This window comes from Brassica napus, chromosome C1 (genome assembly GCF_020379485.1).
Source record: "Brassica napus cultivar Da-Ae chromosome C1, Da-Ae, whole genome shotgun sequence".
NCBI lineage: Eukaryota > Viridiplantae > Streptophyta > Magnoliopsida > Brassicales > Brassicaceae > Brassica > Brassica napus.
Window position 1 is genome coordinate 39,366,308 of NC_063444.1, and position 72,089 is coordinate 39,438,396.

General features: G+C 36.1%; 5 protein-coding genes, 1 non-coding gene and 1 pseudogene across 6 annotated transcripts; 3 read left to right on the forward strand and 4 right to left on the reverse strand.

Annotated features, from left to right (window-relative positions):
- Positions 1–2,901: 2,901 nt before the first annotated feature.
- LOC125580012 lies at positions 2,902–3,990 on the reverse strand. The gene has a single exon (XM_048743942.1). It carries the CDS (start codon positions 3,988–3,990, stop codon positions 2,902–2,904), a length of 1,089 nt encoding a protein of 362 aa, XP_048599899.1.
- A 17,514-nt stretch (positions 3,991–21,504) lies between these two features.
- On the forward strand, positions 21,505–23,840 carry LOC106387135 (zinc finger protein WIP4-like). The gene is made up of 2 exons (XM_013826943.2): positions 21,505–22,168; positions 23,155–23,840. Exons 1-2 carry the CDS (start codon positions 21,524–21,526, stop codon positions 23,584–23,586), a joined length of 1,077 nt encoding a protein of 358 aa, XP_013682397.2. The 5' UTR covers positions 21,505–21,523; the 3' UTR covers positions 23,587–23,840.
- A 7,794-nt stretch (positions 23,841–31,634) lies between these two features.
- LOC106386374 (arabinogalactan protein 40-like) lies at positions 31,635–32,075 on the forward strand. The gene has a single exon (XM_013826222.3). The coding sequence runs from the start codon at positions 31,645–31,647 to the stop codon at positions 31,897–31,899; it is 255 nt and encodes an 84-aa protein (XP_013681676.3). The 5' UTR covers positions 31,635–31,644; the 3' UTR covers positions 31,900–32,075.
- Positions 32,076–32,567: 492 nt separating this feature from the next.
- LOC106383176 lies at positions 32,568–36,981 on the reverse strand (annotated as a pseudogene).
- A 2,275-nt stretch (positions 36,982–39,256) lies between these two features.
- On the reverse strand, positions 39,257–39,363 carry LOC125581081. The gene has a single exon (XR_007318792.1). It is a non-coding gene; the product is annotated as a small nucleolar RNA R71 (small nucleolar RNA).
- A 242-nt stretch (positions 39,364–39,605) lies between these two features.
- Positions 39,606–41,543, forward strand: LOC125580013. Its single transcript, XM_048743943.1, has 3 exons — positions 39,606–39,775; positions 39,836–40,772; positions 40,821–41,543. The coding sequence occupies exons 1-3, from the start codon at positions 39,606–39,608 to the stop codon at positions 41,541–41,543; spliced, it is 1,830 nt and encodes a 609-aa protein (XP_048599900.1).
- A 10,433-nt stretch (positions 41,544–51,976) lies between these two features.
- Positions 51,977–55,390, reverse strand: LOC106386385 (AP2-like ethylene-responsive transcription factor PLT1). Its single transcript, XM_013826237.3, has 9 exons — positions 54,851–55,390; positions 54,346–54,772; positions 54,147–54,229; positions 54,001–54,009; positions 53,812–53,900; positions 53,657–53,730; positions 53,505–53,555; positions 53,326–53,402; positions 51,977–53,075 (listed from the first exon to the last, which is right to left on the reverse strand). The coding sequence occupies exons 1-9, from the start codon at positions 54,966–54,968 to the stop codon at positions 52,300–52,302; spliced, it is 1,704 nt and encodes a 567-aa protein (XP_013681691.2). The 5' UTR covers positions 54,969–55,390; the 3' UTR covers positions 51,977–52,299.
- Between the last annotated feature and the right edge of the window lie 16,699 nt (positions 55,391–72,089).

Below are 72,089 nucleotides of genomic sequence, written 5' to 3' on the forward strand. Positions count from 1 at the left end.
CGGCTCAACTTCTCACAGCAAGTCCACAACTGATGAACCTGTCTATGCTACCTCCATCCACGCTTCACCCATCCATACCTCACCCATCCCTGCATCACCCATCCATACCTCACCCATCCATAATTCCCAAACACCTTCATCCCCCATCAGTGTTTCTCCCGTCCATGATTTTTTTAACCCCCAAAAGCCGCTCGTACAAAGCCCACCCGCCCACAACTCAACTCTCAGCACCCCCCCCCCCTATGCTCCAAATCCAACTACTCCCCCATCTCTTCGTCCTTGTTCGGCCATCTACGATGCTAGTGCCCACCCAAACAGCTCCGAAGCCATTTCTCCCATCCATGATTTTTTTAACCCCCAAAAGCCGCCCGTACAAAGCCCACCCGTCCACAACTCAACTCTCAGCACACCCCCCTATGCTCCAAATCCAACTACTCCCCCATCTCTTCATCCTTGTTCGGCCATCTACGATGCTAGTGCCCACCCAAACAGCCCCGAAGCCATTACTCCTGACCCCCCCACCCCCGTCCTAAGCCAACCCCAATACGACACATCATGCAATCAATCTTCGCTAAGACGGATCTTCCCTTTGTCACCCCTCCATTTAACTCCCGAACTTGACAGTCTCCCAGGTTTCGTAGGCCATGCGACAGCAATCAACGCATTCTCAGCCACCGCTACATCCAAACCTTCCTCTGTTCCCAAAACCCAACATTTCTCTGCTGTACAGGTGTGAAGTTTCAGTGATTTTATGTATATGCTTAAACTGTCTACTTAGAATGTATTTTGGTTCTCATGCAAGTAATTCCTCTTGTTTCTGTTTAGGCTCAACCAACTGACGACAGCGACATTGTGTCTTTGAGCGACGGCTCTCCAGCTCCACAAACGCCCAAGCACATTCCATCAATGGAAGAAGACCACCTTGCAAAACAACTCTTGTGCTGCAAGACTGTCCTTGCGCCAGACCTGTTAAGCCCACTACCTCAAATTGAGTGGGATCCTTTCGAAAAGATCATTCCGAAGTTTAGTGCTGCGTAAGTGCATTTCAAAATGTGATTACTCTTTTGCTTGCTAAATCTTACCTAACCATCTTTCCTTGTCAGGTTCCATATAACTCCCTCCAAACTCGACTTCTCCAACAACTTCCTACTCCAACTAGCACAGCCTATGAATTAGACAACAACTTACGTACACTTCCATCACATCTCTTTTCACATTTATGAAATTTAGCTTACCTTTACACTAGTGGCTTGAACTTATTATCATGTCATTTGCTTAACAAGAGTTTGTTCCATTGTTCTTTGCAGCACATGGAAATCCTCATGCACATGCTAGATGCAAAGTATAGTCGCCTCTTCGAAAAGCAAAAACTTGCCTTCATTACCCCTCACCTTACTTCTGGAATCCAGGCAATATCCAAGGATTTCAACAAGTCAAGAAAGAGAGATACCTTCGCATGGGACGAGCAGCTGACGGGTCTTGTTCTCCAGCTCGGGAAGAAATGGATGGAAGATGTGTTGACTGTCTACACACCCATGATATGGGGCGATAAACACTGGGTTGGTCTTGCGATAAACCTCGACTTGGGCGTTGTTGAAGTCTTAGACCCTCTCCCACTTTGTACAAGGACAGTACTGCTGGTCGTTTCATGGCTCCGGTCCTCAAGGCGTTACCTTACCTTGTTAAGAAGGTTGCAAACTACCAGCTCACTCAGTTCCGCGGCCTTGAACATTTTACATGTCATCGTATCAAAGACCTCTACATCAACGAAAGGGGAGGCGACTGTGGACCTGTTACTGCCAAATTCTTGGAAATGCACGCACACGGGGATCCAGTAAACATGTTAAGCATCACAGACCGCGATGTTGATGATTTTCGTAAACAGTTCGTGCTTGACATCTACAAGACCATTGTACTGCCTGCTTACTACCCTCCAGCATAGGCTTTTCACTTTCCACAAAATATCGGTTATGCAAACTTTAGGCTTTCTTTTCAGAACAATATCGTCTTTTTGTGATTGTGGGGTGAATCTAACCCACAAACAATGTAATCTGGAAACCTAACTCTAAGTACTTGCTTTAGGCTTTCTTTTCAGATGTGCAATGACATCTATTTTTGGGTTTTGCTGTGTTTGTTGGGAAAAACTGTTGTGGGTTACATACCAACAAACAGTCTCTGCTCTTTTACAACGTTGAAAACTGTTGTGGACGTTGTAGAAGTACTATCATCTTGTGGACAGAGTTATGCCCGACCACAATTTTAATTGAATTAAATCAGTTTCAAGCCAACCTAATCCGGTCCACCACGGTTAAATTGAATTTAATCTTTGACAAATCACACTAAACATCCAATTATTCTCAAAACTATAGTATTCAATTATTCTCAACCCACCATCCTAAGGTCGACAATCAAACACTAAACAAGAGTATTCATAAACTAAAAAAACTAAACAACTTTTATTTCTCAACAAACGTTCTTCTCCACATAAAAACACCATCATCCACGTTCAAGCCATCCATGTTTCGACACCAGCATCCACGTTACTGCCGTCCACGTCAATCTATATGGGGTTGGTGCAGCTGGAACGGTTGTGCCCTTCCATGCGACACCTACCACACTTGTTTGGAACTAGCTTCGTCTTCTTCGTTACCTGACACAAGCACATGTGTTTATAAAGGGCTCGGATGTTGACCACAATTTATGTGAATCTACAAATAAGAGCCTTACCGGATATTCACCAATCGAGGGAATCCTGTTCTTCCTTCTGCGACCCGGTTGTCTCTTTGTCACATGGGACATCAACACCATCTTCTTCACATCTTCAGGGATATCCACGTCACGAGGGTCCCCTTCTGGACTGATTACCCCAGCATATGTCTCCCTCCATGTGGATGTCTTGTATTAGTGACCAACCAAAGTCTCATAACGCACTCCCAAACTGTCTGCAGCAATCATAGCTTGGCCACAGGGTATTTTGATTTTATCAAAATACTTGCAACTACACTGCTTAGTGGCAAGATGTACATGTTCTTTCCTACCATACTTACCTATAATTTCACAACTCCATTCAGTAGAAGAATTCACTTTACTCCCCTTCATCGTTGCCATATTGTTTGTCATCACCTTGTCCACCTCCACACTAACTATACCCCTGTGGTTTTCCGCCTTCTTTCTCCTTGCACTAAACCACCTTGTCATCATCCATTGAATGAAAATAACCAACTCCACAATAGGTGAAGTTCTCCCCTCCACGAGTGCATGGTTCAGCTGCTCCGCTATGTTACTAGTCATGATGTTGTAGCGGTCTCCAAGGAAGTTAGCCCTTGACCAATGAGCAGAACCAATCTTAGCCAGATACACTCCACACTCACTCCTCTGAGACCTTACTTTGCTTAACAGATCCCTGTAATCTCCCAAACGGAAAGCCATTGCGGTTGATGTTACCATTTTAGCCAAGTTTTTGCTTGAGTAACGAGAGTTGACGTTTCTTGCCAAATGAACAATGCAGTAACCGTGATTAGCAGAAGGGTACACACGTTTCACAGCTGTTGCAATGCATGCTGCACGGTCAGATATGATCGCAAGCCTCGGAGAATCACCTAATATCCTCTCCAACTTCATCAAGAACCAAGTCCATGATTCTTCATCTTCGCTGTCCACAATAGCATAAGCTAGAGGGAAAATCTGAAAATTTGCATCTTGTCCGCTTGCCGTGAGCATCACACCTTTGTACTTGCCTCCTAAGTGTGTTCCATCTACAACCAGCACCACACGTAGCTTCTTAAAACCTTGTATAGACGCTCCAAAGGCAAGAAACAGATAAAGGAACCACTCATCACCATCCTCATCAACTTCCGTTTCAATATCAGCCATTGTTCCAGGATTCGCAAGTTTTAACATGTGCAAATACTCAGGCAGTTTCAGGTAAGAATCTTCTTCAGAGCCATGAATGTCGATTACAGCCTTCTCTTTAGCCCTATAGCACTTCATGTAAGAAGCAGTCACACGAAGATTCTCAAGCACAAGCTTCTGCAATTTCTGACGCCACTGGCCCTTTCCCGGGATCACCAAACTTTGCTTTGTACACAGCTGCGATCACCCGTGCTGTAGCTTTACTCTTATAGCCCTGTCTAAATTCAATTGGACAGCTATGATCTAGTTGTTCTTTCCTGATCTCGTAATAGCCACAACCTCTAATTTCATGGGCTGTCACACGCCAATCACACCTTGGGTCAGGACACTCCACCACAAAAGAATCAACTTTTGTCCTAGACTGTTTGAAGCGAAATTGATTCCTTATAGCGTATATAGCCAGTGATATTTGACAATTTTCTTTGTTACCAAACACCTTCCCAACATAGATCTTCCCATCACCTTCGTCCAAGTCCATGTCTGGTATCTCTGCTGCAGCATAGCTTGTGTCATCAAAAAGTGGTGGAATGTCAAACTCCTCGTCATCCACTTCCTCAAGTTTTCTTGTTGAAACCCGTGGAATCCTGTCCACACTTGGACCACTGTTCTCCCCACCCGTCCACGGATTGTAGTTGTTATTCCCCATTCACGGGTGTTTGTCATCACCAGGGCCAGTCTTAAGGCTGCTTCTACCACCACTTTTCTTTATCAAATCTTCCACTATCTCATCCTCATTGTAAATAACATTAACGGCATTAGACCCCAGAAGTGTCTTTAAGAAGTGGACTCCAAAACTCTTTGTCATACCCTCTAGGCCTCACGTCTCTCTCATCAACCGCATCTTCCCCAACATTACTGCCGCCTAGAACTTTTTCCTGTCTGAATGCACTCCCACGATTGATTACTTCTTCAACCCTCTCAACCTCACGTACAAACTCCACTTCCTCAAGATTAACAACACGCGCATTGGGAGTCTTCTCGGGAGCCTCTTTTCGAGCATCTCTTGGACCTTCTGTCGTCCCAAAATAATGACTAGACGAGGCAGAACTCACCTTCGGTTTACAAGTCTCTGGCGTAACAAAAGGTGCTTTCTTTTGGGTCGAGCAAGAACTCAACTTTGAAGTCGCCGGCCAAACAAAAGCTGTGCTTTTTCGTGTTGCGCAAGAACTCAACTTTGGTTTACATTTCGCCGGCGTTACAAAACCCATTCCGGAATCATCAACGAAATCGTTATCGGTGCTGCTCCTCTCAAATCTCACAAACAAATTCATACCTCCTTTCACTCTCAAATGCTGCAGAAAGTACCTTAGGGCTCCATCACTTGTCAGTAATACCGGCGGGGTCTTTATCCCGGTCGCTAGCTCCAAGCTCGACGGCGGCCAGTAGCTAAGAGCAGCCACAAACAAACCCTCCTCGACGCCAAAATCACGCAAGACGTTGCCTTGAAGCTCTCGCAAGCTCATTCCTTCGTACAAAGGAACCAGACGCGCCATCTGACGCTTGTCAAGCACAAATTCCCACTTCCCTCCGTTATCACAAACCCACTCGCCGCACATGAAACACAACCTGAAACACAACAACCAACTATTAAGGAGATGAGTTGGATCGATAAACGTCTGACCAAAAAAAGAACTAATCAGACACCTTCAATTTCTACCAAGAACAGCTCCACTGCTCGTCGCTTCCTCCACACTCAACACAACAAACTCACGTCCTTTATCACAGCTGTCTTAATAATCAAGTTTCAATTTTGGCCTTTGATTGAAAAAAACAAGATACAGATCCGACGGTCAAGATTAAGGCACTTAACTCAGACCAAACCGGTTTCCCTTTGGGAAGGAAAACATCAAACTGCCATTCTGTAAAGATATATTAGTCTACTTTTTATCTTTTGTCAATGGAAAGTGCCTCACATGTGCAATGTGTCTCTTAGTGCAAGAGAAATACATAATGTGGCCCATTATGTAATCAACTCTTAATTCTTCCCTGTATATTGTTATAGCTCTTTTGTAAATCAAGTTTGCACACTTTACTATTTTCTTTGTTTTGTCATCAAAACCTCAATCTTATTTTGGTAAATTGATACAAGAGTAATTTGATTTTATAACCATCAAAAACTGTAGTAGATACCCATATGACACTGAGTGCTAGGACACAACAGATCTATATTATTAATAGAAAAGTACAAAATAAAATAACTCTTAGTTTTTAACTTATTTATAATGATATGCCACTGAAGTTATTAATTAATCTACCATTTAGGATTGCTGCCAAAAAAAAAAAAAAACCTACTTTTAGAATTCTCTGTCTTTTCCGCTTTGTTTAATGCATTTACAAAATTAAATTCTAACAAAAAATCATTGCAACAATAATTAATAAATATAGATTTTAGTATTCCTTGTCTTTTCCTATTTTATTATATATGCATGTTTGGAAATAACCAATTCCATATTAATTAACCTATTTTTTAGAATTTTTTTCTTATTAATTCTCTACCTAACTTTAAATAGTTAATGAACAATATTGTTTTTAAAAGCTATATAATTATATTTTTTTATCATTTATAAGTAATAACTAAAATAAAAGTCACATTAAAAGAATCATTTATATAATATATAGATAATATTTAAATATACTATGTTACATATATTTTCATATAATTAATATTTCAATGTAAATTCAGTATGATAAATGTTAAAAAGTAGAAAATAAATAACACCATATATTTTAAATGGTATATATAAAAATTTATTCTATATTATCATAAAATTTTGATCCAAAGAAAATAAAAATACATTTGTGCGGATATACGGTTCATATTTTAAAAATATGGATGATACAATTGATGGTTTACGAGATAAAATAAAATTACTCAATATAAACTAGGGGAAATTTTATGTTTACCACATTCAAGCTACCACTTTTCATTTTTACCACCACTAAGTGGACATTTTCAAAAATATCTTCTTCATTAAGTGACAAAAGACTCTTATGCCATTGTTATTTATCTATATAATAAATAAATATTTAAATAAATAAAAAATCTAACAAAATAAAAAATAATTATTTTTAATTTTTTTTGAATTATACTATTTCGAAATTCAAACTCTAAACCCTAAAACTCAACTCTAAACTCTAAACCATCAATCGTAAACCCTATTTTTTTTTTGAAATGCAAACCCTAAACCCTAAACCATCAATCCTAAACCCTATTTTTTTTTAAATACGAACCCTAAACCCCGAAACATCAACTCTAAACCCCGAAACATCAACACTAAACCCTAAACCCTGAAACATCAACTCTAAACCCTAAACCCTAAACTTTCAACTCTAAACCCTAAAACATCAACTCTAAACTCTAAATCCTAAACTTCAACTCTAAACCCTAAACCATCAACACTAAACCCTAAACTATCACACCTAAACCCTAAACCTTAAAACTAAACTCTAAACCCTAAAAAATTAACCCTAAACCCTAAAACATCAACTCTAAACCCTAAACCCAAAACATTCAACTCTAAGCCCAAAACCCTAAACCCTAAACCCTAAATCCTAAACCCTAAACCCTAAACCCTAAAACCTAGAATTGATGTTTTAGGGTTTAGATTTGAATGTTTAGGGTTTTAGGGTTTAGGGTTTACATTTAGGGTTTAGAGTTGATGTTTTAGGGTTTAGATTTGAAGGTTTAGGTTTTTAGGGTTTAGGGTTCGAATTTCAGAAAAATATAGGGTTTAGGGTTTACGGTTAGGGTTTAGATTTGAAGGTTGAGGTTTTAGGGTTTAGAGTTGGTGTTTCGGGGTTTAGGGTTTAGAGTTGATGATTTAGGGTATAAAGTTGAAGTTTTAAGTTTAGATTTAGGGTTTAGGGTTTACGTTTAGGGTTTAGAGTTGATGTTTTAGGGTTTAGATTTGAAGGTTTAGGGTTTAGGGTTTAGAGTTGACGTTTTGGGGTTTAGGGTTTAGAGTTGATGTTTCATGGTTTAGGGTTTAAAATTAATGATTTAGGGTTTAAAGTTGATGTTTTAAGTTTAGATTAGTTAACCATATGTTTTTTTTTGTCAAAGTTAATCAAAAGGTTATAAATATCTTTTACCCTTCACTAAAGATGAAGGTAAAAGTGGCTAGTGTAAATATGAAAAGTGGTACTTTAAAAATAGTATTTTTGGAAATTTCTCATAATTTTATAGTTTATGGAGAAATTGCCAAAAATATCATTTTCAAAGTACCACTTTTCATGTTTACACGAACCACTTTTACCCTCATCTTTAATGAAGGGTAAAATACATTTATAACCTTTTGATTAACTTTGACAAAAAAAAAACATATGGTTAACTAATCTAAACTTAAAACATCAACTCTAAATCCTAAATCATTAACTCTAAACCCTAAACCATGAAAGATCAACTCTAAACTCTAAACCCCTAAACATCGACTCTAAACCCTAAACATCAACTCTACACCTTCAAATCTAAACCCTAAAACATCAACTTTAAACCTTAAACGTAAACCCTAAACCCTAAATCTAAACTTAAAACATCAACTTTAAACCCTAAATCATCAACTCTAAACCCAAAACCATGAAACATCAACTCTAAACCTTAAACCCCGAAACATCAATTCTAAACCCTAAACCCTAAACCTTCAAATCTAAACACTAAAACATCAACTCTAAATCCTAAACACTAAACCCTATATTTTTCTGAAATTTGAACCCTAAACTCTAAAACCATAAACCTTCAAATCAAAACCTAAAACATCAACCCTAAACCCTAAACGTAAACCCTAAACCCTAAAACCCTAAACCATCAAATCTAAACCCCAAAACATCAACTTTAGGGTTTTAGGGTTTATGGTTTAGGATATAGGGTTTAGAGTTGAAGGTTTTGGATTTAGGGTTTAGAGTTGATGTTTTAGGGTTTAGGGTTAAGTTTTTAGGGTTTAGGGTTTAGAGTTTATTTTTTAGGGTTTAGGGTTTAGTGTTGATAGTTTAGGGTTTAGTGTGGATGGTTTAGGGTTTAGAGTTGATGTTTCGGGGTTTAGGGTTTAGAGTTGATGTTTCAGAGTTTAGTGTTCGTATTTTAAAACAAATAGGGTTTATGATTGATGGTTTAGGATTTAGTGCTCGTATTTAAAAAAAAAATAGGGTTTAGGATTGATGATATATAGTTTAGAGTTGAGTTTTAGGGTTTAGGATTGATGGTTTTGGGTTTAGGATTGAGTTTTAGGGTTTAGGATTGATGGTTTAGGGTTTAGAGTTTAGTTTTACGGTTTTGGGTTTGAATTTCGAAATAATATAATTCGAAAAAAAATTAAAAAAGTTATTTTTTATTTTTTAGATTTTTATTTATTTAAATATTTATTTATTATATAAATAAAGAACAAAGGCATAAGAGTCTTTTGCCACTTAACGAAGAAGATATTTTTGAAAATGTGCCTTTAGTGGTGGTAAAAATGAAAAGAGGTAACATGAAAGTGGTAAACATGTAATTTCCCCTAAAATTATTGTATTTAGAAATGTTAGATTAAACAATTATTTAAACGGATAAATTTTAAAATATATATTATCACTTATTCGAATTAAAATTTAATTTTGAAACAAATAAAAAACTTTCTGGTGAGTGCGCTGGTCAAACTCTGGTATTATATTTAAATGTGATGAAATTTTTCTTTGCTAAAGTATCTTTAAAAGAAACTCTATAACTTCAAAAATAGAGTTTTTGCTTTCTAAAAATGAACTTCAAAAATTCAAATTTAGAGTTATAAGAAGTAAAATTTTATATTTGAAGTTTTACTACTCAAAACTCCAAATTTGAAGTTTCTTTTTTTTAATTGCATTTTGGTCCTTATAAATAATTAAACGCCACATTTATGATTATTAACTATTTTCTCATTTATCATTTTAATCTTTAAAACTTTTGTATATCATAAATATTTCAAATTTATTATTATAAATTCAAATTTTATACATAAAATTAAATAAAAAATTAAAAATATGATTTATAATATTTTAAAACTTGAATTAGACAGCAAGAATATTACAAAAAAATTTAATAAAACTTTGTTAAAAATATATATGAAGACATAATTATTACACAAATTTAAATATTACAACAACACTAATAGTCTAGTAAAATTGCTCTGGAACCTCTAAAATATTGTCCAAACAAATTTTGTGTGACAAAAGTGGAGCATTGCGGAAATAATTTAATAGAATAATGTCGTATTTTTCTTGTAGTTTAATATTTAATTATGAATTTCTACTTATTATTTTATATTTTAGTGTAATATTTTATTAATCAATATTACTATAATATTTTTATATATGTGCTAGTTATTTATAAAAACATTATGGTTTTATATTAATTATGACAAATATAAATACTATAGTGTAAATTACAAAATGATTTTGAAATTAGATTTGAAATTTTATTTTTGGAAAAAAACACATTGAAACTTCAAATATAGAATTTTGTAAACTTTAAAATAAAGAGTGTTTTTAGAGATATAAGTGTAAATATGCATTTCTTTCACCTCTTCTCTATTTCATCTCTAATTGTTTCATCATTTCTCCCAGCATGGGTGGAGATTCTGCCGCTTCAGAATATTCATTTAACGAAGTTTTTAATCTAAATCAAACCTGTTCTAAACCAGTTAATATATATATGTGTATATATATATATATTGTATCTGTGTGCATATCTTTTTCGATTTCAATAATATTTTGGTTAAATCAAACCTATTGTTATCTCGCAAATTCACCTTAGCTACAATTCCAATTTCTTTAAAATTGTTAATGGAACTCTATAAAAACTAAACATGGCATATAGCACCTTTGAAATATAACATTATACAATTACGAGGCATAGCAGTAGATTTTAGTTGAAAACTCACAAAACAACAACATCGTGGCCAATCCCAAAGCAAAGAGGAACATATATACTATACACATACAGACATGCACATACACACATCCAAAGATAACATGAAACAATGACATTAAAAGGGAAGTTGACATGAGGTGCATATATAGATAAAAATGTCTGAGAAGAGACAATCAAGGATACATAGAAGACAAAGAGAGGCTGAAAGAAGGCACTAATGCAAATGTAAAAAGGTTCAAATACAACAAAAATGTACACACACTCGTGTTTGCTCAGGAACATCTTCGTTTATAATCTAATTAATAGTTTAATACTAATGTAATAATATCAAATTACCATGTCTACATTATTGGACTTTTGGCACCAATCTTTTAGGATTCACACATTGCGACCACTGCATATTCTGTTTAAAACCCACTAATGTTGACCCGCGTGGATCTTACAATGCAACTAGTTAATCAATAAGAGAAAGAGAAACCCAACAGAACAAAATTTAATTTCAATTAAACACTCTACTCTATTTAAGTCTTATGAAAATAATTTATTGGTCAGAGAACTATGATTTGATTTCTATTGATGCATATAGAGTTTTGTGTACTTGTACATTGCTCACGTATAAATATATTCTTTGTATAATCGTTTATATCATACTAGTTCATACTATATACATGAACAATGTACAAGCAATATACCACTATATGAACTCAAATTTTACATAGAAAATACTGGTGACAGTAGATAACTAATTAAATAATAGTATATAAAAAATATTAATAATAGAATGGAAGAAATAATAAACAGTTTAACTAATAGATTCAAATAAATTGACTGAGACATGCCACTTCAACCAAAAGATTTACTTTTTGTTCGATGGACTTAATCATATCATTAATGCAATAGATAGACAGTATTATTTTCTCAGAAACAAAAATTATTTACTAAAAAAACTGGATCACACAAATAAGTTTTAAACTGCTATTTATGAAAAATAATCAAAACTATAAAAATCACAATCATATTTAAAATAGAACTACATAAATAAAATAATATATATTTATCTTAATAACTATAATATCAAGTATTTATATACTCTGCAGGCTGCATCAACATACATACTTTCAGATGGGGTTAGGGTCGTATACGATCTTATAGAGTCTACATACCTCAACAATTAGGTGATCTTTTGAATCTAGTGGTCGTAGTAGCTGGTTTTCATAATACTCGGTGTATAACATCCAAAAACTTAATGAATGCTATTTATTTTTTCAAAAAAAAAAAAAAAAACATCCAAAAACGTTAGGGAAAGTTGCATTTCAGTTTATTACATTTTCCTTGCAAAAATTCATTTGATTACTACTTGAAGTGATGTCAAGGAGCTAAGTAAAGAATTGGAGTTCCCAAGTAATATGTTTATGAAGCTGAGCCGACATAGAGATGAGGCCACCAACGCAAGTGCTGTCTTAGATCACGACCGTCTCATTTTCCAACGCGTCAATCTCCCCACAAAACCAAAAATGTTCATCAACTCTTGATTCTATGCTTCATCTCTCTCTTTCTCTCTCCATATTTTTTTTTTGTAATTCACTGTTAGACATTAAAGGAGACAAACTTTTATCCTTGATTCCCGATCTTGTCCATTTTATCTGATCCTTTCCATACTGTCTGTCTAATGGACTGTTTCATTTGCTGATCCTTTCAGGCTTGTGGAATTATAACTCAAACTAATTATCAAACCAAAACATTAATTATATGCGAACAATACAACATTGAACCTAAACATCTTATTAATCAAGTTAAACCGATCAATGATCTTAAATTATTAAAAGGACTCAAAACACTATGTGATATGTATTTTATGTTAGCCATAATAAGTTTTTTTTCTTAAACATAAAAAAGAAGACTGCAATGTTTTATTACTTTATAATGTTATACTACATAGTTTTCGTTTTTAATCGTTGGATAAAATGTAAAGACAATTAATTTTTTTTTATTCTTCGTCTTTGAATATCCAATTTTTATTCCTAAGACCCTATAAATATTTCGATCTGTATAGGAACAATGATTAATTTTCGTTACCAATTTTATGGTAAAAAGAGGAAAACCAATGTGATCTAATTGTAAGCACTAGTTTTTGAATGATTGTTATATTAGAATACTTGTATCTTATTTAACACTGATCCTTTTTATTAACCACATAGTTTGACTGAATTCTTTTGAATCAAATCATGTATATTAATCTCCTCGCTAACATATGAATTCGAAGATGTGATTTTGAGGTAAATTTGTTGTGGAAAGACCCTTAATTCGCAAATAGAACCATACATACACTGGGTTTTAACCCTAAACCGATCTTAGATATCCACTATTTTGTGACAAGAAAGTTTAAATAATACTTAATTGCTAAAGCTTATGCTTATAAGACTACAAGAAAACAGGGGGATTCTGATGGCCGAAATCGTCGGAAATTCGTCGGAATAGACCGATTCCGACGAATTTCCGACGAACCTGTCCGTCGGTATCGTTTTGTCGGAAAAAAAAAATTCGTCGGAATTTCGTCAGAACTTCCGACGACTTTCTGACGAATACCAAGAAACGTCATTCTGACGAACTTCCGACGATATTACGATGCGGACACACGAGACCAGAGTTCATCAGAAAAACTATGTACCGACGGAGAACGTTCCTCGGACAATTCCGACGTAGTGGATTCTTTCGGTGTATTCCGACGAACTTTGGGCGTCGGAATATACCGACGGACAATGGTCGTCGGAATATACCGACGGATATTTGTTCGTCGGTATATTCCGACGAAAAGTGGTTCGTCGGTACATTCCGACGGATATTTGTCCGTCGGTATATTCCGACGACCATTGTCCGTCGGTATATTCCGACGACCATTGTCCGTCGGTATATACCAATTTTAAAAACGAATTAATTTTGCATTTTTATATATTTTTTTATATTAATAAATTAAAAAAATCAGAAATTTAAAACTAATAATATTATATAATTTAAATTCATACAAACCGAAATAGAAAAAAAACATTCAGAAAGTTTAAAATTCATACAAACCGAAATAGAAAAAAAAAAAATATTCCGAAAGTTTTAAAAAGCCGAAAAAAACTAAGATGAACTCGAAGACATCAAACGATCTAGCTTCTGCATTATCTCGGTGTTGAACTTCTTCTGTGATGCCAACTCAGCACGGATAGTGGCATTCTCCGAACGGATAGTGGCATTCTCCGAAAGGATAGTGGTGTTCTGCTCCTCCAATGCCCCAATCCGTTCATGTTTGTCATGTAGCTCCTCAAGAATCATGGGATCGGCATACGGAGCTTGCGAAGAAGATGCCAGATACGAAGAAGCACAGCGGGCCAACCCAACTAAACGGCCTCCTTTCCTTTTAGGAACCGCCTACAAAAATATTTAAAGTAAGTAAATAGGGACAAGTTAGTAATCGACACTATAAAAAAAATATATTAATAAAAAAAAATTACCTTTTCAACCATCTCATTTATTTGCAATAGAGACAAGTTGGTTGAAGCTCCCGTAGAGTCGCCGTCATCAGAGAGAGGCTGAGATTGAGATACTATTTCAGCTTCCACCAAATCAACGACACCTTTGATCACGGGGTCCTGAATTTGACCCGTCGTCTTGTTAGTGTGAGCCACCTTAATGAGTTGGAGACGATCAACGGGATTACCGTCATTTGCTTCGATCTAAAAAAACCGCCATTATTAGCCAAGGAATATATAAAATATTTATTTAAAAAATGTAAAGATAAATAATAATAAAAAACTTACAAGTTCATCCTCCTTAGTAGACATAGAGCAAGCGCCGAGGTTGTGCACATACATACCTTTCCCGCCACGATCGCTCTTCCGGTTCTTGGAGTTCCTAGAAGACGTCTCTGCAGTTTCTTCCTTCTCCCAATGAGCTATCAACTGCTCCCACACCGTCCCGTTGATGAACCGTGGCCTCTTGTTCTTCTGCCAAACTGTCTTCCACGCGTTTATCTGCTTTGTATAAGAGTCCATGGCCTTTTCGTTGAATTTCTTACGGACTGTTTCCGTAAGATCGGAGTGCCAGTTGAACTCTTGCTACAAAACAAACACAATTTAATAAGTAAATATATTAAAAAAATGTAAAAACTTTAAAAAAAATGAGGAGTTACTATACCGCAAACTGACGAAACCACAACTCTCGTTCGTCGGAAGGGATCACACTCCACTTTGGATATCCAAAACGGAGCATGGAGTACGTCATCTGGTTGATGCTCCGCCTAATGCCATTTTTCGACTTGGTGAACCTTTAAAAAAAATACAAGTTAGCAAGTTAATTAAAGGAAAAAAACATAACGGTACAAATAAAAAAATTACTAACCAAGTGCTATGGCCTCGTCGTGGGTTGGGTTGGAGAACCGGGAGATGCTCTCGACCTGGTTGTTGAACCAATAGATGAACCGGCATGACCCCCGGATCCTGTTGAGCAGCAGCGTCAGGGGCAGCGGGAGCTGGAGCGGGAATATATGCAGGAACCGAGTCATGAGACGATCCCGATGCATGGGAACTGCTCACCGAACTACGTCGAAGACGGGCTGCGGGGCGGGGTTCATCCTCGGCCCTAAAAAAAAAAATTAATACATCAAACATATTTTCAAATCATTTCTATTTTTAATGTTTTCATTTATATATTTACAAAAGGTTTTATAAACGTTTTAAAAAAAACTATTAAACCTTTTATTATACATAGTTTATTACTAGAAACTTATAAAAATAATAAAAAAATTTAAATTTTTTTATTATACATGATATATATATATATATATGTATACACAATTATAAAAAATTTATAAATGAAGAAAAATGTTGTTAAATATTTATAAATTTTTTAAAAAAATGTTTTATTATACATAGTTTATTAGTGGAAACTTATAAAAAATTATAAAAAATTTTAAAATTTTTATTATACATGATTTATATATATATATATATGTATACAAAATTATAAAAAATTGATAAATATAGAAAAATGTTGTTAAATATTTTTTAAAAATTTTAAAAACGTTTTATTATATATATTTCATTACTGGAAACTTGAAAAACGTTTTTAAAAATCAAAAAAACGTTTTAAAAAATCAAAAAATGTTTTTAAAAATCAAAAAACGTTTTTAAAAATCAAAAAATGTTCCAAAAAAAACTAAAACAACAATCCAAACAACAATCCTAACTTATATATCCTAAACTATCAATCAAACAACCTAAAATCCGAGATCTAACTTCCAAAACCCTAAACAATTGAGATTGAAGAAGGTTTGGGATGATTCTTACATGATTTAGGGTTTGGGGGAGGAATCGTCAGTGTAGAGGGAGGAATCGCCGGTGTAGAAGGAGGAATCGCCGGTGTAGAGAGAGGAATTTAGAGAGAGAGAGGCGGAGATAACGAAGAAGGAAGAAGGAGGGTTATTATATCTGAAGATTCCGACGGACACGGGTTCGTCGGTATTCCGTCGGTATAATTAAAATATACCAAATGCCGATTCGCGAAAATTTTCAAGCGGTTTGGTTCTCCCGGGCAAATTTAATTTCCGACGGAATGTGTCCGTCAGTATATTCCGACGGAATTCCGACGACATAGTGTTTAGGATGTTGATTTCAAGTTTCTAAATGCAAAATCCAAATCTTTGATAATATATATAGTATTTGCATAAAGATTTAACAATAAAAATGTTTTATAACACGATTTTACACAACAACTTTTTTTGTAGTGTAAGCTTATATGAATATGATTGTATAAGTATATAATGTTAAGATGAGATGTTATGAAAACAATGATATGCATACATAAATATTTTAATGAGTTGTTATATTTGAACGGTTGCGATCTAATACTATACTAAACACTTATTATGTGTTATTTTCATAGTTTTGGCATATAAATTTATAGATTTTTATGATTGAAATTTTTTAGAAACACATGTCGTCGTTAATTCGTCGGAATATACCGACGACATTCCGACAAACTTGTCCAGTTCGTCGGAATGTCGTCGGTATATTCCGACGAATTACCGACGACCTTACCAAATTTCAATGAAACCCAATGTCGTCGCTATGTCGTCGGTATATTGCGAGGGATTTCCGACGGACAAAAAAAAAAAAAAAAAAAAAACTAATCTGAATCTTCTGAATCTTCATCAAACTCCCCAACCTCGGCTTCTGGCTCTGAATGTACGACAGCATCATGTCCAAACACAGTCAAATTCTCAACGAGTTGAACATTTTCCAAATCTTCAACTGCCTGGGCGTTGCTGGTAGACTCTGGTTGCAATGGTTCATCATCATCAGAAGTTCCATCCACTCGTCCTCTGGGTTGATTTGCGTTACAGTAACCCATGGATCGTCTCTGTACGTCACCCGAGGGTAACTGATGTAGCACACCTATACATATCAATTATACAAGTATTAGTAAAATATATAACATTAATTAATTATATTGGTAAAAAATTATGAATAGATTGACATACCTGATCAGCTTGCGAACCAAGAATGAAGGGATCATAATATTGAAGTTTCCGCCGCGAATGAACTGATGTAACACCAAACGCATCAATCTTCACTCCTCTATCTGGGGTGGTGTCATACCAATCACAATAGAATACTACACAACGCAATCCAACCATTCCAGGAAATTGGATTTCCAATATTTCTTTTATGTTGCCGTAGTAGACATCGTCACCAGAAGAAGATGAAACACCAGCATCATATGTTGTCTTAGAATGACCTTTCCTTGTGAATGCATATCCTCGCGTACAAAATTTAGGATATGATTTGACCACATAGTTTGGTCCCTGCACAAATTCGCGTATCCAATCATCGAACACAAGACCTCTGGCCAAACCATCATTCACCTATAAATTAAAAACATATATGATTGAAAAGTTAATTAGTTTATATATATTAAATTTAAACTAATCATTTGCATAGGGTAATATGATATATGACTCACATAACTACGAAGCCACGCAGCAAATCCGTTATCTCTAAGTTGTCGAAGCTCATCTTCTGTTGCATGCCTGTGAGTCATACGCAACTCCGCCATATATACACTATATAAAAAAATATTATCAATATGAAATAAATTTATTGAATATTAATCTAACAATAAATGAATAAATATTTTTACCTCTCATATTGTAGAACATCTTCACAGTTGGTGAGCAAATATGTTTGCAAATGAGCGTGCTCAGTGTCCGTAAGTCTCCGCTTCGTGAATTTTCCACTAAGTCGTCCTATTTCCTTGAACATGCTTGGGACAGTAACATGATATGTTGCTCTCTCCCCTCTATCATCATGCCGAGCAGGTCTTCGGTGTTTTGTATGCACTTCTGGTGGAAAATAATTTTCAGCAAAGATTGCAGTTTCTTCATTGATCACCTGTGCCACTATAGATCCTTCCACCCTGCTTTGATTTTTGACCATCTTCTTCAGATGATGCATATAACGCTCAAAAATATACATCCATCTGTACTGCACAGGACCACCAAGTTCCAATTCTCTTGCGAGATGAATAGCAAGATGTTCCATTACATCAAAGAATGATGGAGGAAATATCTTCTCAAGGTTGCACATGCTGACTGGTGCGTTTGTCTTCAAATTATTAATACCCTCTTCAGTCACTACTCTGCTGCATAAGTCGCGGAAGAAAACACTAATCCCTACATAGATAAAAGACATAATTTTCGTAAGTATTAAGTTTTTATAAGCATAATTGTTAAATATAAAAATAAATTAAATTGTAAAAATATAATATACCTGCAATTGCTTCATGAACATTACGTGGCAATAATGCTGAAAAAGCAAACGGAAGGAGGCGCTGCATAATTACATGACAATCATGACTCTTCAAGCCAGTAAACTTTCCTTCGCTTCTATCAACGCAGTTCCCCAAATTTGATGCATATCCGTCAGGAAATTTCACTTTATCTGTAATCCAATCAAAGAACTCTTCTTTTCTAGCACCATCCAGCCGATAAATGGGAAAAGGGGCCGTACCGTTCTCATCAACGTGAAGTTCAGAACGATCACAAATATCGACTAAATCCAACCTTGACTTCAAATTATCCTTCGTTTTACCTTGGATGTTAAGGACTGTGTTCATCAGATTATCGAAGAAGTTCTTCTCAATATGCATGACATCTAAATTATGCCGCAATAGATGACTCTCCCAATATGGCAGATCCCAGAAAATACTCTTTTTGTGCCAGTTATGTAGCTCTCCAACCGCATTGACTCGAATGTTTTCATGTCCACCTACATCTGGCGTCCTTTCTGCATCAAAATACCTAAACTGCTTCAACAAATCTTTCCCACTAACTTCCTCAGGTGGACCATCAAACACCTGCTTGTTCTTCGTAAACGAAGTCTTACTCCTGCGGTATGGATGATCAGGTGGTAGAAATCGTCTGTGACAGTCAAACCAACACGTTTTCCTTCCGTTCTTTAGTTGGAAAGCATCTGTGTCATCTTGACAATATGGACATGATAGCTTCCCATGTGTTGTCCATCCAGATAACATACCATATGCTGGAAAGTCACTTATTGTCCACATAAGTACTGCCCGCATCTGAAAGTTTTCTTTGCACGAAACATCGTATGTCTCAAAACCATGCGCCCATAGTTGTTGCAACTCATATATCAGTGGTTGAAGAAACACATCTAGTGATCTTTTAGGATGATCTGGCCCGGGGACGAGAATTGAGAGAAACAAAAACTCTCGTCGCATGCACAAGCTCGGCCGTAAGTTGTACGGTGTCACAATAACTGGCCATAGAGAATACTGTCTTCCATGCTTTCCAAATGGGCTGAAACCATCAGTAGATAATCCAAGATAAACATTTCTTCTCTCTTCCGCAAATTCTGGATATGTTGACTGGAAATGTTTCCAAGCCTTCGCATCTGAAGGATGTCTAATCTCACCATTTGTGGAATGCTCTGCATGCCATCTCATTGCTTTTGCTGTGCGCTCACACTGATACAACCTCTTCAATCTTTCCGTCAAAGGCAAATACCACATTCTTTTGAATGGGATCGGAACTCTTCCCCTCGTCTCCTGATAACGAGGTTTTCCACAAAATTTGCATACATTCCGTGTCTCATCCGCTCTCCAGTAGATCATGCAGTTGTCAATACATACATCTATCACTTCATACGGTAGTTGAAGACCTGCAACAAGTTTCTGAACCTCGTAGTATGAACCCGGTGCAAGGTTATCCTCAGGTAGAATACCTTTGACAAAATCAGTAATCGCATCCATACATTCTTCAGCCAAATTATAGTCTGTCTTAATACCCATTAATCTAGTTGCAGATGATAAGACTGAATGACCATCTCTACAATTTTGATACAAAGGTTGTTTTCCTGCATCCAACATGTCAAAAAATCTCCTAGATTCGGGATTTGGTTCTTCCCCTCTATAATGATCATGTACCATCTGCTCAGTACCTACACCATAATCTATATCCGTTCTAGATTCTTCTAACCTAATATCAGGCTGAAGTTCACTAACAGGCTGAGGTTCGCTAGTACTACCATATTCATAACCAGTTTCCCCATGAAGGTACCAAACTTTATAATTACGTGAAAACCCTTTCATATACAAATGAGTCCAAACATCAAATTCTTTTATAACCTTATTATTATTGCAAGAAGAGCAGAGACATCTTAACATACCACTTTTTGCATCCGGTTGCTGTTGAACAAGCCTCATGAATTCTCCAATCCCTTGAACGTATTCTTCCGTAAGCAAATTGGTGTTCGGATCCAAATGAGGTTTATCCATCCACGAACGATAATAAACTTCTGAAGACATGATTTTCACGGAATTGTTATGACTAAAGAGAATGAAGAGAGAATGAAGTGTGAATGAGTTGAATGAGGAGGGGTTGTATTTATAGGAAATTGCTTACGGCCCTCCGACGACTTTCCGACGATATTCTGACGGATGTAAAGCAGTCCGTCGGAATTCCGTCGGTATTGTCCAATCTCAAACGGCTATACAACGGTCATATATATTTGTCGGCAACGGTCACATGGTTCGTCGGAAATTCGTCGGAAAATTCCGACGGAATTCCGACGACTTTACTGTTAATCGGAATGTCGTCGGAAATTCGTCGGAATATACCGACGAACTTCCGACGACTACAACGGTTACATATTTTATCGGAATGTCGTCGAAAAGTCGTCGGAAAATTCCGACGACCCTTGTTTCGTCGGAATTCCGTCGGAAATGGCCGACGGAATTCCAACGACTTCAATTTTTTGGATTTGGTCGGAAATTGGTCGGCAATCCGTCACAAATGTCCGACGACATTGATGTCCGTCGGAACCTCCGTCGGAATTCGGCGTATTTTCTTGTAGTGTAAAGATTTAATACTTAAATTTATTTTATTAAATACATGCGTGAAATTCGAGTCCCAAGATAGTAAGTCTCATTTCCCTTCTTCGAACTTTCTCTTTGTTTCTTTTCTCCTTACCATCTTCTCGTACCCATTTCCTATAAAATATGATATGCTATTTCCACGGCTTTGTCACATCGCAAACATGTGGTGTATACACTCATAAACACCCACGCATTAATATAAACATGCATATCTAGCTCTCTTTCCTCTCATAAAACAAACTATCATCTTGATATCGTTCCCTTTCTTATTTTCTCTGTCTTCTCCTCAAAGTAATGTCTGATCCAGCTTGTATCTTCAGCAATGGATTTCTTGATAACTATGACTATAGCTTCAACTATTCCACTTCTCTCTCACACATCTACAACTCTAATGGCAGCTTCTACTCTAGCAATACCACAAAGATAAACCCTAATTCTACATCACCTGACTCTCCTCCACTTAGAGAAGCTCTTCCTCTCCTTAGCTTAAGCCCCATTCATAAGCATAAGGCAGCTAGTGTTTCTCACCATGAATATTATTTCATGGAGACGACTGAACAATCTTCTACTTCAAACTTTCTTGATCATGATCTTGGTCAGTGCCAAGAAACTCAGCATCATGATGTGACAGTGGATCTTCATCTAGGGTTAACAAATCTCGGTGGCGACGCTATTGCCTGCGGTGGTGGTGGGAGCAGCAGCAGCGACGCTATACTTGATTCTACAGACCAAGAGCATCATCATGATCTTCATCAAGATCGTCATCAATATCCAGAAGTAGAAGTTACACTTGTTTCCGATCATGATGGTCATGGTGGTGTACAAAGGGGTATTCATCATCACTATTGGATCCCTACTCCTTCTCAGATTCTGATGGGTCCTACGCAGTTCTCTTGTCCTCTCTGCTTCAAGACCTTCAACAGATACAACAACATGCAGGTAAGGATATACTCATCCAATAAACCTAACTCTAGTTAGTTCCTGCTTTCCTAGAATAATTTTAAAGATTTGATTTTTTTTTCTTTAAAAACGCATCTCACTTTATTTACTTCGTATTTGGTTATTCTAAATAGTGTAATATTCTCGTTCCTTTTTCTCAAATCTTCATCATGAGAACATCTCTAGCACACACTACGACTTTTTAAAATAACTGTTACTACTATAAACTCGAGAATAACGTTTCACTTGATGGTACAAGTCATCAGATGTACGATAATGGATTGATGGCTATGAGAAGATCAACTAAAATCAATCAATGGGTTTAAAATCAAGATGATCTTCTTTAACCAATAGTCTTTTTAGACTGACTGACTCCTTATAACCCTAAAATATGATTAATCTTCCTCTTCCATTTTTGTTCTTTCTTGATTTTCGCGCAGTTCTACTACACAACACTCATTACCCTAAAAAGTAAAAGAAAGTGAGGGATGTCATTCAATTTTTGTTTTTGTTTATTTATACCTATTTATACATTTACATGACATAGATTAATTTACTATATATTTAATTCCTATTAACCCTAAGCAATCATAGGTGGCTAGATCTCAATCTCATAAACATTTTTGTACAGATATACACAAGAAAATACAATCTGGTAGTACATGTATCAGTATTACTAATATGACTACCGTAAAAGCTACATAAATTTATACACTGTTGTGTCTAGAAATATACGAATAAACTGATAAATATCTTGAATTATATGAAGTTTGTGCAAGTCCTAATCTTACAGCTATTGCACTGATCTTTTTGTCATTGCACAGATTTACATTGTGACAGTTGCATTTCGAGATTAGTTAATTAGATTTGGAGTAACTGATTTTTTTGTTTGAACATAAAACCAAATAAATATATAAGCTGCTGCCTATAACTTGAAGTAATTAATGGGTACTAACGTTACACATGTTTTTATTTACCGGAATTAGATGCACATGTGGGGACATGGTTCACAATACAGAAAAGGACCGGAGTCACTAAGAGGGACACAACCAACCGCGATGCTGAGGCTATCATGCTACTGTTGTGCACCAGGCTGCAAGAATAACATAAACCACCCGAGGGCAAGGCCACTCAAGGACTTCCGTACGCTTCAAACACATTACAAGCGGAAACATGGTGCGAGGCCCTTTGCTTGTCGTAGATGTGGAAAGGCTTTTGCGGTCAAAGGAGATTGGAGGACGCACGAGAAGAACTGTGGGAAGCTTTGGTATTGCTCATGTGGATCGGATTTCAAGCATAAGAGGTCGCTTAAGGACCATGTTAAGGCATTTGGTAATGGTCATGTCCCTTGTTTTGGCAATGATTGCTTCGGCGATCATGAGGACGAGGCTGCTTCTGATGTCGAACATCAAGAGTGATGGTGTTTTATTTTTGGACATTTATTTATGAGAATAGTAGAAGCCTTTACTGTTCTAAAGTCTTCGTTAATATGTTTATCGAACGTGTCTTATTTCATATAACTAGTATAATTTGCTTTGGTTATCCTGAGTTATTTTCCTACTCGTAGATGTAACGGACTCAATTTGTTGAATTCCACGTGCATCAGTACTCTTGTATATCAATCTCTAGAATTTAGAATAGAGACTGGTAAAAAGTATACCAAAAATCAAGTATTTTGAAATTAGTCAAAAGTTAAAACTATGAAAAGTAGCATTTTTCGTGGTATTTTGGTATCTTAAACTACCATTTGACCTGCAAAACCTTTAAGGCATCATTAGCCATTCTTACTTTACATATCACTGTATCTCTCTTTGTTAAGAAGTTTTAGTTAGTTATCCTTTTAGTGATTTTAATTTGTAACATTTTAACCCATACATCATGAAAAGTAAGATACACTTGTTTGCTAAATTATGAATATAATAATATGTCCCACGGACAAATCAAGTGTCTCTCGTCAATATATAAATGCATTGGCAATCCTCCACTATTGATATAGTTTTGGGGTGTGAGATAGGTCATCACTAATAGAATATGATATCAAGAAGTCTAAATTTTCAAGAAATCAAACAATGTTCCGTAAATCTCCGCCAATAATTTCATAATTGTTATAAAAGAGATGGTGTATATAAGTTTATTATTACTCATGACCAGAGTTCTATATTTATACAAGCATTAGACCATTTTATTTAGACCGTCATAAGAGAAAAGAAAATCATATTCCTAACAGGAATAGGAAATAATACTTATCCTAAATACATAAGGAAAAAGATAAACATCAAGTATAGATAAATGTAAACTCTCATTCGCCTAAGTCATTAGCGAATGGGCCGGACGGTTTGGGCCTGATATGGGTCGATCACCACTTGGTTTATAACACTCCCCCTTGATCGACACATCCGGTTCAGGGCTTGTAACATGCTTAATGTTGCCTCATTAAAACCTTTCCAGGAAAACCCAGTGGGACAAAACCATGGATAAGAAAAAAGAGTACAACACATGAACTCCCCCTGACTTGTACCCCCGTGTATGTTCTTCATGTTGGCGCATGGACAATTTGATAGTTTAGCTTCATGGGCGCCAAGTCTTGAACTGGTCCTTTAATTGGCACGTCCCAAACTGATAGATAAATTTCATGGACGTGTGGTTGGTGTAGACATGGTGAAGAATTCGGCTGACATATCATATGACTGAACTTGTAGTCCTTTGAGCTTCTTGAACGTTGATGTAGGAATAGCTCTTGCCGAATTGTAACTTGGGTTATCTTATAACTCTCATATCTTCTGGAACTTCATTAAGACATGGTCAAGACGTGCATCTTTGCAGCTGACCACTCTATGTCCTGGTCGGACGGATGGCACTCGACCAGTACTCGGATGGACCTCTAATCTGCGATCAAACTTTACTCGCAAGTCCTCTCATGTCCCACGGATCCTCTAGTCACATGGCTTTGCCATACCGTGGACACTTTATATATATATTGAGTCATCGACCCAAACACATACGAATCACTTGGCTTCTCACGGACATGCCTTCGTCCATTCGGACATACATCACCCGTATGTGCTAATGGCTTATCCATTATAGCCGATCTTTCTTCATTGGTCGATCCATGTTGAGTTATAGACCTTGTCTATACTCGTCCATACCCCATGAGTGTCTAAGGTCATATCTTTAATAATCATCGCTGCAATGAGTTTTATAATCTCATCAAACTATGGATCTGCAGTCAAATACACTCAAGGACCTTTATATATGGTTATCGATCTTTCTAGCCTTCAGCAATGTCATATCCATTTGACCTCGACCAGACATACTTCTGACCAGACATACTTCTGGTCACTCTCTTGGACCATTATGGTTTCCTTTTATCCACTGATATAAACATAATGGCTTGTGCTTACATTGCAGTCCCATACTATAATCTTATTACTTGAAAAACATCGCAGTCCACACTTTCTTTGATGGCATCTCATGACCTACTTGCAGTGTTGATTTATTATAAACACAAGGGATTTCTTTTATAAGAATATATGGACTGATTTGTATTTTTCTTTATCGAACTCCTTCACTAAGTTTTACTTAGTCTTATCATATTCAATGCAGCTGCTTTTGCTTCAGTTCATGAACAGCTTAGGAACAATGCTGTTCTTTGAGAACTTCTTTTCTCATCTTTCTGGTACCTTTATTTTGTTTATCCAGTGATCAATATACTGCTTACTACATCATTATTTCTTTTGTTTCCATACTTCATCAATTTCGAGTTTGTGTAGTAGCATCCACCACATAGGAACATATTTCCTTATAATCTGTTCTTTTGGTCTCTATGAGTATCCTTGTGTAACAAGCCATTCTTTGAATGTTGTAAGTAGTAATGTGAACGACCTCTTGACTACTTGGTCACGTTCCACATCTCACGATTTTCTTTCTCTCACAAGACCCATTTATCCACTGGTCTATATCATCAGATGGCGTTTCTATATATTTGGCCAATACGCCCATCTCTTCTTTAAACTCTTTAAACCTCACGTTTTCTTTTAATCTGATCTTTATTCTTTATGAGTACTCTTACGTGGGTTCATGATCCTCGGTTTATATCTTTAAACTCAAGTGCTACTTTCTTTTATGAGCTCTCTTATATGTAAATACATCATTGGTGTTAACACTCTTATGTAGTTCCATAGTGTTCCAGACATGATCTAATAGATTTGAGATCTTATTATCCAGGACCTTTACTACCTTGCAGTTTGGCGTCCCAAACTACATGGTTTGGTACCTTAGATGTTTAGCTGGCCAGCCTTATCTCTCTATCTGGACTGGTTTCCTTTGAACTCGGATTTGTATCATTCTATGCACCTTTCATTTCTTTCCGAGGTTTCTTATCTTTTGGAACTTATTGGTCTATCTTGTATAGACACTGTAGCAACTTGATTGTGTCTCTTAGGACATCAAATTTGTAGTGCTAAGCTGGTATGACTTAGTCATTCTTTTCTTTTTGGGTCAATGTGTCTGGCATCAGGTTCTGATAGCTTTTGTATCATTTGATCACATTCTTTGGACGTCTTAAATCATATTTTCTAGTCCGAGGATCTTGCCAAGACAATGATGGTAACTACCATTCTATTTCTCTTATTCTCTTTTACCAGCTTATTTCTTTCTCCCCCTGATGTTGGATAGTCGGATTCATCAGTCATGCGATCCGTGTACCTGGCCATAATTTGATCACCCATATTTGGCACAAGGTCTCTTAAAAAACGTGGGAGAAAGACATGTTCCTATCCAACATATATTCCCAATCTTTTTCTCATCCTCTTCTGAGGTTCCATCCTAGACGGCACATATGTATGTGGTGGTTTATTCAAAATCTCTTAGGATGGTATATGTCTGGTTTATGACCCGTATTCATTCTGAGATGGGATTATCTATGCTCACTTATATGGCCTGATGCATATTAACCTTACACATGTAAATCCTTGTGTCCCCAAGCATTAGGTAGTGGCCTTTGTAGTATAAAGAATTCGGCCAAGTCTTACTATGGTCATAGACCATGTCACACGGATTTGTAGTATGTTCATGGATCACAGTTTGTCCTCACTCCCCCTCATGGACATACTATAATCACGTGGTACTTGGGACAATAGAGCCTAATGAGTTTCCCTTGTGTACATGTTACACAACGTGAGATTTTATGGGATAACTCTTTGTGCCTTTTGCAATATGTGCATCAATTTTTAAAGACCTGGATGGCTAATCCAGTCATGCCATAAAGTGTATAAAATTTCGTGGGTATACAGGTTACCATGGCTTTTGCCTTTATCATACTGATCCTTGGCATAGTCTAGATCAGTAGAGTATGTAGGTATAGTCTTGACCACTTTCTTATAAGGCCTTAGGCGATTTTCTTATAATCTGAAAGGAACTTTTGTTTCCTTTGCCCATTGGTTCAATGTGGAAACCATTCATGCTCAAGTCTTTATAACTCAATGGGTCTTTTATTGGGTGAATAAATTTGTGCCCCTTTAGGCAATGTCGTGGTCTATAATAGACTGACTATCCTTTTATTAAGTTTTCATTGTCATTTATCAATCAAGAAATCATCAAGCAAATCAAACATGATAACTAAAAACAACTCTTATTATTGCTATAAAATTGTAAATGACAAGCAAATCAAAGCAAAACATAAAACATAAAATCAGAATATCGAAATCTCGTTTCTTTAGTCAATGTATAAGCCGGCCTCACAATCCATATATTTCCACACGGCTTCCTTGGATTCCTCCTTATCATTTTTAGCCTCATTGGCTTCAGGAGGTCTCATCTCACTGTTTCGTTGCTCAATGTATCTTTTCTGAAGTTTTTCAAATCTGCTAATGGTATCTATAACTTTCTGCTCTCTTTGCTCAGTTGCCAATAGGCATGACAATAGGTCATTATAGGTGGTGAAACCCTTAGCCTTATGTGATAACAACAGATCCTTTGGATGGAATGTGGAATAGGTTTTATATAGTAAATCCTCATTTGTTACCACTTCACCACATAGTTCAAGACTATAGGCGATTTTCATCAGAGCAGAATTATATTCGTCCACGGATTCAAAATCCTGGAACCTGAGAATCTTCCATTCATTCATGGCTTTTCGCCATAATGCCATTGAGTATCCGGAATTTAGTTTTGTCCAAAGGTCACAAGGATCCTTAATATTTAAGTACAAATCTCTCAGATCCTCAGTGAGATGATAGCGCATAATTGTTATTGCTCTATGCTTTTCACTTTCAATTGCATTATTGCCATCAATAATACATTTCCCAAGTCCTCTAGACTTCAGGGCATCTAAAGTTTTCATTACCCATTCTAGATAATTATCTCCAGAGAGATTTAGGGCAGCATAATCCGAAGGCTCAAATTTTGACACAGAAATATTATTAATCAGTTCAAGATGCAACCGATTCAATAAAATCAATGCATACGGTTTCACAAGTCTCTCGACCAAACAATTAACTACTCGACCATGGTGCGAGAAAAACAAGTATGCGAGGTCTATATGATGCTTTAGGCCACACGGCCTTATAAAATTGTGATGCAACAACCCTAGAGGTCGGATTTTATATCTGAATGCAATCAAAGCATCAATCATAACAACAATCATATTCAGGCTGATTTTTAATCAATGTGAGACCAGGTCAATAATTCTTATGTTTTACTTTTCTTAAAACATTTAGTATGATCAAGCAATCAGAATAATAATGCAAGTATCATCAGATCATATTAGGGTTTCAAGGCCCATTTTTTTCGGTTTGATTTTATCAATATCAAGCTTTACAAAAGAATTAAATCAGATCAATCAGTCAATTTTAGCAATTCTCTAGCAATCCTAACAGTAAAAGGAAATTTTCCAACAAGTAGAAAAGGAAATTTCAGGAAAAATGAAATTTTCTACTTTTAGCAAAAAGGAAATTCACAATTCTGGACAGATTATGGTTTTAATCAAAACTAGCAATTTTCCTAATCAGTTCATTTGATATTCAAAAAATTAATCACAATATGGAAACTTGTTTATCAATCGATTTATGCAAAAAGAAAAATTAGGGTTTTCAGCAATTTAACAATTTTAAGATCAAATTCGATTCTAAACAGTTCTATTTACTCAAACAATCATTAAAGATAATTCAAGGTTTTAATCTAGCAACCTAAACCTCAGATAAATCAAAATCAATCAATCAAAACAGTCGGATCAATTTAGGTTTTTGATATTTCAGATTTTCAAAACATCATAAAGGAAACGGATCGTATAATTTAGATTTAGGGTTTCAATGCCCTTAATGATCAATCAATGTTCTAGCAACCCTAACAGCCATTGATCTATCAACTTAACAGGAAAACAATCTAACCAAAACTTAGTTCCATATGTTAGGGTTTCTATTATCCTAGATTAGGGTTCTTCAAATTTTAATGGTTCAGATCTTTATCAATCAATCAAATTCAGTGTAGGTTCTTTTAAGTTTCGAGTTTTACCTTTAGAAACTTATGGAGTGTTGATTTGGACCACCAAAGAGAGAAGGAGGCCGCGAGCTGATCGTTCTTCGAGTCGGGTCGCGGACGGGCTGCTTGCTTGGTCGGATCACGAACAGGGAAGAAGGAGAGTGTCTGGTTTACTTGATCACGTCTAGAAAGAGCTAACTTCAAGAGAGAGAGAGCTCGGATTTGGGCTAGGAAAACGATTAGGGTTCCAAAGCAAATCGGCGACGCGTACTATAGCAGAGCGTGTCGGCGCGTCAGTGATCGGATCGACAAGCGGTTTGCAGCGTCTGATTCGTCTCGGCGAGAGCTTCAATTTGATATATTGCTCGTTGTCTGGGTCCTCACGGTTTGGGAGAACGATCTCTTTGAAGTTTCGTCGGAATTAGGGTTTTGTGATATTCGGCTGAGTTTAAGAAATTTCGTGGGGGCTTAGGGTTAGAAGCGATCGTGCTGATAATGTGTTATAAAAGAGATGCTGTGTAAGATTATTATTACTCATGACCAGAGGTCTATATTTATACAAGTATTAAACCGTCTTATTTAGACCGTCATGAGAGAAAAGGAAATCCTATTCCTAATAGGAATAAAAAATAGTACTTATCCTAAATACATATGGAAAAGGATAAACATCAAGTATAGATAAATGTAAACTCTCATTCACCTAAGTCATTAGCGAATGGGCCGGATGGATAGCTGATGGGCCGGACGGTTTGGACCTGACATGGGTCGATCGCCACTTGGTTTATAACAATAATGTATTAATTTGTTTTACTAGCAAATTCTTTTATTTAAAGATATACCAGTTTCTAAGCAAAGCGAAGGACTTCAATTAAACCAAATCAAAGTGTTTTATTTTTCATAACTTTATATATGAAAGTCTTACTAATTTTCTTCGAAACTAAAAATCGGCGGGTTTACCCACGTGTAGATGGAGTTCCGGGTTATATCGACCGGAAGTACTTCTTTTTTTTTTGAAACTGACGACCGGACGTACTTCCGGGTCAACATAATAAACCAGGGGACAGACAGAGAAAGGAGAAAGAAAATGATGAAAGGTTAGGTAGAAAACGAGAAGCACTCAAGGGCAAGGCAAGACTGTGTGAATTATTTTCGTTGAAGCTTTGAGAATCATCAATGCGTAATCTGAGATTGTTGTAGTTGTGCCATCAGAATTTTCGGCAAGACTGGATTGTTTTTTCTAAAATGCTATTAAAACAAACCCTGATCGTGTGTTTAATACATTGCTGCTAGTTCCTAGATATGAAGATTTGGTGGTGTCTTAGCTGAACATTAATAATTTAGGATACTTGGTGAAACTCTGGTTGCATATGGATTCACTTCTCATTTACACCGTTTGAAGTTCATTATATACTCTGGGGCTACTAGGGCCTTATTCATCCGAACTCGATATTATGCATGTACCAGCAAGTGCCAGGCATTCAAATTAGCTGACCCTCTAGGTGTAATTGTCGTGGGTAAGTTGCATTGGTTTCTTTGTTGATGCATGCTGGACAGAAGCAAGCTGTGAAGGCTGTTTTTTGGCATGGCATGTATGTCTGCAAGGTAAAACACACACAATCTCCAAAAACAGGGGTTTTGAAATAGCTATTGCGTCCTTTAGTTTATGACTTTGGTGATATGTTTGTCTTTTTTTGGCAGTCTTTACTTTCTGGAGCTGAGTTTGCCTGAGACAATGAGATTGCAAGTTTAATTATATCTCATGTAATCATTTGTGATATGCTTTTTCAAAAATACAATTTTCCTTCTTCTTTATTAGACTCATTCAAACAACCAAAGAACAATTATAGCTCTAGTTTATTTTTATCATTTATTAATACCTAAACTTAGCAACAAAAACTAGAGAATCCTGTCTTGCTAATCAATGGCAAACCTTGAAACTCTCTCCTATTTTCCTTCCACATTTTGTTAATAATATAAATACCTTCACCACCTTCACCTTCATGCCATCGCATAAAGAAAAACACAAAACTAACATCCACAAAATAAACAAAAAAGAAATAATGGCAATGAAGAATATCGACAACTTCTTTGTCGCCCTCTTTGTCTCGGCTGTGCTAGTGAGCTCAGCCACAGCGGCTACCATGGAGTCTCCAGCACCAGCACCAGGTGCTTCCTCTGCCACCGTGGCTTTTCCGGTGGTTGGCTCCATCGTTGCTGCATCACTCTCCGCCTTCTTGGCTCTTCTCTTGCAGTAAATATATATATATTAAGGAGGGGCTTCTACGAGAAAAAAACTCTTTTTTGTTATGATAGGTCCCTTAGAATCTATGCAAAATAATTTTGTCAAATAACCCAATTTGATGTATATTCTCATTGTATAAGTTATTACACTAATACTTTTATGATATGATAATAATAATTATAATAATGTCCTATATAAGCGCTCGTTGATCAGATTTTATGAATCTGATCAATAAATTTATTGCTTTGTGATTAATAATGTCTTTAATACACAAAATGGCTGCATGAAAAAGTTGTGGTTAGTGTTTCTTTCTAAGGATTGGTTTCATTATCATTTTGCTTTCTCTTTACATTCATGAGACTTTTGGTGAGCCAAATCGCGATTTCTCTTGATGAAACTGATTCATCTCCAAAAGGCTTTAAGACTCCTTCTGAGTTTATCAAACTTTTCTTGCCTAAGTGAACCTGCACAAGCTCCAACAAAGATTCCAATGCTTCTGCTCTCTCATCGCTTCTCAGGCTCTTCTTCTGATATTCCACGTAGTAGGGTTAATGTGCTATAATCAATGACATCTCTTAGGTCTTTCCTGGTCTCTCTATGTCTTTTGAACTTGCATTTGTATTCTTTTTTTTCTCTTATCTCTTTCCTCTACTTTTTCTGCTACTGCTTGAATATGTTTAAGCAGTCTTTTTTGGCAAAAAAACATATTAGAAACTGTTAATATTTCAACACTCAAAAACTTGGAAACAATCTAAATGTACATGTATACATGACCGGGAGGGGAGAAAGAGAAGAGCGGTTAATCTTGTTGATGAGTCCAGCCATGTCTTGGTTCCAAGAAACAGAATTTTCAAAAAATTCAAAAGAGACTTCAGATTTAACACAACACATAATGAGAAATGTTCTTACAGAAGCTTTGAAGGCAAGTTGATGTGCAGCTACTTCAAACATACAACAACCTGTAAAACAAAATCTTTCAGAGAAATCAAGAACAAGTTCAAGAAACTAGAAGTTCTAAGGATTATGTAAGTTCAAGAAGAGAATATAAACCTAAAGACCAAATATCAGATTTGTAGCCGTAAGGTATATCTGCAAGAAGTTCTGGGCACATGTTTGGTGTTCCCACAATCTGAAAAACAAGAAAATGATTCAGGAAATGTTCGGCTAAGAGCTTATTAGATATGATGATTGTATAGTCCGGTTTATGTTAAGCCGAGTCTATTAGTTCGGTTATGATCAAACCAAATATACTCTCTCATATATAAGAGAGTGATTGTAACAGAATCTTCAATCAATTCAATAACAAACTTTTCGTTTTTTACTCTGTAACAGAATCTTCAATTCAATTCAATTCAATAACAGAATCTTCAATCATTTATGTTAAGCCGAGTCTATTAGCTGCGGTTTTCTACTCTGTATAAGGAAAAAGGAATCACATCTTTTCATTCCTGTCCAGAAACTCTAGAACAGAACTCAGTTGTTGAAAGGAAACATCAACATATATTGAATGTGGCTCGTTCTCTGATGTTTCAGACGAAGTTACCTCTTGAATACTGGTCTGATTGTATACTTACTGCAGTATTCTTGATCAACCGTCTTCCTTCACCTTTACTTCAAGACAAATCGCCTTACCAGAGGCTGACTTCTAAGTAACCTGGTTATACATGCATACATATTTTTGGATGCCTCTGTTATGTGTCTACTTCTTCAAAGAATCGGCACAAATTTCAACCAAGAGCTAAGGCATGCATCTTCCTTGGATACCCGTCAGGTTTTATAAAGGCTACAAGGTTATGAATTTGGATACAAACATCATTTTCATCTCTCGAAATGTAGTGTTTCATGAAGATTCTATCCATTCCATCATCTAAAGACTTACCTGATATCTTTAGTTCCTATGTGCCTGATAATACCTATGTGCCTGATAATAAGGAATCATCATCCACAGACTCAGCTCCTCTTCCTACAGTAGTTCCTACAAGTCATGTGGTTGTGGAATCAAAGTCTACTTTAACTGATCAGCCGGCTTCTACCTCTGATCAGAAAAGGTCTACTAAAACTCCAGTATACCACCTACAAGATTACTACTGTAACATGACAGAGACTACTATTCCCTATCCTCTGGCTGCACATGTATCTTATGAGAAGCTTTCTTCAACTTATCAGGATTGCATTTTCTCTGTAATGCATCATCCCGAACTTCATCCTTTGCTCAAGCAAAGAAGTTTGATGAATGGATTCAAGCGATGAATGAAGAACTTATTGCACTGGAGAGTACTGATACATGGGAAGTAGTTTCTTTACATGATGGTAAACATGCTATTGGTTGTCGTTGGGTTTATAAAGTAAAGCTCAATGCGGATGGTACGTTGGAGAGGTGTAAGGCATGGCTTGTAGCAAAAGGCTATACACAACAGGAGGGGATAGATTTTGTTGATACATTTTCTCATCTGGCCAAAATGACTACAGTCAAGACCTTATTAGTTGTTGCAGCAGTTAAGCATTGGAGTCTCACTCAATTGGACATCTCTAATGCTTTTCTAAATGGCGATCTTGCTGAAGAAATATATATGTCTCTTGCTCTGGGTTATACTCCCAAAGAAGGAACTGTCTTACCTCCCAATCCGGTTTGTAGACTCAAAAAGTCATTATATGGTCTTAGACAGGCTTCACGATAGTGGTTTCTGAAGTTCAGTTCCACCTAATAAGCCTTGGCTTTCAGACATCTCACTCCAATCACACTCTCTTCATCAGTCACAAGCATGGCAAATATGTTGCAGTGTTAGTTTATGTTGATGATATAATCATTGCAAGCAATGATGATGACAGTGTTTCACATCTTAAAGAAGGTCTTAGGAAGTCCTTCAAGTTGCGTGATCTTGGTCCTTTGCGATATTTCTTGGGACTAGAGATTGCTCGTTCAAAAGAAGGGATTTCTATTTGTCAGTACAAATATGTTTTGGAGTTACTAGAAGAAACATGCCTTTTGGATTGTAAACCTTCTACTATTCCGATGGATCCGAGTATCAAACTTGTTCAAGATAGTCTCGAACCTGTTCTTCCTGATCCAACTATCTACATAAGACTTGTTGGTAAGATGATGTATCTGACTATAACCCACCCTGACATTACCTTCGCGGTTAATCGATTATGTCAGTTTGCATCAGCTCCCAAACAGTCTCATCTTCATGCGGCTTATAAGGTTCTTCATTACTTAAAAATCACGCTTGGGAAAGGCATTTTCTACTCGGTTCATTCTGATTTGCTTCTCAAGTGTTTCACGGATGCAGATTGGTCTTCTTTTGCTGACACACGCCGATCAAATTCAGGTTTTTGTATGTTTCTTGGTCCATCACTCATTGTCTGGAAGTCCAAGAAACAAGACACGGTTTCTCATTCTTCTGCGGAGTCTGAGTATCGTGCTATGGAGTTTTTTGTTCGAGAAGTTGCTTGGTTGGTGAAGCTTCTTCAGGAGTTTCTCGCTCCCCAAATCAAACCGGTGGCGTTCTTTTGTGATTTTACTGCGGCTATCCATATTGCAAATAATGCAGTGTTTCACGAGCGCACTAAACACTTGGAAAATGATTGTTACATTGTTCGTGAGAAGATCATCAAGGGTTTGATCAAGACTCTACATGTTCGGACGGAGAATCAGCTTGTCGACATGTTTACTAAACCATTATATCATGCTTTGTTTCTTACTCATGTACGCAAGATGGCATTTTCGAACATATACATGCCATCTTGAAGAGGGGTATTAGATATGATGATTGTATAGTCCGGTTTATGTTAAACCGAGTCTATTAGTTCGGTTATGATCAAACCAAATATACTCTCTCATATATAAGAGAGTGACTGTAACAGAATCTTCAATCAATTCAATAACAAACCTTTCGTTTTTATTAGAGCTATAAATCCCAATGAAATATGAGCATTACCGAGGAAGCAAGATTATCTCTGCCTTGAAGTTTTGCAAGACCAGAATCACCTGAAAAAAAGATCTCACAAAGGGGTTTAAAACAGCTTCTGATATCTTTACCTAATCAAATCTCGTTTTCTTTGGTGAGGAATAAGTTGGAGCACTGTAAAAATTTGGTTTACATTGTTTGTGAGTGATCTGTTCCATTGAAGCATATAGAGTAATAGACATTAATTTACCTTAAGGTCACAGTGAAGAACTCGATAGTTCTAAACATATCTTAGAATATCTTGTATTTTTATTATTTCTATTATATATATTATATAATTATACTAAGCATCTTTAAGTAAATATATATAGAATATTAATATACAACCTAATAGAAATATATAGAATAGTTATGGAGGTAATCTATAGCCAACAGTAGCTGAACCATCCATCTACATATATAGTTTCTACACAAAAGAAGATATAATCCTAATGTTAGATTCAATATCAGTTCATTACTTGTCTATACCAAATAGATGTCTTAATGAGATTAATCACTTCCTCAGACACAAATGTTCCACTAGTTTTCTTTAACATATCCTGCATTTACCAAAATCAGTAAAAATAAACCCCAGAGAACAACCAAAGAAACATAAAATTTGAATGGAAATGCCTTACATGTCTCCACCCTCACAATAACTAGTTATAATGCACACACAAACCTGCATAACCAGTAACAAGTAAAAAAAGCAGAATTCTATGTTAAATTGGTGCTTGATTATGAGCTTTGAACAAAGGCTAAAATTACATTTTCGACCCATGGATCTTTTTACTCGACAATATAAGGACTCTTAAGCTTTGATATCAAAACTCATATGAATTTCATTAAGTCATAAAATACACATTTGAGTTTTCAAGAATCGAGACTTACAAGTTAAAAATGTAATTTAACCTCTTGGATCGCAGCAAGATTGCATCTCTCTGTTTATTTAGCCAAACAAATCTTCTTTACCAAATACCTAAGAAGAAGAATATATAAATTTGATCAAGAAACAACAAACTCGAAAAATCGAGATCTTTTTTTTCTTCTTCTTTAACCCATCATCGTCTCTCGAACTTGTGAATTACAAGAAAAGCAGAACCAAAAGCTCATCTTCCGATCTGTTTCACGACTTAATAATCATCATGTTAAGTTAGGACTTGTCATGAGTTTTCAACTTGAAACCAATTGGTGATAAGTGAATTGGTCATAATCGTTTATATATTATTCATGTCTCAGTTAAACTTTCGATGTGGGAGCTTATATTCTCTCATCCCCCCCTCGAGATGATTGTTCTTATAACCATCAATCTCGACAATATCCCAGTGTAGGATTCAGTTTAGTCTTGACCGCCGGACCATACGGGTTGGTCGGTTTACGATCAATCGGTCTCTTTTGATGGGCCAGATCGATTTCAGTTCAATTGGGCTGGGTGTGTTTGAATTCTGATACGATGTTAAGTTTATAATATCTTGTGTATTTGCATTGTTTTAGCAATCATTTTAGTTCTCAATTTTTCCATTTAGATGCATTTAGAGTAGATTTAGGTGCATTGCATATACATTTGTCTCTATTAGGTGATGGAGATGATATTTGGTGAGTTTGGAACCTTTGGAGATGATTTAGAGACAAGAATGGTGATTTTGGTTCATAAGACGAGTTCTCAACTGTCCCAGCGGCCAAATGTAGCTGCCAAGCCAAACCGCTGGGAAAATGCACACGCCCCTGCCCCATATGTACTTGTTGCAGCGGCGTGAAGACGCGTGTCGAAAACAAGCTGCGACACTTAGAAAAATCTGCACTTCTGTTTTTACCAACTTTTTACCCAAATTATCTTGGGTCAACCCATGCTTGTTGGGTCAACCCAGCTCGTTTTTAGTCCACTATAAATACTTTTTAGACCTAATTTTAGGGGATATCTTGTTTTCTATCTAATAAAAAAGCCACTTTTGGGTGAAAGATCTAATCTTGATCATATTCTCTTGTGTTTGCTTGATTACTTTGATCATTAGTCATGTTTAGACTTAGATCAACTAATGATTTAGTGTCTACCATGATAATGAGTGAGTAGTTATCTTTGGATTCATGGTTTAGGATGATTAGGATGATTAAGTGATGATCTAGAATGTTTAGAGTAGATTAATATGTTTTCTGATTGAGTTATCTTAATGCTAATCTAGAGTTGACCAATTTGGATTAGATATCTAGACATTTCATTGCCCAGGAGGTGTTCGATGAAATGTCTGAGCCAACTCAACATGCTCTTAGCTTACCCTACCAAAGGCATTTGATTTTAGGGGAGCTTAGAAAGTTGAATGATTTGTTCTTAATGATTTCTTGATTGACACAAACCAAAGGCATTTGATGTTTGATCAATGAGAGTAAATGAGGTTTTGTCTTGACAAAGAACTAGCTTAGAATTGTTATCTAGACTTAAGAAAATATGTTGATTGAAACCTTGTCATTTTAGATTGAATCTTAATCATTTGACATCAAATTCTTATACCCATGTGTCCTCCTTTATCAATTTGCTTGAAAGTTGCTAGTTAGTTGTGTTAAAACCTTGTTAGCTTGATTGAATCACCTCATCACTTTGATTGCATTTAGCTTAAGTTTGAACCTGAATTCTCTCTACTTTAAAACTCTTAGAAAGGGATTGACATCTTAAATACTACATGATTTGAATTAGGACCCTTGAAATGACCATTTCAAATTTGGCGCCGTTGCCAATTCTAAGTTGATTTTGACATTGAGATTTGGTCCTTACTTGAGACTAAGTCTTATCTTTCTTATATCTTGTTACTGATTCTCTTTCCTAGCCCTTTTGTATCTCAGGTGCATGAACTTGCGGAGCAGAGGCCCAACAGACCTAGTTCCAAGAGTTGAAGATATTAGATCACTTGAAAGGGAGATTGCAAGGAAGGGGAGAGAAGAAGAGCAACAGGCTCACTTAGACAGATTGGGGTTTGTGATGGATCAACATCAGAATCAGCCTCAAGATGGAGAAGGCATTGGCCAAAGAGCTGCAAATCTTAGGCCACAACACCCACAGCGCCAAGCTAGAGCTATTGGCACCCATGATGAGCCCAATATCATGGGCATAAAGCTGGCATCAGAGCACCAGCTGTGGAAAATAACAACTTTGAGATCAAGTCAAGCTTGATAAACATGATCCAGAGCAACAAGTACCATGGTCTTGCCTTGGAGGATCCACTAGACCACTTGGATAACTTTGATAATCTGTGTGGAACAACAAATATCAATGGTGTCTCTGAAGATGCATTTAAGGTAAGGCTATTTCCATTTTATTTGGGAGACAAAGCTCACACATGGGAGAAGAGTCTTTCAAGAGATTCAATCACTACATGGGATGAGTGCAAGAAAGCTTTCCTCACCAAGTTTTTCTCTACTTCAAGAACTGCTAAGCTAAGGAATGAAATCTCTGGATTTCATCAAAGGAATCTCGAAGGCTTTGGAGAAGCATGGGAAAGGTTCAACAGCTACATCTCTCAATGTCCTCATCAAGGCTTCAATATGGAGAGTTTGCTTAGTACTTTCTACAGAGGTGCTTTGCCCAAGTTTAGAATCCAGCTTGATACTGCTAGCACTGGTTTCTTCTAGGTGAGGAGTGAAGCAGATGCTTTGGAGCTTGTAGAGAATATGGCTAAGAGTGATTCAGTCTACAGTGATGAGCATGATATAAGCAACATAGGCAGTGGAGGTGATGATACAAACAACAAGAGAGAGAGAGTTAAAGGCTCTACAAGACAAGATGGATATGCTTCTCTTGGATAGAGCTAAACAAGAGAAGGTGAACTTTGTTGGTGAGCAGAAACAAGAAGGGATTGCTGTGCTTAATGAAGTTGATGGTCTAGAAGGTCAAGAAGAGCTTTGTTTTGTGAATGCTAATGGGACATGGTACAAGAAGGAGCCTAACTTTCAGTACAACAACTACCAACAAAAGCCCTTCTACAACAACCAACAAGGTGGTTACCAAGCTAGACAAAATTACTCTCAAGGTCTCCCCTCCAAAGAAAATCAGTCTACACAAGGCCAAGACGGATCTTCTACCTCTGCTCCACAAGAGAGTAGCACTGATGCAATGTTGAAACAGATCTTGGAGTCCCAAACTAGAAGTGAGAAGCACATTGGATATGAGCTGAAGAACCTTCACACCAAAGTTGATGGAAGCTACAATGACCTCAACAACAAGTTCCTACAACTCTCCTCTCACTTCAGGGCTTTGGAGAATCAGTTTTTCTCTATGCCTTCAACCTCCAAGAGCCCAATGGGATCTCTACCAGGAAAATCAGAGCAGAATCCCAAAGAGTATTGCAATGTTATCCTCTCAACTACTTCTGAGATTGAGTTGAGTGATCATGAGAAAGAGAAAGATCAGATTGAAAGACTCATGTATGGAACAGAAGTTGTTGCCAAGGCTGAAGCACAGATTGTTGAGAAGGTTGAACATAAGATTGTGGGATGGGTTGAGATACAAACTGTAAAGAAGGTTGAGAGAAAGGTTTTGCAACCAGTTAGACACAAAAATGAGAAACTGGTTATTGGGAAAGCTGTCACGCAATTGAAGGAGGTTCAGCTAGAAGAAGCTCCTGTGGTTGAGCAATCACCTTATGACAAGCTCCCATTTCCACAAAGATTCCTCACTAAAGCTCAAAAGAAGGTGATCTCCAAGTTCAGAAAAGACATGGGAGATGTAGGAGTCAAGCTTCCACAGATATCAAATATGCATGATGCTCATGTCCAAATGATGCTCATCAAGGACATTCTAGCTCACAAAGAAGAAGTAGGAGAGCTCCTAAACATCTCTACTATGCAGCTTGATCCACCAGTCACACCAAAGTCTATTCCAAAACTAGAAACCCAAGGGAAATTCACCTTGTCTTGCTCCCTTAGTAAGTTTACACTTGATGATGCTCTTGTTGATTCTGGTGCAAGTGTGAATGTGATATCAATGGAGATGGTGAAGAGTCTTGGGATTGAGAACATGGAGCCAAACACATCTTCAATCATGTTTGGAGACTCTTCTTCAACAACTTCATTAGGTTTAATCAAAGACTACCCTATGAAGATTAGAGACTGCATCATCCCTATTGATCTCACTGTTTTGAAGATGGCAACTGAGAAGAGAGTCTCATTGATCCTTGGCACACCATTTCTCACAACAGTAGGAGCTTGCATTGACTTTGCCAACAAGAAGGTAACATTCCTCAATGTGAACAAAGCTGTCTCCTACCCAATCAAGTCTCCAATGATGAATTTTGAGTATTGTGGAACCATCACTTGTGGAGAACCTTCCATTGAAAAGATCAAGGATGAAATGGTTGTTAGTAGAAAAGAATATCTTGATGGAGAGTCCTCTAAAGAGATGTGTGATGAGCACTTGGAAAGTGCTACAAAGGAAGAGGTGAGTAGAGCCACAAAGGCTGCTCATGGCAAGAAGAAGATGATGAAAGAACCTCACCCTTCACCTCTTGATATGATGCCACACGCTCTCACTCTTCACCCAATGAAGTTCAAGGATGGAGCTATTGAGTACAAGATCAAATGCAAGGGAAAGTCTACACCATTCTCAAGTGCAAAGGCCATCATCACTCCACATCTCCAAGATGATCCAATCAAGCTTCAAGAGCTTCTCTCTCAAGTCCTCACCATCAGTCTTGAAGGTGGGAAAGATCCTCCTCTTCATTAGCCAATTGGAAGGAAAGTCAAGCTAGAGACTTAAAACAAGCTCACTTGGGAGGAAGTCCCATGGTATCCTTTGTATATATTTCTATATATCTTTTTCTTGCTTTAGTGTGTTTGAATAAGCTTAGGGACAAGTTTGGGGGAATTCTCAAAAATTTCCAACGGTCATGTAAGTGTGTCGAAAATTCCAAGGTGACAACAAGTCCTCCCTCTTCATTTCCCTTCTCTCGTGACAGCCAACTTCAAGTAAGTGCATTCTACCTTTGTAAATACTTAGTTATCATGTTTATGTCTTTCCCTTAGATCTCTCCTTTGAGCTTATTCTCACACAAGGGACTATGTGAAGTAAGTTTGAGGGAGAGTCTACTATCTCACATTGTGTTTTGTTTTGTCTACTTGTCACTGAGTCTCATGCATTCCATTGTGCATATTTATTTGCATAGAAAACCCACAAAAATTGAAATTTTTTGAAAATCATAAAAAGAAGCATTTAGTTGCATCATTTGCATCTTTAGGATTGAGTCTAGAAGCATTTAGATTGCATTCATGCATAGGGAGAAACCTTGTAAAGAACACATGTCTAGAACTCAATTTGATATCCTAGGTAAACATATCAAGTAGCTTAAGCATCTCTTGAAAAAGCTTGTAAGCTTCGAGCCTTGAAAACTCTTCTTGAAACATGTTGCTTGCTTGATGATTGACATTGTTCTTGAAACCAACTCCAAATGAACTAAGGCTTAATGAACTTAATCTCTATTGCATATGGGCATTTGCATACTTGATCATGGATATCATACACATTTGGGTTATCTTTCTCTCCTTGTACCAATCTTTGTTAACCCAAATGGCACTCTCATACCCATTAACCCTCACCATTCTTTGAAGCCAACATTAATTTGCTTGAGTGAGGTCTTTTATTGATAGCATGTCATGTGCAAAATCTTGAGAGTATTAGGAGCGACAATGGGGTTGTTCTCATCTTTGGCTAGCATTGGGACTTCATTTGAGTTAGCCTCTAGGATGGTTTTTGGGTTTGTGAGCTTAAATTCTTTTGATCCTGGGAATGAGAGAGATTGAGCGAAAGAGATGAACCAAAAAGAGTGTTTAAAGTAAGAAACCCCTAGGGACAAAGAAAGTTAGAAAGGAAAAGCTCTAAAGTATCAATAGAACCCCCTCCCAAAAAAAAAAAGGGGAATCAAAGAAACAATAGTTGAGTGGGGGAAAAGAAAAGAAGAGAGCTAAGTCTAAAAGTGTAAATTCAAAAGAACAAGTCCCTAGTTGGTTAAATCAAAGGAAAGAAAGGAGAGTTCAATGGGTGAGAGATGAAAGAGGGAGTATTTTGGGTTTGGGAAAGAAAGAAAAGAATGGTAGAACTTAGAGCTACTTAGGAAATGGGTAGAATGATGAGAACAAGCATTGTATACATGAATTGCTCCTTTCTTTGATAAATTTTGCATAATGATCTTGTTCCTATTTTTGAGTGTGAGTCACTAAAAATAATGCAATTGAAACCCATTTTTCTTCACATTAGACCATATTCTCTCACCAAGCCAAATGATTGAGATCAAATATCCATTTGCAAGAATTCACCTTGTGTGTGTGTGTGTGAATGAATGTGAGAGTTGGCTAAGGAACTTGTTGGATGAATGTGAGAGTTGGCTAAGGAACTTGTTGGTTGAATGGCAATGTAACTTGTGTAGAGACAAAAGATTCTTGATAGGCCTTGAGAAGCTAGAGTGCACTAAGAAAGTTGCTCATGCTATTTGCTATGTTTTCTTTGGGATGTTACATTGAAGGTTAGAAAGGGTGTCTTTTGGTTATGAGCTCCCATTTTCAAACTTTTCTTCTAATTGACCTTGAAAATTTACTTGTGGACAAGTAAAGTTCTAGTTTGGGGGAGTTGATATCTTGTGTATTTGCATAGTTTTAGCAATCTTTTTTGTTCTTAATTTGTCCATTTAGATGCATTTAGAGTAGATTTAGGTGCATTGCATATACATTTGTCTCTATTAGGTGATGGAGATGCTATTTGGTGAGTTTGGAACCTTTGGAGATGGTTTAGAGACAAAAATTGTGATTTTGGTTCATAAGACGAGTTCCCAACTATCCCAGCGGCCAAATGCAGCGGCCAGCCAAACCGCTGGGAAAATGCACACGCCCCTGCCCCATATGTACTTGTTGCAGCGGCCTGAAGACGCATGTCGAAAACCAGCTGCGACACTTAGAAAAATCTGCACTTCTGTTTTTACCAACTTTTTACCCAAATTATCTTGGGTCAATCCATGCTTGTTGGGTCGACCCAGCTCGTTTTTAGGCCACTATAAATACTTTTTAGACCTAATTTTAGGGGATATCTTGTTTTCTATCTAATAAAAAGCCACTTTTGGGTGAAAGATCTAATCTTGATCATATTCTCTTGTGTTTGCTTGATTACTTTGATCATTAATCATGTTTAGACTTAGATCAACTAACGATTTAGTGTCTACCATGATAATGAGTGAGTACTCATCTTTGGATTCATGAGTTAGGATGATTAGGATGATTAAGTGATGATCTAGAATGTTTAGAGTAGATTAATATGTTTTCTTGCTTGATTGAGTGATCTTAATGCTAATCTAGAGCTGACCAATTTGGATTAGCTATCTAGACATTTAATTGCCCGGGAGGTGTTCGATGAAATGTCTGAGCCAACTCAACATGCTCTTAGCTTACCCTACCAAAGGCATTTGATGTTAGGGGAGCTTAGAAAGTTGAATGATCTGTGCTTAATGATTGCTTGATTGACACAAACCAAAGGCATTTGATGTTTGATCAATGAGAGTAAATGAGCTTTTGTCTTGACAAAGAACTAGTTTAGAATTGTTATCTAGACTTAGGGAAAGATGTTGATTGAAACCTTGCCGTTTTAGATTGAATCTTAATCATTTGACATCAAATTCCTATACCCATGTGTCCTCCTTTATCCATTTGCTTGAAAGTTGCTAGTTAGTTGTGTTAGAACCTTGTTAGCTTGATTGAATCACCTCATCACTTTGATTGCATTTACCTTAAGTTTGAACCTGAATTCTCTCTGCATTAAAACTCTTAGAAATGCATTGACATCTTAAATGCTACATAATTTGAATTAGGACCCTTGAAAAGTCCATTTCAGTTTACTTGACTTCCAATTTAAAACCAATTGACGATAAGTGAATTAACCCTAACCATTTATATATTACTCACTACAAGAAATAAGGGTAGTAATAGCGGACGAAAAACGCTATGAGTCATGAATAATAGCGCTTCTTTGTCCGCTCTGACAGCGCCCGTTATAATAGGTCCGACACTTTTGATAGCGGATTTTTCGAATGCTATAGTTTAATAAACAACAATAGCAAATGTTTCGTGTTATTAATTTGTTTTTAATTATCCGAAAATTTATTAAAAATAATTATGAACCCAGACTAAATTAAAATAAAAAATAAAAAACTACACCTAAACATAATTCGTAATTAAATAATTCATAATTAAAAATGAAATTTTATTTATTAATCAAGATCAGTATACAATAATTGGTTTACAATTAATAATCAGTTCATTTCATAACATTGGTTTACACACAAACCCGGTTTATTAAACTAACCATGTCTAAACCAAACCTAATAAACCAACCAATACTAAACCTAATCTACGCCACTTTGTTGTCGCCTTCCTCTTCCATCTTCTTCGTCTTCCCTCCTTACGTCTCTGTCTTCTCTCTCTTTCTCTTTTTCTTCTTCTTGCTCGGCTCATCTACACCAGCACATCTTCTTCATATCCGGCTTCTTCCTATAACAAGAACAAATAAATCAAAAATCAAATTAATTTCAAAATCTAAAACTTAAACTCCAAACTTTTAAACAAATCAGAAACTGATCACATTGAAATTCAGATCCTAAACAGCTCAAATTAATTTCGAATTGTCTTAAACTTAACAGTATCAATTGAAATAAGATCAATCATAAACAGAAACAGATTAATCAATCTTCTCAAACCCAAACAGAAACAGATAACACAGATTCTACACAAGCAAACACAGATCTGATTTTTCTGCAAGAATATGATAACTCTAAACTCAGAAAGTTTCAGACTGTTTACCCTTCCATTGGAAGAAGCTTAACACCGGACGACGAACGGACGATGCTCAAGCCTCTGTGTGAGCCTCGCGCTCTGGTTCAGTTTCAGTGATGAGAGAAAGAAGAAAATTTTTGAGAAGGAGTCGACCATAATCATCATAGAGAAGACGAGATCTTTACTTTTGAGAAGGAGCCGATATGCATCGCTTACTTTCTCTCTCTCTCTCTCAAACACGAGATCTGCTCAAATCTCGGAAAATAATTTTAAAAAAATTAATGAACAATTAATCTCAGTCCCTGATTCCTTATCATCCAAGGGTGCAAAATGGTGATCCATGCCAAACCAATAGAAAAAAGTGTGAGGATAGATAAAAGATTGATTTTGGGCCTTTGATTCTGAATCAATCAATGACTCAAACGAAAAACAGAATAAAATTATCTTTTTTGTATGTATAATTATTATAAAATTATTGAAAGTTTGAAATTTATATTATGTATGTGGAAAATTTATGTATATATGATATTAAATGTTTGAAAATAGTATTCGGGGTTAAGATGAATAGTGTTAAAATTTAGATTTAAGTTTAAAGATAAATGGTTTAAAATGTTGAATGGTTCAATATTTAGAAGATTAACTAAAACTTTTATTTCATTAAGAAATTAAGTTATACATTTACATTTATAAAAATAATGATATAAGATTAATAATATTATTATTTTTCACTTTGTAGATAAATTTTAAATTGAAGTAAAAGTAATGATGTAAGAATAATAAAATTAAGTGAGTTTAGGGTTTGGAACATAGTGTTTTGGGTTTAGATTTAGAGTTGTGTATATGGTTTGAGTTTTAGAGTAGACTTGGAGATTAAGTTTAAAAATTATATTATAAGTTTGAAAAGATTAGATTTATGACTTAGTATGTAGGGTTTAAATTTGGGGTTTAAAGTATTAGATTTAGTGTATAGATTTAAAATTTAATGTTTGAGGTTTAAAATAGAAATTTGAGATTAAATTTATAAATTATTAAATCTTGTGTTTAAGTTTAAGATTAAATTTTTTAAAATTTATGTTTAGGGGTTTAAACCCTATAATTGTGTATATATATATCATTTTTTTAGGGTTTGAGATTTATAATGAAATTTGAGGATAAAATTTTAAAAGATTAGACTTTTAGTCTTTGGGGTTTGGAGTTTACACTCTAATAAAACACAAATAAATAATAAAATACCATATGTTTTTCATTAAAGATCCAAAACAAACAAGGATTTGAGATAACTAGTATGACAATATTTCTAAGTACATTTTTTGATGGCTAACTCTACATTCAACTTCTTAAGAGCTGTCTACGTTAACATTTAATCTCAAACTCTAATCTCTGCTCCCATGTCATCTTCTCCAACCAAGCTTATCATATTCTTCAACATTAAAACTCAGATCACTCATACGGACTATCATCCTCAATAATGAGCTTCACCATTTAAATTTTCACGAGCTCCTCTGCCTCGTGTTCTGCTTCTAACTCCGTCCTGTACCTGTCTCAATGCCGCGGCATCTCCGACTCATCTCCAACTCATGGACTCATGGACTCATGGTGTGACCTTATCCAAGACCGCGGCTTTCACAACCTTCTCCTCTCTTCTTGATTCTCTCTTGATGTCCCCCTTCTAGGTGTAGTTATCATCTTCCTGTGAACAAAACCAAGACCACCAAACATTCAGACCCAACAGAATAATAGTAACTAGTACCAAACAGCTCCGAAAGAAGACCAACCTTGTCTTAAGAGCAAGTTTTCAACGCATCTGAGTCATTTTAATCAGTCTTTGTCTGATCTTGTGTTGTAATAACTTAGGCCAATACAACTACCACGCACCCACAACCAAAAGAAACATAATAAGACCTCCACTCTTGTTGCATCAATATATGTACACGATGAACTCACTTACCAAGTTATTGTCAATGGTTTCAAGGGCTTTCTCGTAGTTCCTAGGCAGCTTCACCCTCTCCCACAAGTTCTTAGGCATGTGGGCTCTCTCTATAGTCTTCATAGACAAATAAAAAACACCTTTTTTTTTGCAAACACAGAGACAAAATTCATAAGAAAAGGTTTCACACAAGGATAGTAAATTAGATATATTACAAAGCAAAACTTCAGCAATCTAGAGATATATGTGTTTAATTCCTGTACAGATCTTTGAGCTTCTTCTGAGTAAAATCTCTGCAAATTGAGATGATAAAGATTTCAACTTTCAAATCGAGAATATGTTGTTAGAGATAGAGACTGATGTAACACCTGCTACGGATGACGACGAATTTGAGGGGAGATGAATCTGGAAGTGACAAAGGATGGAAATGAGTTAGTGTCAGTGTGAGCGAGCTTCATTTTCCGATGTTGTTGGATCGGAATAGGGCTTCAGATAGTGGTGGTCGCGACTCCGGTGAAAACGGAGACCGGTGAAGACGGATCTGAAAAGCGATGGTGGTGGAGGTGGTGACGAGCGATGGTGGATTGGAGAGATTGCGATGGTAGTGGTGGTGACGAGCGACGGCGTTACCGTCACTGCTACTTCGTCTCCTCCTCCTCCTCCTCCACTAATACTCTTCAATCTCAATTTGAGAAGAACCCAAATCACATTAGCAACACTGGTTCACATTACAAAAAATTACTGAAAGTAGACAATGAAGCTAACCTTATTGAAACTTAATTCCAGAGAACTATTGGGATTTTGTGAGAAAAATGAAGAAAAAAAGAGTTTAGGCAGCCAAAAATTTTTATTTTCCCGCTGATAACAAATATAGCGTTTTAAATTGACAAACGCTATAAAAAAAGTAAGTGTTGGTATACAATAGCAGGAATGCTAAAAACGTTATACTACAATGCTATTAATACCCACATTTTCTGTAGCGGCTCATGTAGCAGTTAAACTCCCGATGTGGAGCTTATATTCTCACACATCCATCTTCAAAATTATTTCACTCATCTTGTTTAACATCGAGTATCTTTCCTCTGTTTAAAAGGATTAAACTTTCACAAGATTTTACTGTTCAATGGAGCCGTAAGCTTCGGAGGATTCATATAAAACCCATGAGTATTAACTGCTATGATAATTAAGAACTATACAATCAGGCAAGAAGAGAGAGGAAAAACTGGAACTCTTTAACCAAATTTTGATTTTGAAGTATCGTGAAGAAAAAAGATTTTTTTCCCTTTTTGAACAAGATGAGGTGGGAAGATTTGAAGATGAAGCAAAGAAAGGTCACAGAAAGTGAGAAAAACTTATTTAAATCGAAACGAAAAAATGGAAAAAGAAAAAAGAGATTTGCTTGAGATTTCAGACTGTTGTTGGTGACGTGTTTGCTGTAATTCAAAATATTCTAATTATGGCTTCGAATGGTATGCAAATAAAAAAAAACGCAGATCAAACAGAATAAATACAGATCAAACTAGTTAAATTAATTTATTGAATTAGCTTATTTGATCGAATGCTTAAATATTTAAATAAAAATAATATACAAACAATTATAATTATTATTTTAATAAATACAATGAAAATCTAAACATTACATAAAAAATAAATATAATTATAATATACAATAAGATTAAAAAAATTAATAAAATATTTGCCCACGATGTATTTGCAATAATTTCTCTAATGTTTGCTATAAAAAATTTTTGTTTTATTTTTATTTTTTTACGTATCATTTGGTTAAATCATAGAAATAACGTTGTCAATCTTTGTATGTGTTTTTCTATCAGAAAATTTTATTAGAAGTTCTAATTAAATTTTATAATAAAATTATGTAATTCAATTATCGTTGTCACCCCTCTTTTTTAACATGCATATCATATCTTGGGAAGTTACAAAGATGTAAAAATACATACATATGTTATTATATATTTGTTGGTAACATATACTTTTCTTTTATTGAATAATACTATACACAAAATCCAACTTAATGATAATTAATATCAACAATATAAATAAAATAAATATAGTTATATATTTAGATGATACAAATAATATTTATGTAAAACACACAAATATTTTTTATACTATTTAATTAATAAATTTCGTAAATAAGTTATTGTATAAAAAAAATAAAATATTAAACTATATTTTAAATAAATATTTTTTTATTTTAAAGTGAATGAATAATTTAAAAAAAAAATAATTTAAACAATTAATAAAAAAAGAGAGAGAGATAAAAATAAAATCTACATGCATGTGATTGGTCCTCAGTATGGTTTCATCATCTATTTTCTTTTCTCTGCCGATCAAAAAATTAACACTAGTATTAATTTACATCCAGTTCATTTATTATTTTATAATTTAATTTTGTTCTGTATTTAAAACTTTAAATGGGAAATAAAATGTAGTTCAATCTGTATTACAAATGTATTGCATTTAATCTACATATGTATTGTATCCCATTCAAAGCCTATGATTCGATAAGATATCTGTTTCAATTCAAACTAAAAAATCTGGATATTAGTAATATTACGAATCAAAACAAATGCTAATATTCAATATCCGTAGGACACAAAGCAAATCAAAAATATTAATTATTTTAAGAACAAATATCCAGTATGATCTGTTATATACATATCGGTAATTTATAATTTTGTTACTTATAAAATTTATTATATTAGTTACTAGAGTTTTAAAAAGTATATGAATTTTTAGTTTTGTAATAACATATTATTTTATATTATTTTAAAAATGTTATTTTATATTATTATTTCCCTTTTTTGAACAAGATGGAGATGGAAGATTTGAAGATGAAGCAAAGAAAGGTCAGACAAAGTGAGAGAAATTTATTTAAATGGAAAAAAAAAAAGATTTGCTTAGATTTCAGACAGTTTTTTTTTTCAACAAACGGCTATTCTATTACTCAAACATGAGGTGGTCTGGATAACCAGACCGGAATAGAACAACCAATAAAACAAAGAGATCTATAAAAAGATCGAGCATTCCTAGCTAAAGAATCAACAATTTCATTATGTATTCCTGGCACGTAGGTGATCTTGAAATCCGAATAACACATGAGGATAATTTCAGACTGTTGTTGGTGACATGTTTGCTGTTATTATCATCACATATAGTCCTTTTATAGGGTTGGACAAAATATTTGTAATTATGATTCGATTCGTTATTCATTTCGATTCGAACCAAAAAATCTAGATATCAGTAACATTACGAATCAAAACAAATGCTACTATTCAATATTTGTAGGAAACAAAGTAAATCACAAATACTAATATTTTTAAGAACGGATATTCGGTCCGATCCTTTATATACATATTGGTTACTTATAATATTGTTTATAAAATTATTATATTAGTTACTAGAGTTTTAAAAATATATGAATTTTTATTTTTGTAATAAAATATTATTGTTTTAGATTTTTTATTTATTTTAAAATTTTTTATTTTATCTGTATGGATCGAATCTGATATCCAATTAAAACTATAAAATTTTCTGAATATCCAGAACATTTAATATCCACATAGCTACAAATCGAATCGGATCAGATATTTGATTACTCAAACAAATAATCCGGATATTCGATCCGTGACCACCCCTACTTTTTTTTTTTTTTAAATATTGTTGTTGATATGTCTCTTTCACACTTTTACAGTTTTAGACAAGAAATAAACATTCTCTGAGTCTACATTTTGTTCTGTTATCATCCTTTGTGTCGTTAAGAATTTATAACAAACAAAAAAATTTACTAGTGTTATTTTTTTGACCCAAATGTGAGTTTTATGACTTTATTAAATAATTATTTTACCAACCAGAGAAGAGAAAATATGTACAGTCTCTCACGATCTTCTCTGAGTGTTTTGGTTAGAAGATGGAACAACCTAACAATAAATAGTATATATAGACAGCCAGTCACATATTGAGATACTCATTTATTTTCCCTATATGATATACACATTTGAATTTCTTATTTCATTAAGGTTGCTTCATTACAGTCGATGTAAAATTTATTGTTGGTATATCTCAATACTGAAAATGAATTGGATGTAATTTACTATGTAAAAATCTCTTCCGTCTTCTATATTGCCAACTATGTTTATGATGAAAATTTACGATTTGTAAAATTAACAAACAAGTCATTAGTGACTTAGTCGATCAACAAAGACATGCGTAAATTATGTTGAGTTAGTGGAGAAAGTTTAAGAATTCTACAAACTGAAAAGAGCCAATACATACAACACCAAAAAAATTAAACAAATCGTTAATGCATGGATCAAACTTCACTCGCTCTACAAAAGAGCAAAACAAAACAAAACTAATTATTGACTTTTTTGTCGACTCGTTTTGGTTGGACAATATAATAAGAACTAGAGGAAATATAGATATAAATAAATGAACTACAAGTTTGGAAATTAGTCAAAAGGGTTAGCCTTAAACAAAAATTGGGTACTCTTAAACTTAACTGAGTACCCATAAAACCCTAACCCTCAAGAACCATTTAACCAGTGTCTGAGAATCAACACCTTCGCCGTAAATTTTAAATGAACCAGTTGCGTTACCTAAATTCTTCTACCAAAAGTCCCTTCTAATATAACTTCCAAGACTAGGAAATAAAAACAGAATAACGATAAAATAGTTACTAATACAGACCTATTTCCTTGTGCCGCAAGAAACAGATCCATTTTTACTCATTCCACATAGTGAAAACACCACCAGGATTCGACCCCTGAACAGGCTCACCAGTCCAACCACCGTACTCTCCTGTGCTATCACTCGGAGGCATATCGTAGTCTGTTTTAACAGTTTGAAACTCCTCGGTAGATCCAACGGTGGAGCTCGACCCAATACCAATGCCGTGGTTCCCAAGAAACGCTGCAGCGTTGTAGCTACCGTTAGATCCTCCATTGTTATTGTCAACGATTGAGGTAGAGACAAGACCATGAAGCAAAGCCGGATTGCTTTGAAGATAAGCGTTATAGAGCTGCTGCGAGTTCTGACTCGATTGTTGCTGCAAGTAATTGTTGGTTTGTTGGTGAAGATGAAGCTGCGTCTGGATATAGCTATGGTGATTAAAGGAGGAAGCATCATGAGCATTGGTATTATAGTGAGAGATGTCATTGTTCTGTAGAGATAGAAAAGGCTCCAATGGTTGTTGAATGCTTAGAGGGTAAGGTTGAAGCTGAAGCCTTGATGAGCTGGAGCCAGAGCCTCCTGAGCTCGAGCCACCACCATATTGGAAACTTGAACCAAGGGCTATCATCTCCGCCTCGCGTTTCCTTGAAGACTCAAGAGCCTGAGCTTCTTTGAGCCGCTTAGCCGCGCCTCCTCCTATGGGAAGAGTGCTGCTCTCTAGGATGGCTTTCACGTCGTACCGGTTGATCTCGAAGTTGGTCACTGCGTTGAGTCCTCTGAACTTTATCGCGGCTATATCATAAGCTTCTGCTGCTTCTTCCTCAGTGCCTGAACAAAACAAACCATATCGTTAGATACGTAAAATTATGGTTTGAAGAAACTTCTATTAAACATGGTGATTCTAAAGGTTTTTAACTAAAATAAAATAATATAATATATATATGGAGGTTACTTGAAATTCACTTTGATTTTGTAGGGTCTAGATGGTTGGAAACGATTCTTGTGTGGTTGGTTTTTTTTTTTTTTTTTTTTTTTTTTTTTACCAAACAAAGTTAAGATAAAATAACAAAGTACTTACTAAAAGTTCCCAAGTAGAGGTCTTTGTTTCCGGCGACTCGGCCGATCCTTGCTTGCCATCTTCCATGTTGGTGATGCCTATATATATATATGAAAAAATAAACATGTTTAGTACATATTTGTGTGGTGAATTGACGTAGAAAAGGATAAATATATGTGTGACTATCTATAAAATTAAACCTTGTAACTCCTCGATACATCGAAGCGCCTCGTGAGAATCCACTACTTTTCCTGTGAATAGAGAAAAACAATATGTAAATGTGTCATTCGAATAGAGAAATTTTAGATTTGTATATTATAACCAAGGTCTCAATGAAGATACAACAAGACACCTTCTAATAGCCGCCACGAACTCTTGTCTCGTCATGTGCTTCATTTCCTCTACTTCTTTCTCGTAGTTAGTTATCTGATATAAAGAATCAAACATTAAAAATATACATAACTAATAATTTCGAAATTATCGCAAGAAAACATATGAACTAGCTACCGGGAAATTAGTAGTAGTCGAGGGACCCCAGTACTTAAGTGCGGCTAGATCATATGATCTTGCTGCTTTATCTTCTTTGTCATACCCACCTATATCAAGAAGTAGATTTAATTTAGTTCCTTAACCTAAAGTATATATAATGATCAATCCACGAGAATGACAGAGAAGAATCCAGTTCGATGAACTCACCCAAGTAAACTAGATTGTGTGTTGAATCCCCAACATTTTACGTAGAAAGAACAAAGAATGAAGAAAATATATACACATAGTTAGTATATATGAGCCAAATCAAAACTAAAATACAGAACCTAAATAAGTGAAAGTAAATTACTTACCTTGTCTTCCTTTCCTAGACTGGCCTTCTCTTCTACAACTATTATCCCACAGGTGAGCTTCATATCGACCGGTCCATCGATGCCTAAATATAATTGAAATAAAACCATACGTATACATTTCATCATCAAAATCCGATTTAAAATCACAAAAAGAATATTTAAAGAATCAATTAATTGAGACATGCGTCACGTATATAACCTTGTGACACCACGATAGATCGAGGTTCGTTGTCCGAAAGTATCCAAAGCACGTCTAGGCGTGGCCGTCTCAACAACGGCTAGTGCACCACCGCTAGTGTTATCGCCGGTGGCCTCCGACGGCGAAGCTTTGGCTGCGGCGTTATTACCACCGGTGGTCCCCATGGACAAAGTCAATGACTGTAGATTGTGAGCACTCTCTTGAAGCTCATAGCTATTGTTAGGAGTGTTAGAGTCACAAGCTACGACGACGTCGTTTGATTGGACGCTAGGCATCAAGCTGTTGGTATGGAAGTAGTAGTCTGAGTCGTTGTAAGCTACGAGGTGGTCGGTTTGGTTTTCGTCTGGTTTGCTCACACCGAGAAAATCAGCCACCTTGGGAACCTCTCCTCCTTCTCCTCCGCCGTGTGGATTGATCATATTCCACTCTACGAACATATTATTTGTTTAGCACATCAATATACAAATGGAGAATAAGTATATATATATATATATAGAGATGTTACCTTGTGTATGGAAAGGGTTGTCCATATGGTCGCTGACCAGGCCAAGGTTGTATTCGTGAGGAGGCAAAGAAGACTGGTTTGGTGGAAGGGGAAAGCCAAGCCAGTTGTTTGAATTCATTTTCCGTTTTTGAGTCAAATCTGTTTGTTTTGTGTTTGGGTTAATCAATCACTTTATTGCAGCTACCCACTTTGGTATAATCAATATACCAAGCTCTACGCCAATCAAAGAAGAAAAGAAGACTCAACAATCAAGGATTGGGGAAAGAGAAATAAATGATCAAGACTACTTTCCAAAGATTGGAGAATATGTATATGTAGGTCAAGATCTTCTTCTGCTTTATATATTGGCGAAGTCTCTCTCTCTCTCTCTTTAAAATCTGGAAACTCTGATACTTTTAGGGTTTTAACAAAAAAAAGAAGATATTTGTGAGAGATGAATACAGAGGAAGGCCATAGAAGGTTTGAGAGACCCGTTTAATTAAATGGATTTTATCTCATTAGAATATTATTGTAAGAGTTGATATATAATATGTATGGCTTTGAGAAAAAAATAATAATACGGTATCCCTTTCATGTGATTATTTGTTTTATAGTTCTTATATGACCATTACGACCTGTTAAGGGTCCGATTGGTAATTACACTAGTTTTAAAATTTTTGCTGTAGAAAAAAATATGTAGATTTTTTGCTGTAACTTTAGATTTTAGTGCTGTAGAATTTTATGGAAAGCACTAAAAAATTGTTTTGCATATTTGGCTTTGCAGAGCACTTGTACAGCTGTAGGTTATTTCAAGAACTGTGGTTTCAAAAAAAAATTTAAAGCTTGATTGCTCTGAATTTGGTGCTGTAGAAATAAAGAGGGCTGTGGATAGCACCTACATCAACTACCGATCACCCCCTAAGTATCAAGACAGCATTTTACAATGCACACACTCGTATTTAATTTGTATCTGAATTATGATGCGGTGACGAAACTTACACTCATTATGTTAAAACAGCGTTATCTAAAAATATTTCTTCCCTTCGACACTTTTTACTAGAATTCGTAACCTTACTAAATATACTAAAACTAAACATATTAGTGCGTGTTTAGGTCATAAATTTTGGCAATTGTAAGAATAAGTGTCTGTGACAAAAAAAAATACATTACAATTAGAAACCCACATATATTTTGAAACAGTTAAATTTGTTCTTTTGAGCCTTGAAAGTTGAAACTGTTAAACTTTCAAGGATAATTTTATCGAAACGAATATAGTGAGAGTATGTAGTAATGGATATTTGCAATGAAAACATCGTAACGAGGTCTGGCACGTAACGGTTTTGTATAAATAGTATACTCTATATATGCATGCATATAATCTCATACATTTATATATATTAAAATATCAACATATACATTTTGTGTTATGCAAATTTGGTTTTAAACAAAAATTGTATGCATCTGCGTGGCTTACTATTATAACATCTCTATCTCTCTCTCTTAAAATACATCAAAAGTATAATGAGAGATATCTCAGTTTCATGTATAGTAAGACAAAACCCAAGATTCTAACCGGAAAATTCCAACCCTAAGAGGCAAACTAAATTTCATTGTACAATAAAATAACTAATGCTATAAAGTTTTCTAAAAGCAGATTTAAGTCTATATTTCCAATTCTCCATCTCTCTCTCTCTCTCTCTCTAAATCCCCACTAGGATTATGGGAACTCACGTCCTCGTTTAATGCGATTCATGACTCCTCAGAGCCCAGCATTCCCACACTCTGCAAATTACCTCTTAGTCTTAATTACCATTTGACCAATCTGTTTAAATGTACATCTACGTATATAACTAAACATACATGCATACATTCACGTATAAATCAAAGATAATTTATACAATACAGCAAATGGGTTACTGTAAAGAGGCGATAAATATTGTAGATCCCCGAATTCTCTCTTATGCATGTGTACGTTCATGAAATAATATAAAAGCAAACTTATTTATATTTAAATCACATATGGAAAGAGAGAGAGTTAACGTGAAATTTCGTTCAAATAAAGAAACTTGCAGAAGAGATGTACAAGATAAAATATCTTCGTCTAATTGTTAATAGTAAGTAGTATGAAGTAAATTAAAATATCGTGAAATTGGTGGGGGCGGGGGAATTTGTTTTTGCTTCCCCGAGTTAAAATCTGTTGACCGCTTAATCGGTCTTCGCACCCGTCAAAAGGAAGAGTCCTTGTTAATTAACTAAATTCAAATTAAACATAAACATTATATTTAAGTTTAAAAATTATTATTGCTTATGTCCTTTGCACTAGGAGATTGTATTGTGCTAGGAGCCAGCCCTTTGTTTAATCGCATGCCTTTGTGTCATCCATTAACATTAATGTCATATTATATTATCTATCAGTATCTAGGTATTCTAATTGTATATGTGAATATGTGCATGTGCACCAAACTTGATTTTTTTTTGTATGACCACAACCAAACTTGATTTCACAAGTGAAATTTTGTTATGCCACAAATACAGTTTAGTATTCACTGTGCTATGCCCAAAATATTGTATAGAATATATATAGCTTTTCTCAAATGTACTATCTGCTTTATTATGTTGTCAAATGAAGTATAACAGATATTGAACTTCGTCGTGCTGCTTCAATTTACTTGAGTATGAAACTGTTTTTATACACCTACTATATATGATACTTTATTTAATCTAATGGCTTTTTCAGTTAATTCAAATGTTAGATATATAAGAAGGGTTTTGAGCTTAAAAGTAAGAATATACATGTTGGAATGAAAAACTTTATTAATAGCACATATCACAAGCTACTTAATTAAACAGCATTTTAATTACTAATTTAAATACACGTTTAAATAATAAATATACATATATACCAAAATCCAGCAGGTGTAATAGGTCTGCTACATGGAAAGTTCTTATTCCACTTTTTAGATTGCCATATCCTTCTCTTACTTTTATCATTTATTTAAATAGAATTAAGAATCTATCTGTAAATATATTTTCACGAGGAGACTACGACAGAGAAAATGAAAATTAAAATTAAAAAGAAAGCTTCCTTTTATGGCTTTCGTCCAGACTGAATCTGAATCACTCAGAGTTTCAGTCTGCCACACTTAAGAGTCTAAACTAAAATCAGAAGAATAGTCAGATGACGAAAATGCAGTGATCTTGCATAGAACCGTACATTCTACAAGAGTTTTCTAAGTAAAAGATAAAAATAAAATTCTTTTAATTTTTTTTAAGAAACCAAATTCAGAAACATCTGTTATTTTTCTATATGACACTTTCTCGCCAAACTGGTTTCCTTTTTTCCTCTGTCAAGGATCAAGAGAACAAAAAATCACTAAAAGAAAACACATGCTTAACGACGAAAATTAACGAGGAAAAACAATCCTCGTAAATTTGCGTCGAGTTTACGACGAATTTACGTGAAAAACTAAAGTCATCGTTATTTCCTCGTAACGTAACGACAAAACTGTTTCGTCGTAAAGTGGATGTAATTTTACGAGTATTTTACGAGGAAAAACTATTTCCTCGTAAATACGACGTAAACTTTGCGTGGTATTTACGAAGGAATAGTTTACGTGTATTTAGCGAGGAAATTTTTGAATCCACCAACTTCATAGGTGTTACACGTTTTTTTGCCCACCTAATTAATTTTCGTCGTAAATTCATAGCAAAATTACAACTACCAGATTCGAATTTTCCTATAAATATGGATGTTTGAACATCATTTTAAACACACCAACAACAAAAAACGTGAAAGAAAAAAAATGGCTGGCTCCGGGACTATTTACGAGTTGCGGAAGTGGATGTATATGCATAGAGATGCTAACGGGAGAGTGACGAAAGAATACCTTGCGGGTCTGGAGACATTTATGCATCAAACAGATTCAACACCACTCGCCCAAGAAAGTGGTAAGATGTTCTGTCCTTGTCGGAAATGCAACAATTCGAAACTGGCAAACCGTGAAAATGTTTGGAAGCATTTAATAAATAGAGGTTTCACGCCAAATTACTATATCTGGTTTCAACATGGAGAATGTTTTAATTATGTTCAGAACGAAGCTAGTAGTAGTAATAGCAATTTTCAGGAAAAAGAACCGGTTGATCGTCATTTGCATAATGAACATAGTTACCATCAGGAGGAGATGGTAGATTATGATAGGGTTCATGATATGGTAGCTGATGCATTCGTAGCTCATGATGAAGATGAAGAACCTAATATATATGCAAAAAAGTTTTACGAAATGTTAAACGCGGCGAATCAACCACTTTACAGTGGTTGTAGAGAAGGTCTCTCTAAATTGTCGTTAGCTGCTAGAATGATGAATATTAAAACTGATCACAATCTACCTGAAAGTTGCATGAACGAATGGGCGGACTTGTTTAAAGAGTATTTGCCGGAAGACAATGTGTCTGCTGATTCTTATTATGAGATTCAGAAACTGGTTTATAGTCTTGGGTTGCCTTCGGAGATGATAGATGTTTGCATCGACAACTGCATGATCTATTGGGGAGATGATGAGAAGCTAGAATAATGTCGATTCTGCAAGAAGCCACGATTCAAGCCGCAAGGACGGAGACGTAATAGGGTACCGTACCAAAGGATGTGGTACCTACCAATTACAAACAGATTGAAAAGATTGTATCAATCAGAGCAGACTGCTCGAAAGATGAGATGGCATGCCGAGCATACTCAGACGGATGGTGAGATGACTCATCCATCAGATGCAAGAGCCTGGAAACATTTCAACAAAGTACATCCAGATTTCGCTAGCAATATCCGGAATGTGTATCTCGGATTATGCACAGATGGATTTAGTCTGTTCGGAATGTCAGGGAGACAATATTCATTATGGCCAGTCTTTCTTACTCCATACAACCTGCCACCGGAGATGTGCATGCAACGGGAGTTACTATTCTTGACCATATTAATACCTGGTCCGAACCATCCAAAAAGGTCCCTGGATGTTTTCCTACAACCACTGATAAAAGAGTTGAAGGATTTGTGGTCAACAGAGGTGAGGAAGTATGACTGTTCAACGAAGACGAATTTTACGATGCGAGCGATGCTTTTGTGGACCATAAGTGATTTTCCTGCCTATGGGATGTTGTCTGGATGGACTACACATGGGAGATTAGCTTGTCCATATTGTAATGGAATGACAGATGCGTTTCAACTGAAGAATGGTAGGAAGACAAGTTGGTTTGATTGTCACCGTCGATTTCTTCCCATTGGCCATCCTTACCGAAGAAACAAGAATTTGTTTAGGCACAAAAGGGTTGTGAGAGACACTCCTCCTCCATATCTAACTGGAGAACAAATTGAAGCGCAAATCGACTACTACGGAGCTAACGAAACAGTTCGTTGAGGTGGTAATTGGCATATCCCTCGTAATATGCCAGATTCTTACGGTGTTCATCACAACTGGCACAAGAAGAGTATATTTTGGGAGTTGCCATATTGGAAGGATCTTCTTCTGCGCCACAACCTCGATGTGATGCATATAGAGAAGAATTTCTTTGAGAACATCATGAATACAATATTGAATGTCCCAGGGAAGACAAAAGACAACATAAAATCGAGGTTGGACTTGCCGGATATTTGCTCAAGAAGCGAGTTACATATTAAAAGCAATGGACAAGTTCCCGTTCCGATATTCAGATTATCTTCAGAAAAAAAGTCGGTGTTGTTCAACTGGGTGGCATCAGAAGTGAAGTTCCCCGATGGGTATGTTTTGAATCTCTCTAGATGTGTTGAAAAGGGTCAAAAGTTCTCCGGGATGAAGAGTCATGATTGTCATGTATTTATGCAACGACTACTGCCCTTTGCATTTACGGAGCTACTTCCAACAAACGTACATGAAGCACTTGCAGGTACGTAGTGTATTATATCACAATAATTTACAAAATAATATATGACTAACAATGTGTTTAATTTTTTTTTGAATATAAAAGGCATTGGAGCATTTTTCAGGGATCTGAGCACACGCACTCTTAAAGAAGAAGTTGTGGAACAGCTTCAGGAGAACATTCCCATCTTATTGTGCAACTTGGAGAAGATATTTCCTCCCGGATTTTTTGACGTCATGGAGCATCTAGCTGTCCACCTCCCATATGAGGCATTGCTTCGTGGACCTGTACATTACGGATGAATGTATCAGTATGAGCGAGCCATGAAATATTTGAAGGGAAAAGCAAAGAACTTCGCCAAAGTTGAAGGTTCTATAATTGCTGGAAGTTTGACGGAAGAAGTTTCTCACTTCACATCGTACTACTTTGCGTCAAAAGTACGTACACGGAGAAGAGCTCCAAGAAGATATGATGATGGTGGTGTTGCGCCAACATATGCAGTTGCTGGTGTTCCAGACATCTTTTGCCAGATTGGGCGACTCGGTGGGAAGTCTAAAGAGGTTTGGTGGTCGAGTGAAGAAGACGCTCATAGTGCACACACCTATATTCTACTCAATTGCGAAGATCCATTGATGCGTTATTTTGAAAGGTAACATATATTGACACTTCGAAACACATATAAGTATAATTAATTGTATAATTGCGAGAGATTCATTCCTATAAAATGTGATTTTACAGCCTATTTGTTTCTCAAGTCGAAAATACCAGAATAACATGTGGCAAGACTTCCAGCAATTATAATATGAAAGTCTCGCCCACATGAATTCTAATATCTTATCCTTTTCCTATTTTTTTCAAATATTTATAATTTGAATATGATTTTGCTGAGGAATGTGATTTCAGATAGGTGTGTGATTTGGGAGTTTATGTGTGGTTTGAGAATGAGAGTTGTGGGTATATTTATAGGAAAGCAAGCCTCGTTAATTCCACGTAGGCAAAATCGTCGTTAATACCTCGTAAACAAAAACACGGGCCTTTGTGATTCCTCGCAATTTCCTCGTAAAAAAAACACGGGCCTTTGTAACTGCTCGCTATTTCGTCGTAAACTTACGACAAATTTGCGACGATATGTAATCTTATATATACACCCGAGCGCTCACTCTTTCTTTCCTCTCTACTTCCTCTCTACTTCCTCTCCATTTCGTAGCAATGGTAAGCCTCTCTGATTCCTCTCTAATTTGGTTAGTTTAGGATAGATTAGGTGGTTAGTATAGGGAATTTAGATAGGTTTGCGGATTTTATGTTATTTAGTGTTGATTAGGTGGATAATGTTGGGAATTATATTGTTGATGTTAATTTTAAAAATTTCATTTTTTTCCCAGGTTCGAAAAGGAAGACTTACTGCCCATTACAGAGAGATCTTCGGTGAGCCGGGTAGTCGTTTAGACCCGGCCTCTTCTTCCGCTCCCAGTTCTTCGGGCCAGGAGACTGTCCCCGAGACTCAGTACACTCAGAGAGTCTCTGGGTCTACTTCTTCTAGTGCACCATCGGCTCCTCATGTGCCTCCTCCGATGCCTCCTCCTGTGCCTCCTCCGATGGCACCTCCGATGGTCGCCGATATTCATCCTGATCTGATGGTGCCTCCGAGTGCTCCTTACTCGCAGTACACTGTAGAGGACATTCTTAGTCTGCCAGGCAGAGAAGGTTTACCAGTCATCGACCCAGACCGACCGGACGGAACGTTGTGGTATGTTGCATTAATTTTTTTTTAATTTGTTTAAATTTCTTTTATAACATTAAAAAATAATTTATAATTTAAATTTGTATTTTCCAGGTGGGGGGTTGACGGATGTCTTGCATCGGACGTAACCGACACGATCAAGGGTTACTTCTCCATGGCACATCCAAACTGGAGTAAGACGCCTCACTACGTCAGAAAGACGTTGTTCAAAATTTACGCTGTAAGTTTCTATTAATTAATTATATATATTTTAATTTTTTCATGATTTATATATATACTTTCTAATAAACTAATTGTTAATTTATTTTTTCTAACAGCAAAAATATAATTGGGCCTTGGGGATCACTGAGAGGGTGAGGAAGAAGTTTAACGCGAAAGCGAAAGTTCGCTTGTTGGACACGGTCTCCAACTGGAAGGGTGACTGGATCGTGAAGGGGTATGAGCGTGGCAAACCCGCTGAGCTCACCACGGATATGTGGGATGGCCTCATCCGTTATTGGCGCCTTCCTGATTCCATTAGAATCGCCCAGGCTTGCTCTAACTCCCGTAACATGGTCGATGAGCACGGGAACGGGCCGATGCTTCACACTACGGGCCAAAACCCCCACGCCGGTGTCCGTTTGGAAATGGTAATTAAATATTTTATTAAATAATTTTTTAATACATATATTAATTTATTCTAACTTTCTTAACTGTTTTTTAGGCCAAAGAGACGGGACATCTCCCGTCTCTTATGGAACTTTACGAGAGGACCCACAAGAACAAGGCGGGCGTATTTGTAGATGGCAAGTCCGAGCAAATCTACAACGACGTAGTTGCTCGGGTTGAAGACCGCCAGACTCAGCTGACCCAGCAGTCTACCGACGGATTACCCGTCACCTTATCCACACTTGAAGTGGATAAGATTTACGAGGAGGTAAATTTTCAAAAAAAATAATTTTTAATTATTCATTTAATTTAACTTTAAATTTTTACTTACAATATTTATTTTTTGTTTTTAAGGTTGTCCCTAAAAAAAAAGGACGGACGTTGGGTATTGGTTCCGTCAACGATGTTCCGAGAGCGACATCGTCTTATGGTCAGCGACGGGATGATGAAGTCACGGAGCTGCGTAGAGAGTCCGCTCAGCTGCGTAACGAGTTGACCGCGACAAAATCTCGTATGGGTGGAGTCGAGGGCTTCTTGGACGTTATTGCGGCCACAAATCCGGAATGGGAGTCCATGTTGAGGAACATGCGACAACAACATCGCATTCAAGGCGAGTCATCCAACGTACATAACGAGGCGGATGTTACGAGGAGGAGTGATGAATTCTACCGGGCGATGAACGACCCTTAGTTTTTTTTTGGTTGTTGTATTATATAAATTCAAAACTTATTTATATATAAAATATTTTCATATTGATTTATTTTTATTTTGAATTTTAATTTATTATTAAATTAAATAATTTTAATTATTTTTTAATTATATTTTTAAATTCTGTAAAATAATAAAAACGAAGTAAATTCGTAGCCAATGTACGACCTCTTTACGTGGAAACCTTACGAGGAAATGACGAGAAACATTTAACGAGTATTTTACGAGGAATCATTTACGAGGAAATAACGAGGAAAAGTTTACGACCATTTTACGAGGAAATCATTTCGTGGTTGTTACGTGTATTTTGCGAGGAAATTTTTTCAAGGTATTTACGTGTAGGTTACGAGGAACTATTTTCGAGGTATTTACGAGGAATTATAACGACGTCCTTACGTGGAATATTGACGTGGTCTTTACGACGAATCGTCCTACTTCGTCTTTACGACGAAATATATTCCTCGCTAAGTTACGACGAATTAGCGAGGAAATATGTGTTACGACAGACGTGTAACGAGCAAACGTGTTTCCTCGCTAATTCGTCGTAAAGCCTCTTTTACGACGAATTAGCGAGAAAAACCGCCCTCGTTAAGATTATGTTTTCTTGTAGTGAATGTTAGACCATTTTGCGATTTTTATTAAATACATCATAGATTAATTGATAACAAAAAAAACTCAAAAACTTTTACAACTTTTATAACATCTGAAAAAATAAAATAAGAGCTGGAAAACCTGAATAGTTTATTCCATTACCAAACATGAAGCATCCAAATGCTATATTTTTTCATAAATACCAGTATAGTTATTCCATGGAAAAATAACAAAACAGCAGAAAATTGAATCGATTGTTTTCAATGTATGACTAGAATATTATTGCTGAAAAGTTAGCATTTTCAGGTACTTAATTTTTTTTTTTTGAAAAAAACAGGTACTTTATGTTATCAATCTACTTATTCAAATTCAAAAAGATAAAGACAACAGACAAAAGTACACATGGGAAATCGATGAAATACGAACAAACAGATACAAAAGAAAATGATTTAAAATAAAGTACTTAATTCCGCATAATCAAATAAACTGCAAACCCTACAGAAATTGCAGTGTTAGTAATCAACTTAGATGATGCTTTAAGGATTTTTGATGTTTTAAAATAGATAATGTTTTTATATATCAATGTATTTTTTAAGTTTATCAAAAATTATGTAACGAATTATATTTTATAGACTGTTTTGTGATTGGTTGAATAATTTTTATTTTATATTTTAATAATATTATTAAGATAAAAAATAGTTTTTAATAGCTTTGCACAATCTTAAAACTTCATATATTTTGAAACAGAGGAAATATTTACCAGTGCTTCAAAGCTTTTTTGGTGGTCGTCTCTGAAAGAATTAAAAGAATAGAAAACGGAAAGGTATTAACGGTAGTAAAAATGTTTTGCTGATATTTCAAAAAAAAATATTAATATAAAATAAAAAGAGTTTCTAAAAAGAGAGAATTTAAAGAAAATAGGAAGAACTGGGGGAAGAAAAGAATCTAAAGAGAGACTGTGCAGGGAACTGTGACGAGAATGTGCAGTTAGCAGACTAATTAAAGTCACCGGCAATTCTCGGTCTAAATTTTGTGGCCGACTTCTTACCGTATTTAACTGCCGCGTGTAGGTAATCTATGTCCTCCCTTTAGTGAAATTAATTATTCTAATTAGAGTAAGCATGTATACTACTACTAATTAGGGATGAGTACTTCGGTTACGAAGTTCAATTTCTTATAGGTTCCCTATTGTAGTATTTGATAATACATGATACATACATATTATAGAACCTATATTAATACTATATAATTGGAGTAACAGAGATAAATATCTCAGTATTGTTTTTGGCTATGTTATCCGTATTACCGCGGTTTTAAGTCGACTTCTGTCACTGCAGTAGTCAATTAGTCGGCTTGTATAGTTGCATTGCACAAAAAAAAGAAATTACGTTATATAAAAAGATAACAAAATATTGACCATATTTTGAGAAAGACTCTATTGACCATCTATTACCGAAAATTCTTTTTATATAGCTTTAATATATGTCAACCATTTAGTGATCGACCCATTTATCAGCCCGTGTAGAAAGACGGATCAAGCCCATCCGCAGGATCATACTGGCGCCTATCTACTCTTGTGTTTATCTACATTATAGTTGGTGTTTATCTTACGTATTGCTAGTCATTATCTAGTTAAGGATAAGTACGATCTCATGTCGATCCAGTACTTAGACCGTTATTACCATATGTATATAAAGACCAGTTGGTCGACCTAATAATACACACAAGTTCCCCTCTTCATTCACAACACGTTATCAGCACGACCTTGTCTCTAAACCCTTCCAAAAAATCCACCACCCATAAATCAGAAACCAAACGATCTCTTGCTAGTTTCCGGCGACTCCTAAAACTCTTCCAGTCGCCTCCTTTTCTCTCTGTCAGCAACCAGCAGCAGCTCTCTCTCCTCACAGACCGTTCAACTCATCACAAAAGAATGAAAAGTGGAATGGATACAATCGTGGTGGACAATGGCATCAGCCACACCATTTTGAGAGACAAACGATTTTTCATACATCTCACACATAAGGTAGCTAACATCACCACTATAGCTGGCACGGCTAGCTTAATTGAAGGCTATGGCCACACCAATATCTTATTGCCAAAAGGTACACATCTTGAGATTGAAGATGCTTTGTACTCACCTAGCTCAAACAGAAGTGTATTGAGCTTTAAAGACATAAGACTGAATGGTTTACACATCGAAACAATGGGTGAAGGAAGTAAAGAATTTCTACAGATTTATAAAATCACCCAAGGCAATAAGAAAGTCTTTGAGACTATACCTGCGTGTGGGACTGGTCTTTATTATGCTCAGACCAGTCTTGTTGAGGCTAATGCCGTCTTGAATAAAGAATTCAAAGAAGAGTTCACTCTTTGGCACAATCGGCTGGGACACCACGGTTCAAACATGATGCGAAAACTCATATCAAATTCAAATGGTCACAGTTTGAAAACAAAAAGAATTATCCCTAAGAATATCACATGTGAAGCATGCTCACAAGGGAAACTAATTACTAAGCCATCACGTACCAAAGTGAATAAGGAAGTGACAAATTTTCTAGAAAGAATACAAGTTGATATTTGTGGACCAATACACCCACCCTGTGGGACATTTAGATATTTTATGGTCCTGATTGACGCATCCACAAGATGGTCACATGTTTGTCTCCTATCAACTCGTAATCTAGCACTTGCAAGATTGCTGGCTCAGATAATAAGACTGAGAGCACATTTTCCAGATTTTCCATTTAAGACTATACGTCTAGACAATGCAAGTGAATTCACTTCCCAAGCTTTTAATGACTATTGTATGTCCATGGGGGTAAGTGTGGAGCATTCTGTAGCACATGTCCATACTGAGAATGGCCTGGCTGAATCCTTTATAAAACGGATCCAGCTGATTGCCCGGCCACTCTTAATGAATACCAAACTCCCAGTATCAGCTTGGGGACATGCAGTACTACATGCAGCTGAGCTAATTCGCATCAGGCCATCTAGTGAGCACAAATACTCGCCATCCCAACTACTAACGGGTCATGAGCCAGATATATCTCATCTAAGAGTTTTTGGATGTGCCGTCCAAGTGCCTATAGCACCACCACAGAGAACAAAGATGGGACTTCAGAGGAGGATGGGAGTATATGTTGGATACGATTCCCCTTCTATTATTAAGTACCTAGAGCCAACAACAGGTGATTTGTTTAAGGCCAGGTTCGCGGATTGTCATTTTGATGAATCCCAGTATCCAGCATTAGGGGGAGATTATGGTAAGCTGGTACAGGATATAAAATGGAATCAAACATCCTTAACATGGCAGGATCCTCGGACTAGAGATTGTGATCTAGAAGTCCGGAAGATTATACATCTTCAAGAGCTAGCTAACAGATTGCCAGATTCCTTTGCTGACCCAAATAGAGTAACCAAGTCATACATACCAGCTGCAAATGCACCAATAAGACTTGATGTCCGTGATGGACATAATCAGGCTGCTACTACGTCTAAACCACAATTGAAACGTGGTAGACCAGTAGGTTCCAAAGACAAAGAAGTTCGGAAAAGAAAGAGTGCAAAGAAATCCGACAAAGTGGAAACTCTAGACATGGAAAAGGAAACTCATGTACCACCAAAAGATACTTGGGACGCTAAGAATCAAGGTAATGAAGTTCTTGACAATAATGAGATCTCAATAAATTATGTCATGTCTGGAAGGAAATGGAACAGAAAACATGTCGACATGAATGATATATTTGCTTATAATGTAGCAGTCGAATTGATGGATAATAAGGATCTAGAACCCACATCTATACTAGAATGTATGCAACGACCAGATTGGTTGAAATGGAAAGAAGCCATTAATGTGGAGTTAGAATCACTGAAAAAGAGAGGAGTGTTTGGACAGATCATCCGGACACCTCACAACATAAAGCCAGTGGGATACAAATGGGTTTTTGTGAGAAAAAGAAATGAGAAAGGAGAAGTTGTGAGATATAAAGCACGACTTGTTGCACAAGGATTCTCACAAAGACTAGGAATAGATTATGAGGAAACTTATTCCCCTGTGGTGGATGCTACGACCTTAAGATTTCTAATAAGTCTGGCTGTAAGAGAAGGTCTTGATATGCGGTTAATGGATGTTGTAACTGCCTACTTATATGGTCCACTGGATAATGAGATATACATGAAAATTCCAGATGGTATTGAATTGAAAAACAAAGAGAGTTCTCGAGAACAACATTGTATCAGATTGAACAAGTCTCTTTATGGATTAAAGCAATCAGGTCGAATGTGGTACAATAGACTGTCCGAATATCTCCTGAAAGAAGGATACAAAAACGACCAGATCTGCCCATGCATATTCATAAAGAAGTTCAATAAGGGTTTTGTAATCATTGCAGTATATGTAGATGATTTAAATATCCTAGGAACCTCTGGAGAAATTTCCCAAACTGTTGAATATCTCAAGAAAGAATTCGAGATGAAAGATCTTGGAAAAACAAAGTTTTGTTTGGGATTGCAATTTGAGTATATGAAAGATGGAATTCTTGTGCATCAAAAGGCATATACAGAAAAAGTACTCAAAAGATTTAATATGGACCAGTCTCACCCATTGACTAGCCCCATGGTCGTGAGAAGTCTTGGTCCGGACACTGACCCATTTGGTCCGAAGAAGAAAAATGAGGAAGTCCTTGGTCCCGAAGTGCCTTATCTCAGTGCCATAGGAGCTCTGATGTATTTAGCTGGCCACACACGACCAGACATCAGCTTTGCTGTGAACTTATTTTCTAGGTTCAGCTCCTGTCCGACCCAAAGGCACTGGAACGGGATTAAACATATACTTCGTTACCTACAAGGAACGAAAGACTTGGGTCTTATGTTTACTGGCAAATCTAAGGAAGATTTAGTTGGTTTTGCTGATGCAGGTTATCTCTCTGATCCACATTATGCTAGCTCTCAGACTGGTTATGTTTTTACACACGGTGGGACAGCTATATCCTGGCGGTCCATGAAGCAGACCATGGCAGCAACATCCTCTAACCACGCAGAAATATTAGCCATGCATGAAGCCAGCCGTGAGAGTGTATGGATGAGATCCATGACACAGCATATTCGTACTACTTGTGGTATGATCAAAGGAAAGGATCCACCGACCATCCTATACGAGGATAACACAGCATGCATCACACATCTTAAGGATGGATACATTAAAGGAGATAGGACGAAACATATTCTTCCTAAGTTCTTCTTTACACACGAGCTTCAGAAGGCAGGAGAGGTCCAAGTATTGCAAGTCCGTTCGAGTGAGAATTCAGCCGACCTCTTCACCAAGTCACTACCAACTTCAACGTTCAAGAAGCTCATATGGAAGATAGGCATGCGTCGACTGAAGGATCTTCGGTGATGCATTCATCAGGGGGAGTTCATGTGTTGTACTTTTTTTCCTGTCTTGTTTTCCCTTTTACCACATTGGGTTTTGGGTTTGTCAAGAGAGGTTTTAATGAGGCAACATCCAAAGCATGAATGAACCTTGACCGGATGTGTCGATCAAGGGGGAGTGTTATAAACCATTTAGTGATCGACCCATTTATCGGTCCATGTAGCAAGACGGGCCAAGCCCATCCGCAGGATCATACTGGCGCCTATCTACTCTTGTGTTTATCTACATTATAGTTGGTGTTTATCTTACGTATTGCTAGTCATTATCTAGTTAAGGATAAGTACGATCTCATGTCGATCCAGTACTTAGACCGTCATTACCATATGTATATAAAGACCAGTTGGTCGACCTAATAATACACACAAGTTCCTCTCTTCATTCACAACATCTTCTATTTTGTTTTTGAGAAAGAAAAAATTGTTCTTCTATTACCAAAAGTTGTTTTTCCGCACGGGTGTTTTTTTCATTAAAATTTTGTTTATCTCTGAATATTATATTAAGGATTATTTTGCATTTTCTAAAAATGGTATTCACGATTACATACATTAATTATATGAGAAATATTTTTAAAAATGCTTTTAAATATTTGATTTAGTTGATGTTTTATACGACAAACTGAGATTGCCAATCTAATCTATGACATATATTAATTTGGTTTGTTAGCTTTGTGATTTTGGTTTAACCAAAACACTAACCGGTATAGTATGTGATACTTGCGTAATTCTAATCGATTCAGATTTATAAATGATCTAACATGTTATTTTGGTTTGCGTTAGATCATCAAAAATTAAACTGGAATCATTCGTCTAATTTATGCCACATATAAATTCGGTTTATATGCTGTCTTGATTTTTGATTTCACTAAAACTCTAACCGGTTTAGTATGTGTGTATGCTACTTCAAAATTGATTCAGATTTAAAAATGTCATATCTTTGATGTTGCTATTACACCGTAATTCCAATCGATTCCGATAGACTGGACAAATTTGTTAAAAAAAAAATTTGTTAACCATGTTTCAGTTTTTAGATAAACTTACAATATCAGTTATTCAGGAAAAAAAAAACAATACAAGTTACTTTTTTTTTTTACGTCAAAAGGTCATTCTATTACTCAAACTTGAGGTGGTCTGGGTAACCAAACCGTAATAGAACAACTAATAAAATGCAACTCCCTATGTAAAGATCTAGCAGTCTTAGCTAAAAAATCAGAAGTCTGATTGCGCTCTCGTGGAACATGAGTGATTTTGAAGTCCGGAAAGCATATCTGTAACGTTTCTATCCTCTCCAATTCTGTCGCAAAGTTTGGCCAAGCTTGTGGGTCTTTTATCATTGCAATCAGTTCCTTACAGTCTGTCCCGAACCTCTGACATGTTGAATGTTGAAGCATGTTCTCCATCGCCCATCGCAGTGCTTCTACTTCCGAATGCAAAGCTGATTCGTGTCGCGGAATATTTTTTGTCCCCATAAGTTGAAAGTTCCCAACACTGTCCATCCATACCCATCCACATCCACTAAAGTGAGCCGATGATGTCCAAGATCCATCTATCAAACAAATATTACCCAAGCTTATGGCTTGGGGTTCCTCAGGATTATTTTCTAGTACCACTGGTTGTACCGCTTCATTGGCATCAAACCAGGCTTGACATTCACTTTCTGCATGTCGAACTAGATCAAAAGGATCCCTATCTATTCCCCTGAAAAGTTTTTCATTCCTAGCCTTCCAAATATACCTTATTATCCAGGGATAAGGATCTCTATCTTGCTCTGGCACAATAATGTTGTTTTTCCTCCAGAATAGATAGTCCATATTTGTGTAGACGCTTGATACCGGAAAAATATATGTGCTTGTTGGAGTTGATGATAGAGACCAAACTTGGAGAGCTGGTGGACATTCGAAAATGGCATGGGTTACAGTCTCTTCTATTTTTCCACATCTTGGGCAGTAGTTGTCACACCTCATATTGTGCCTTGTTAAGTTTCTCGTTACTGCCACATGACCAGTTAACAATTGCCATATTAGATGACATATTTTCGTAGGCGCCTTTAAGTTCCACGCAAAAGCTTGGAGCTTTGTAATACTTGGCTCCAAAACTTCCTTTTCGTCCGCGGTCTTTAATAAATTCTGAGCCACCCAATATCCAGATTTGACCGTGTATTGGCCATTCCTTGTGTAGTTCCAGCAGAATGTATCACGCCGATGAGTTGAGCTTATGGCCAAACTCATTATGAGTGGTATGTCCTCAGGATTAACA

Bases quoted from the DNA above. Each gene is read 5' to 3' on its own strand.
- LOC106387135 (XM_013826943.2), top strand. From the start codon at position 21,524: ATGTCTGATCCAGCTTGTATCTTCAGCAATGGATTTCTTGATAACTAT. The intron at 22,169-23,154 runs GTAAGGATATAC...TACCGGAATTAG, and splicing joins ACAGATACAACAACATGCAG to ATGCACATGTGGGGACATGG.
- LOC125580012 (XM_048743942.1), bottom strand. From the start codon at position 3,990: ATGAAGTGCTATAGGGCTAAAGAGAAGGCTGTAATCGACATTCATGGC.
- LOC125580013 (XM_048743943.1), top strand. From the start codon at position 39,606: ATGGATATGCTTCTCTTGGATAGAGCTAAACAAGAGAAGGTGAACTTT. The intron at 39,776-39,835 runs GTACAACAACTA...TTACCAAGCTAG, and splicing joins AAGAAGGAGCCTAACTTTCA to ACAAAATTACTCTCAAGGTC. The intron at 40,773-40,820 runs GTTGATTCTGGT...GAGATGGTGAAG, and splicing joins TTACACTTGATGATGCTCTT to AGTCTTGGGATTGAGAACAT.
- LOC106386374 (XM_013826222.3), top strand. From the start codon at position 31,645: ATGCCATCGCATAAAGAAAAACACAAAACTAACATCCACAAAATAAAC.
- LOC106386385 (XM_013826237.3), bottom strand. From the start codon at position 54,968: ATGAATTCAAACAACTGGCTTGGCTTTCCCCTTCCACCAAACCAGTCT. The intron at 53,403-53,504 runs GTTTAATTTTAT...ATATATATATAG, and splicing joins ATGTATCGAGGAGTTACAAG to GCATCACCAACATGGAAGAT. The intron at 53,076-53,325 runs GTAAGTACTTTG...TGTTTTGTTCAG, and splicing joins CCTCTACTTGGGAACTTTTA to GCACTGAGGAAGAAGCAGCA.